The sequence below is a fragment of the Chiloscyllium punctatum genome, chromosome 8 (assembly GCF_047496795.1).
Source record: "Chiloscyllium punctatum isolate Juve2018m chromosome 8, sChiPun1.3, whole genome shotgun sequence".
Classification (NCBI taxonomy): domain Eukaryota; kingdom Metazoa; phylum Chordata; class Chondrichthyes; order Orectolobiformes; family Hemiscylliidae; genus Chiloscyllium; species Chiloscyllium punctatum.
The window spans coordinates 88,897,576-88,969,664 of record NC_092746.1 but is presented as its reverse complement, the minus strand read 5'-3'; the positions used below and the strand labels follow the sequence as shown (position 1 = coordinate 88,969,664).

General features: G+C 41.5%; 2 protein-coding genes across 2 annotated transcripts; both read right to left on the bottom strand.

Moving 5' to 3' along the window:
• Positions 1 to 30,430: 30,430 nt before the first annotated feature.
• On the bottom strand, positions 30,431 to 40,763 carry LOC140480735 (patched domain-containing protein 3-like). The gene is made up of 4 exons (XM_072576017.1): positions 39,633 to 40,763; positions 37,995 to 38,116; positions 37,747 to 37,892; positions 30,431 to 35,385 (listed from the first exon to the last, which is right to left on the bottom strand). Exons 1-4 carry the CDS (start codon positions 40,350 to 40,352, stop codon positions 33,575 to 33,577), a joined length of 2,799 nt encoding a protein of 932 aa, XP_072432118.1. The 5' UTR covers positions 40,353 to 40,763; the 3' UTR covers positions 30,431 to 33,574.
• Positions 40,764 to 50,587: 9,824 nt separating this feature from the next.
• Positions 50,588 to 66,976, bottom strand: LOC140480734 (patched domain-containing protein 3-like). Its single transcript, XM_072576016.1, has 4 exons — positions 65,934 to 66,976; positions 62,272 to 62,393; positions 62,024 to 62,169; positions 50,588 to 52,441 (listed from the first exon to the last, which is right to left on the bottom strand). Exons 1-4 carry the CDS (start codon positions 66,651 to 66,653, stop codon positions 50,805 to 50,807), a joined length of 2,625 nt encoding a protein of 874 aa, XP_072432117.1. The 5' UTR covers positions 66,654 to 66,976; the 3' UTR covers positions 50,588 to 50,804.
• Positions 66,977 to 72,089: the final 5,113 nt, after the last annotated feature.

The following is a 72,089-nucleotide window of genomic DNA, read 5'->3' as shown; positions in this document are numbered from 1 at the left end:
GTCTATAGGCTGCCAAACAGTAGTGGAGATAGTATTAAACAAGGAATCAAAGATGTTTTCAATAGGGTAGACTGTAATCATGAATGACTCTAATTTATTATAGATTGGACAACCAAAGTAACGGTTGGTCTTGCAGGCAATAATTTCCTGAAGTGTGAACATGATGGTTTTGTAGGTCAATGTGTTGAGCAGCCACCCAGAAAAAAGACTATTCTAGACTGGGTAATTTTAGACTGTGAAAGGATTAATTAATAATTTTTTTGTTGTGGGGTGTCACTTGGGAAGAGTGACCATAATAGGATAGAATTCTTTATTAATATTGATAATGAAGCAATCAAATCTGAAAGTAGGGTCCTGAATTGAAACAAAGGGAATTATGAGTGTCTGAAGTATGTACAAGTATAGATCGGGGAACCTTACTAATGGGGTTCATAATGGATAGGCAATTGTTCAATTTTACAGAATGGATGCATGAATTATAGCAATTATTCCTTCCTGTTTGAGCAAAACTAAAAGAGGAAAGGTGGTTTCAACCATTGCTTACAAGGGAAATGAGGAATAGTATTAGGTCAAAAAATGGTGATATGTAAAATTGTCAGAAAACAACAGCATGCCTGAGGATTGGGAACATTTTAGAATTCAATAAGAGAGGACAAAAAAAATTGATCAAGAAGAGAAAATTGAGTTTGAGAGTAAAATTGTAGGAAATGTAAAAACTGACCATAAAGGCTAAGATGACTGACCTCCAATAACCAGGACCACCTTCATACATGCAAAGTGTAATGCTAACCAGTGGAGACTTTACACCTGATACACATTGATTCCAGTTTTGCTTGTGTTCCTTGATGCCACACTTGATCGAATGCAGCATCAATGTCAAGGGCTGTCACTCTCACCTCATCTCCGGAATTCAGCTCTTTTGTCCATGTTTGAACCAAGGCCATAATAAGGTCAGGAGCTGAGTGGCCCTGGCAGAAACCAAACTGGGGGTCAGTTTCCTGATGATTGGGAGTAGACTGATGATACCAACTGGGCGGGTTGGATTTGTTTGGCTTTTTGAGCACAGGACATACCTGGGAAATTTCCCACATTGTCAGGTAGATGGCAGTGTTGTAACTGTACAGAAAGAGCCTGGCTAAGGGTGCGGCAAGTTTTGGAGTGTAAGTCTTCAGCACTATTTCTGGAATATTGTCAGGGCCTGTGGCCTTTTCAGTATCCAGTGACTACAACCATTTCTTGATATCATGTGGAGTGAATTGAAATGGCTGAAGACTGGTATCTGTGATGCTGGGGACCGCTGGAGGAGGCCATGATGGATCATCCACTCGACAGTTCTGGCTGAAGATTGCTGTGAGCGCTTCAGCCATACCTTTTGCTCAGACATGTTGGGTTCCTCCATCATTGAGAATAGGGATTGTTGTGGAGCCTTTTCTTCCAGTGAGTGATTTTATCTACGAGCATTCATGACTAGATGTGACAGGACTGCAGAGCTTAGGTCTGATACATACATTGTGGGCTCACCTAGCTCTGTCTATCACTTGCTGCTTATGCTGTTGGAATGTGAGTCATCCAGTTAGATAGCTTCACCAGTTTGACACCTCATTTTTAGGTATGCCTTGTGTTGCTCCTTCCTGCACCGTCCATTGAAACAGGGCTGAACCCTTAGCTTAATGGTAATGGTCGATTGCTGAATTAGTTGGGCCATAAGGTTGCAGTTTGTTTAATTAGTGTGGTGCTGGAAAAATACAGCCAGTCAGGCAGCATCCGAGGAGCAGGAGAGTCATAATTTTCAGCGGGAGAGTCAACTGTCCTGCTCCTCAGATGCTGCCTGAACTGCTGTGCTTTTCCAACACCACACTCATCGACTCTGATCTCCAGCATCTGCAGTCCTCACTTTCTCCTAGTTTGTTTAATTAGTAGTGTTATTTAAAATGGTTTACCTGTCACTAGAGTCTAATTGCCTGTGATAAATAATAGTTCATGCTTTTTCTCAGTCTGGGTCTGAAAGTGTACTTTGTGTACTTCATAAAATTTTTAACTTTTATGACAACTCTGGGAATAGTGGGACATGATTCAGCAACTTGCAACACCAACAATCCTCCTTTGTAATTCTAACCACACAACGAACATGAACTCGGTGGATTAAAATTGGTTCCTGGAAGTTGTCACTTTCAGGTGACATCAGCACTTCTTCACATGGACAGTGAAGAAGGTTATCAATGATTACAAAAAGATTTTAATCAATTGGGTCAATGGGCTGAAGAGTGGCAAATTGTGTTTAATTTGGGTAAATGTGAGTTATTGTATTTTGATAAAGCAAACAAAAAGAAGACATGCAATTAAAAAGAGGGCATTTGGCAGTGCTGTAGAACAGAGAGACCTAGGGATTCAGGTACATAATTATTTGAAGTTTGCATCACATACAAATTGGGTGATTAAGAAGGCGTTTAGCATGCTTAACTTCATTGCTCAGACCTCTGAGAATAGGAGTTGGGACATTATGTTGAGATTGCACATTAGAGAGGCCTCTTCTGAAGTAATATGTCCAGTTCTGGTCTCCTTGGATACTAGTAAGCTGGAGAGGGTTCAGAAAAGATTTACCAGGATGTTGATGGGAAATGGTATGTTTGAGGTATAAGGATAGGCTGGATAGGCTGAAAGTCAAAATTAGAGTGGTGCTAGAAAAGCACAGCAGGTCAGGCAGCATCCGAGGAACAGGAAAATCGATGTTTCGTGCAAAAGCCCTTCATCAGAAATGAGCCTCATTTAGCCTCATTAAAAGATATTTAGATAAGGACATGAAAATTAAATGTTTGGAGGGATATGGGCCAAGTTCAGGCAGGTGGGACTAGTTGAGTTTGGGATATGGTCAGCATGGACTGGTGGGACCGGAGGTTCTGTTTTGGTCCAGTATGACTCTCTGACTGTACCTTTGTAATTCTAATTAACTCAGTAAATAAATTTTGCTGAATTAAAATTGATTTCATTGCATTTCAAAGTCTATGTGAGTTGTTAGTTTCTCTGACCTATGTTCATTCAGTGTTTCTCCATCCTTGTCAACTTCACTCAAAGTTTAATTATGGCATGGCTTACAAATTCTTGGAAATTTCAATTCTGGCACCTTGTCCTTTGAAGGTCTGATGGACTTTCCCCTTCTTCCAGCTTCCTTGTTTTTAATGCACTAAAAATTTCCATATATCTTCATCAATTCACTTCTGAAAAAGTGCTTTGTTTTTCTTGTTTCTAAGAAATGGAACTGTACACAACTGATTTATTCAAAGTAAGTAACCACATGAACAGTTGATAAACTGTCTTGCTCTGTTGTTCATTAATTTGTAAGTTAAACAAATTGAAAAAAAGTGTTGGGGAAACAAGGATTTTTTTATTCTCTGCAGGTTGTTAAGACATTAAACTGCAAATTAAACAGCAATTTTCAAGAGGGAATTGATATAATCTTTAAAAGGGAAAAAAACACTTTAGGGAGCAATGGCAGACAGGGAGGGAATGTGACTAAATGGTAGTTCTTTGAGAATTGACAAAGGTAAAATGGATTGGTCTATTTCATTAGCTTGCCAGCTCACTCTGTTGGTTGAGGTGTTGCTCTTTATGAAGGCTGTTGTCACCATTCTCTTTAAATGTAGGAAACTAAAGGCCTGCTTGATCTAGTGTGGTAGAGAAAACAAATTCCTTGGATGCTGCCTGAACTGCTGTGCTCTTCCAGCACCACTAATCCAGAATCTGGTTTCCAGCATCTGCAGTCATTGTTTTTACCAAAACAAATTCCTGCTCTAACAAGAAGAGTCTCTTGTGGTTAACAATGTACAATATATTGCATACAAGAACAGAAATTGCTGGAGAAACTCAGCGGGTCTGTGAAGAGAAAGTCAATGTTTTGGATCCAGTGACCCTTCTTCAGAACTGGCTATTTGTGGCATGTTTAGTAACTGGTTACAGGTTACATTGATATGATAGGTTACATTGATATGATCACTGCCACAGTTACTGAGGATTCTTCTTGGGAAGAAAGTCAGGTATTCTACTTGAACCTGTCACTTCCAGGTGACATCAGTATTTCACGCTAGGCTTCGACCTATCGTTGCTATCTGTTCATCAACTTGAAAATACATCATTTGTGCATTGACCAATTGACTTAAGTGGATAAGCCGGTCATTGACTGTCTTGTCGCTTGTTTTTCCTTCCAAACCTTGCTAACTCTTGCAGATTGAATGCTTATTAACATTGATAGCAGTGGACAGCATTTATGTAATTTCAATAAAGTCGCATGCTTCAAGCTCATTGACAGCATGAAATAAGTTTCTTAAACCAACATAACTGACCTGATTCTGTTTTAGTTTAGATTGCACCAGAACTCGAGTGATCCCTATGAAATCTTTTGACAGCTGTCCTTTGACCGGTTGACCCTCAACTTGCTGCTCATTGACTGGTTATTCCTTGATTCATTACTCCTTGATTTTAACTCCTTCTGCCATTTGAAGGCAACTGTGGTCAAGAAATGCCTGCTTACCCAAGGTTATTAATTTTAAAATATGTGTCATGTTTCTATCACTTGGCATCACATAAGTTGCTTTTAGCACAATTTGAATTTTACATTTGAAGTTTCCTGGAACACATAGAATATTTGTTGTCAGCTGGAGTCAGCACTTTCTTAACCATGGACCACAGTTTGATAATAGAGTGACAATTGCCCAAATGTCTAGCTAAAAATTTATGAGATGACCACTGATATAATTCTCTGTTGTAGATTGTGTGTGGCTATTGGATTTTATACTTTTCTCAAACTGTGTCTACACACTTTGTGAAAACGATCCATTGTGTGATAGGTAAAGTATTCACTTTTAATGAGTAGGCACTGTCTGTGCTTGTGAGATTTCTTTACTAGTATCTTTGTTCCACAGTACTTTTAGTACATTCTGCCTGACCTACTTGCCGAATTGGTTTTTCACATCAAGTTTTTTTTTTACCTCAAGAATGGAATGCAAATTTGCTGCTTTCCTATATTACCATCAGCTACACTCCTGAGGTAAAAAAAACAATACCAGGGTTATAGTCATAGAGTCATAAAGTCATAGAGATGTACAGCATGGAAACTTGCCCCTCAGTCCAACTTTTCCATGCTGACCAGATATCCTAACCTAATCTCGTCCCATTTGCCAGGATTTGGCCCTTTTCCTTCCAAAGCCTTCCTATTCGTATACCCATCCAGATGCCGTTTAAACAATATAATTGTCCCAGCTTCCACCACTTTTTCTGATAGATCATTCCATGTACGCACCACCCACTGCATGAAAAAGTTGTCCTTTAGGTCCTGTTTAACGTTTTCCCCTTTCGTCCTAATCCTATACCCTCTAGTTTTGGACTCTCGCACCCCAGGGAAAAACCTTGTTTATTTACCCTATCCATGCCCCTCATGGTTATATTCACCTCGAAAAGGTCACTCCTCAGTCTCTGATGCTCCAGGGAAAACAGCGCTAGCCTATTCAACCTCTCCCTATAGCTCAAATCCTCCAACTCTGGCAACATCATTGTAAATCTTTTCTGAACTCTTTCAAGTTTCACAATATTCTTCCGATAGGAAGGAGACCAGAATTGCACACAATATTCCAAAAGTGGCCTAACCAATGCTCTGTACAGTCTCCCAATCGATTTATTTGAAAACACATGCTTTCAGAGCCTCGCTCCTTCTTCAGGTACTAGTGAGAGAGGGAACTTCAGACACAGAATTTTTAAGTAAAAGATCAAAGGGTCATGCAACTGATGCAAATGTATTGAACAAACCTATGATGGCTGTTAAATCTTTAATCAGTTAGAATAGAGATGTGGGTTTTGATTGATTGATATATAAATCCCAGAATTTCTTTCATGTCACTGACCTAAGATAACTTAAGGTTTCATCAGTATAGAAGACGTGACATCTCAGGTCAGACAATACATTTTAGGTGCAAGGCCTTTTCTTAACCTGAAGTCAGCCTGGTTTTATTTTCAAAGTAGGAACTTATAAAATGTCACATTTACTGAATGTCGACAAATTGTGTGATGTTTGAACAAAATAGAATGTAACTGCAAATACAAATTCACCCCATAGTTTTATGTGTGTGTGTGTGCGTGTGAGAGAATGTGGGTGTGTGTTTGTGCGTGAGTGCTGGAAAGACAGTGTGTGTGAACGTGTGTGCGTATGAGTGAGTGTGTATGAGAGAGGGTCTGTGTGAGTGCATGATTGTGTTTGTGTGAGAGAGTGTGTGTATATGTGTGCATGTGTGTGAATGTGTATGTGAGAGTATATGTTCTGGTGGGGTCATCTGCAGTGTGACATGATTCCAAGATCTGAGTTGAGGTCATCTTCATGAGTACCGAACTTGTATCCAGACAGGGATGTTCCCTCCCAGTGGGAAACACTTCAACAATCAAGGACTTTCAGATCTTCAGGTAAACATCCTACATCCTACAAGGCGGATCTCAGGATACACAACAGTGCAGAGTCTCAGAGCAGAGGTTGAAAACCAAGTTCAGTACTCATAAGGATGGCCTCAACTGAGATCTTGGGTTCATATTGTACTACAAGTGACCCCACCACATTAGACACTCTCACACACACACACTCACACACACGCGCACATGCACATGCACTCTCTCACACAAACACACTCACACAGACCCTCCCTCGTGCACACACTCTGTCCACACACACTCACACTCATACACACACACACGCATACACGTACTGTCTCACACACATATTCTCCCTCACACTCACACACGTGCTGTCTCTCTCACACACATGCTGTCTCTCTCACACACATACATGGACACACATACACACATAGTCTCTCTCCAGGTTCGAACCTGTGCTGCCCAAATTTAGCATGGTCAATTCACTTAATCTGCACATCTTTGGACTGTGGGAGGAAACGGAGCCCAGTAGTTAGTTACTGTACATTAAGTTTGAGTTACATGGGAGCCCTTTGTAAGACCTCAGGCGTTACTGAAGAGTAGGTAAACATTACTGCTAGCTACATAGACTAAGCGCAGGTGAGACCACACGTGAATTATTGTGCACAGCTTTGGTCCCCTTATTTAGGGAAACATAGAACATAGAAAAGTACAGCACAGAACAGGCCCTTTGGCCCATGATGTTGTGCCAAGGTTTAATCCTAATGTAAAATATAATAACTTAACCTATGCACCTCTCAACTCACTTCATGTTCAGCAGTCAGTTAAATGTCCCTAATGACTCTGCTTCCACTGCCACAGCTGGCAACGCATTCCATGCATTCACAACTCTGAGTAAAGAACCTACCTCTGGCGTCTCCTTTATACCTTCCTCCTAATATCTTCAATTATGACTTCTCCTACCAGTCCTTGGATACTAGTAAGCTGGAGAAGGTTCAGAAAAGATTTACCAGGATGTTGATGGGAAATGGTATGTTTGAGGTATAAGGATAGGCTGGATAGGCTGAAAGTCAAAATTAGAGTGGATAGGGGAAGCCCTAATTGAGTTTTTGCTTCAGTTTTCACCAAGGAGAGGGATCTTGTTGTGAATGAGAACTTTGAGGAGCTGAGATGCAGTCTTGACCAGATCAAGATTGATGAAGTTGATGTGCGAGAAATTTTGGAAAACATTAAAATTGATAAGTCCCTAGGGCCAGACCAGATTTATCCTAGGCTGCTTCGGGAAGCGAGAAAGGAGGTTGCTAAGCCGTTGACGAGGATATTTGCCTCCTCACTCTCCACGGGAGTCGTACCGGAGGATTGGAAAGAGGCAAATGTTGTTCCTGTTTTCAAGGGTAATAAGGAAATCCCTGGCAATTACAGACCAGTCAGTCTTACGTGTGTGGTCAGCAAAGGCTTGGAAAGAATTCTAAGGGATAGGATTTATGACTATTTAGCAAAGCACAGTGTGATTAAGAGCAGTCAGCATGGTTTTGTGAGGGGCAGGTCATGCCTCACAAATCTTATTGAGTTCTTTGAGGAGGTGACAAGACAAGTCGACGAATGTTGAACAGTGGATGTGATACATATGGACTTCAGCAAGGCATTTGATAAGGTTCCCCATGGTAGGCTCATTAATAAAGTCAGAAAGTATGGGATACAGGGAGATTTGGCTACCTGGATTCAGAATTGGCTAGCTCACACAATGCAGAGAGTGGTTGTAGATGGAAAGTATTCTGCCTGGAGGTCAGTGTTGAGTGGGGTCCCACAGGGCTCTGTTCTTGGGCCTCTGCTCTTTGTAGTTTTTATAAATGACTTGGATGAGGAGGTTGAGGGGTGGCTTAGTAAATTTGCAGATGACACAAAGGTTGGTGGTGTCATTGATAGTATCGAGGGCTACTGCAGGCTACAGCGCAACATAGACAGGATGCAGAGCTGTGCTGAGAAATGGCAGATGGCGTTCACCCTGGATAAGTGCGAAGTGATGCATTTTGGAAGGTCGAACTCGAATGCTGAATATAGGATTAAAGGCAGGATTCTTGGCAGTGTGGAGGAACAGAGGGATCTGGGTGTGCAAGTACATAGATTCCTCAAGGTTGCCACCCAAGTGGATAGGGTTGTTAAGAAAGCATATGGTGTTTTGGCTTTCATTAACAGGGAGATCAGGTTTAAGAGCCGCGAGGTTTTGCTTCATCTCTACAAGTCTCTGGTGAGACCGCACTTGGAATATTGTGTCCAGTTCTGGTTGCCCTACTATAGGAAAGATACAGAGGCTTTGGAGAGGGTGCAAAGAAGGTTTACCAGGATGCTGCTTGGACTGGAGAGTTTGCCTTATGAAGAAAGGTTGAATAAACTCGAACGTTTCTCTCTGGAGAGAAGGAAGAAGAGAGGAGACCTGTTCAAGGTATACAAGATAATGAGTGGAATAGATAGTCAATAGCCAGAGACTTTTCCCCAGGGCAGGATAAAATAGACATTAAGTGGATGCTTCCTCATATGGGGCATTCTAGGATGTGAGTTCATAGTCTTAGAGTAATGAGTAGCAAATGTAAAACAGAGTTGAGGAGAAACTACTTCTCCCAAAGGGTTGTGAATCTGTGGAATTTGCTACCTCAAAGTGTGATGAATGCTTGGACAGTGAGTAAATTTATGGAGGAGTTAGACAGATTTTTAATTGGTAATGGGTTGTAGGGTTCTGGGGAGAAGACAAGAAAATGAGGGTCAGGCGTATATCAGCCATGATCAAATGGTGGAGCAGACTCGATGGGCCAAATTGCCTAATTCTGTTCAATAGCATATGAACTTATGAATTTATGAACGAAACTGAACTAAGACACTGAAAAATGCTTGCCAGGGCATTCCCTAATATATTTTTTGTTATTTTATTATTCATTCACAGGATGTAAACTTCATTGGCTGGCACAACATTTGTTGTCAATCCTTGATTTCCTTGAGAAGGTGGTGCTGAGCTGCTTTCATGAATCACTGAAGTCCATTTGAGATAGGGAGGGAGTTCCTGAGATTTGACACAGCAATGGTGAAAGAATGGTGATATATTTTCAAGTCAAGATGGTGAATGGTTTAGGAAAGAACTTGCAGGTGGTAATGTTCCCATGTATCAGCTTCCCCTATTCACCTATATGTTCATATTTGTGATCGTGGGTTTGGAAGTCTAAGAAGTCTTTTTGATTTTCTGTCATGCACAATGTTGTGGATGTAATGCAGATTATGTGAGCTGCTTTGCCTTCGATGGTGTTAAGCTTCTTGAGTTGAAGCTGCACTCATTTAGTGACTTCACCTGATGAAGGGAGTACACTCCAAAAGCTTGTGATTTCAAATAAACCTGTTGTTGTGTGGCTTCTGACAGAGTTTATAGGCAGAGAGATGTACAGCAGAGATATCAAAGATCATAAAACTGGTGTGAGTGGAGTGTCAGATAATAAGTCTCTGTGGGCGACCAAGGGTGATGGACATTGAGTAAATTGTCAAAAACTGAATAACCAGCAAAGGGATGACCTATAATCTGATTGAGTGAGGCAGAAAGATAATAACAAAAATTGAAAAATAAGGTGGTACTGGAGGCAAACTAAAATGACTGTAATAACGTGATAGGTGGAAGAGTTGCATGCTGAGGGTCTAACAAAAGTCATAAGTCATTCAAAACTTGTGGTGGACAGTTAACTTTTCAGACACTAACTACTTCATACATGTTGTGGAGGTGCTGGTGTTGGACTGGGGTGGACGAAGTTAAAAATCACACAACAGGAGCAGCATTCCAAATAAACCTGTTGGACTGTAACCTTGCTTGACACATGCGTGGATGTGTTCATGATAAACAAACCCCTTCCCTTCAGGTTTTGAAAGTATTAATAAACACTTCCTAATCTTGAAGAATTTGCTGTGGGTCAGTTTTAAATTGGACTTTATAACCAGGGTTTGAGAAACACACGCAGCCAGTGAATTAAAAGGGGAAAGATAACCCAGGAAAAAAATAATTAAAATTCCCTCCTCCCTCTTGATTGTGACTGTTAGTATTAGAAGAGGAGTGTTAGACAGGGAAGAGACTGTATATCCAATGAAGTGTAGCTATAACTGATACTTAGGAAACATGTACACAATAAGATCCACAAACATCAATATGATACTGATCAGATAAGCAATTTCTGTCATGCAGACAAGTGTAACTGTTGTCTAGAACTGTTTCTAAAACATCACTTATCTTCTTTGAAATAGTATTTTCAACCACAGGTATCAGACAGTTCCATAGATCTTCACCATTGCCACACTCCCTTAGTGCTGCATTGGAATGTCAATCTAGATGTTGCAATTGACTCTCTGTGGTATGAATTGAGCAAACATTCTTCTAACTCAGATTTAAGCATACGACCACTGAGTTACAGATTAAACCTTTTTGTATTTAATGCTAAGAAAAATATTAATAAAGATCAGAAATAAAAGGGAAAATAAATTTCTTTTTCTCTCCTCCTAATTTATCAAAGGGTACGAACTTCATAACATTAGAATTAGAATATCCTTTAGGATATCCTTTATTGTAATGTGTACTGAAATACAGAAGTTCAGGAGTATAGTGAAAAGTTTACAATGTCACCCATATGACACCATCTTAGGTGCAAAGTACTTGGCACCTCACAGCGCCAGAGACCCAGGTTCAATTCCTGCCTCAGGCAACTGTCTGTGTGGAGTTTGGATTAGTGGTGCTGGAAGAGCACAGCAGTTCAGGCAGCATCCAACGAGCAGCGAAATCAACGTTTCGGGCAAAAGCCCTTCATCAGGAATAAAGGCAGTGAGCCTGAAGCATGGAGAGATAAGCTAGAGGAGGGTGGGGGTGGGGAGAGAGTAGCATAGAGTCTGTGGTACCGAGTTTGTTTCACAACATGGTTGAAGAGCTTCAGAGCAGAGGAAATGACCTGGGAGTTGCAGTGGGAGAGAGACTCCCTGAGATTCTTGTAGACAGAGGAGGAAAACTTCTTCAAGGCAGGCATCCTTGCAAGAGGATTCGCAGTAGGGTTAAAATCAACAAGGTAAAAACAATGACTGCAGATGCTGAAAATCAAATACTGGATTAGTGGTGCTGGAAGAGCTCAGCAGTTCAGGCAGCATCCAACGAGCAGCGAAATCAACGTTTCGGGCAAAAGCCCTTCATCAGGAATAAAGGCAGTGAGCCTGAAATATGGAGAGATAAGCTAGAGGAGGGTGGGGGTGGGGAGAGAGTAGCATAGAGTCTGTGGTACCGAGTTTGTTTCACAACATGGTTGAAGAGCTTCAGAGCAGAGGAAATGACCTGGGAGTTGCAGTGGGAGAGGGACTCCCTGAGATTCTTGTAGAGAGAGGAGGAACACTTCTTCAAGGCAGGCATCCTTGCAAGAGGATTCCCACCCCCACCCTCCTCTAGCTTATCTCTCCATGCTTCAGGCTCACTGCCTTTATTCCTGATGAAGGGCTTTTGCCTGAAACGTTGATTTCGCTGCTCGTTGGATGCTGCCTGAACTGCTGTGCTCTTCCAGCACCACTAATCCAGTATTTGATTTTCAGCATCTGCAGTCATTGTTTTTACCGTGTGGAGTTTGCGCATTCTCCCTGTGTCTGCATGAGTTTCCTCCGGGAGTTTCGGTTTTCTCCCACAGTCCAAAAATGTGCAGGTTACGTGAATTGGCCGTGCTAAATTGCCCATAGTGTTAGGTGAAGGGGTAAATGTAGGGGAATGGGTCTGGGTGGGTTGCTCTTCGGAGGGTCGGTGTGGACTTGTTGGGCTGAAGGGCCTGTTTACACACTGTAAGTAACCTAATCTAATCTAGTCTAAAATACAGAAAGAAATGGAAAAAGGAAGGAAAAATATTTACATTCCTTGCAGTTGTTCATAGTGTAAGTTAGAAAAATGAGAACAAAGTTAAAAAGAAAAGTATTACAGTTTTTCATGAGACCAGTAGAGGGGGTTTCGACACATGGTCTGCCTGGGTTCACAAGCTGCTGACTGCTCGCATTGGTCCCCAATCCGACAACCATCCTGTTCTGCCTGGGCATCCAGCTCACTGGCCATCTGGTGTTGTTATGTCTGCATCCATCATCAGTTAGAATTATCTTTTGAATCCAATGGATTGGAAATGGTATTTTCTTTGGAATTGTCCCATATTTTAGCAAAGTGTCAATTATGGGTGGAAGGTTTGTCTCTTTGAGTCATGTTGAGTTTTCATGAACAATTCTTTGCTGCTTGCCTTATTAAATATGCATCCCATCTCCACAATGCTGCAAAAAGCAATGTTACATTCAACAGAAGTGAAAGTGCTCACTGGTGCTCAGACCTTTGGGCATTCACATAATGGATGCCATGTTTAAACCCCAACGGTGCACATGTCAAATGCTTCATGAACCGGAATTGTCCTTCACAATGTGTGCCTGTACTTTCAGTTCAATGTGGGATGAAAGCCACCCCCCATCCTTGTACAGCCTATGAAGTCTTGGAATGGGTTTGGGAATTGTAGGATGCAGGTGACACCTTGAAGATTACTTGTGCTTCATAGAGATTATGAGGATTAATTGGTAATAATCATTGAGATGATCAGGATTATTAGTAATTTACGTAGTTAGTCTGTCACAAGGTTCACAATGTGAGATTTTAATGTTTCAGATGATTTTAATCTCAAATGTGTGAGAATCTGATGAATGAAATCAGTCATTGAAGTGTCTCACAATTCCCAAAGTGGAACACTCTCCTGCAGAGAAAACAAACTGCCTCCACTTGCTCTTCTGTGCTGGCTGCTATTTTTCATGTTCATTTCACAATTTAGAATCAGGTGAAGATGGAAGGCTTACAAGATTATTATTTTTTTCTTCCTTTCTTTTCTTTTTCTCCCCCCAGCACCCATGTTGTGTGTGTGTGCAGGTGTGAGACACAGCGAAAGACACAAAGTGTACAAATCTTTAATCAATTTCCATCACCAGGAAGAAAGGAAACACCCAAGTGGCCAGTAACAAGCAGTGCCATCTCCTGGTTACGTTTTTTTTCTCTTTCTTTTTTCTTTTGAAACCCCCACACTACCGCCTAACTGGGGTAGTGCTTTTATTTTGCTCCACCTGTTATTCTAGGTGACCACCTCCAAAGCCTGCATGACCCTTTAATGTCATGCCAGAGATAAGGATAAAGTCAGAGTTTAATGAATGGAGATTGTGGTGGGGACCAAAGACAATATCTTCTGTCTTTGCGATATTGAGTTGGATAAAATTTTAACTCATCCAATATGCAGATCAGTCAAGCAGACTGACAATTCACAATTTGGAGATGCCGGTGTTGGACTGGGGTGTACAAAGTTAAAAATCACACAACACCAGGTTATAGTCCAACAAGTTTGTTTGGAGATCACAACCACCTGATGAAAGAGCAGCACACTGAAAGCTGGTGCTTCCAAACAAACCTGTTGGCCTATAACCTGGTGTAGTGTGATTTTTTTATATAATATACTTTTATTAAGAAAAAATAGATTTTTTAATATTACAACAAATACAAAACAATGCAATTCAAAACAGTACAAAAATAAACCCAAATAATAAAAAAAGTTCCCCAGCCCACCCTCCTATACAAATGTATAAACATATATAGAAAAGTATAAAATTTAAAAAAAACCTAAACTAGCTATTTAACTAACTAAATAAATACCTAACAACAAACAAATAAATAGTAATAACTCAGCCCAGCCAAACAAAACACTCATATATTCACATTTCCTCCTCCATGGATATTGGACTCATGAAACACAATCGTTACGGCTATATAAAAGCCCTTGTTAGTGTGGCAGATAAATCTGTGTCCAGGTATTTCAAAAAGGGTTGCCATGTCTTGTACAAATTCTCAGTTTTGTGGTGTACCATATTTGTGAGAAAATCCAGGGGAATATGCTCCATAACAATCTTCCGCCAACCCGACAGGCCTGGGATTTTTCTGATATCCAACCTAGCAAGATATTCTTCCTTTCACAGAATGTAAGAATATTGAAAAGTTTTTCCTTACGCGAGTCTGCAGGAAATACAATGGGTAGGCCCAAAAGGAGCGAAATAGGGTCCTCCTCCACCCCTACACCTAAAATCCTCTCCATTGCACCCACCACAGCGCTCCAATTTGTTTGAAGCCTATCACAAGACCAAAGACAATGGGTAAGAATGCCCGTGCAGACCTTGCACTTGGGACATGCTGAAGATACCCCTGGTTTAAATTTTGACAAATGGTCTGGGGCTAAGTGGACCCTGTGGAGAATCTTCAACTGTAAAGCATGGGTCCTATTGCAAATTGATATCTTCCTTGCATTCTCCCAAATATCCTCCCATGCCTCTGATGAAATTTCAACACCCAGCTCTCTTTCCCACATCTTGCAGAGTCGATCAGACTCATCTGAGGTGGCACCCCCCAATTGGCGATATAGAGTACTGACACAGAGTGTACTCTTAGCCCTTAGTACCCCTCTTTCTATGTCAGATTTGTAGGGATCAGTCAAAAGTGTGGTCTTTTTTTGAATAAAATCCCTAACTTGAAAAAAACGAAAGAGGTCTCTATTAGATAACTTGTACTTCTGTACTAACTGATCAAAGGACATCATTACAACTCCCTCAAATAAATCACCCTAGCTGCCCAACGCTTAAATCCTGAATCTATCAGACCTGGTTGAAAACTCGGCATACCCACTAAAGGTGTAAACAAAGATGTTTTGCCAATATTACCTTCCTTCTGCTGAATTGCCCTCCATGCTTTAACAGTATTGATGACTATTGGGTTATGGCAATATTCCCTAACTGTCCTCACCTTGTCCAAAAGCAGCAAACTGGTAAGGGGGCACCTTGCCTGGGAGACTTTGATATCAAACAATATTGAAAGAGGATCTCCACAAACCCAATCACTCATGTAGGTCAAAAGCGAGTTTAATTGGTAATTTTTAATGTCCGGAAGGTCTACTCCCCCCAATCTGTGAGGCAACTGCAGTTTGGCTAATTTAACGAGGAGCCGTTTACGGTGCCAGATAAAGGAGCTGAACCAACCGTTCAGTCTCCTGAGTGTTTGTTTATTGAAAATCAGGGGGAGCATCCGTATAGGGTATAGCAAACGAGGGAGAATATTCATCTTAATAAGCGATATCAAACCCAACCACGAGACTGGAAGTGCCTCCCATCTTTGGAGATCTTGTTTAATTTTTTCAAATAATTGAGTAAAATTGGCTTTGAACAGCCAATCCAGAACTGGCGTAATGAATATGCCCAAATACACAAAACTACCCTGTGATCACCTAAATGGGAATCTATAGTCACTCTCAAGGGCCAACTCTTTCATAAGACCACCCATAGGCATAGCCTCTGATTTAGTAAAATAAATCTTATACCCTGAAAAAGTGCCAAATGCGTGAATGCATTGTATCAGGCAAGGCACTGAGACTGCTGGATTTGTCAAGAAAATTAGAACATCATCTGCATACAGTGAGATTTTATGTAATTTTGACCCCACTTCTGGAGCTGATATATTGAGATCCTCACGAATGGCCTCTGCCAATGGTTCAATCAACAACGTAAAAAGTAATGGTGAAAGGGGACAGCCCTGCCGGCTGCCCCTAGAATTATTAAAATTGCTTGATCGTATCCCGTTGGTAATGACCGCAGTGAGAGGTACACTGTAGAGAACCTTTACCCATCTTATGAAAACTTCGCCCAGACCAAACCGGTCTAGAGTATACGAAAGGTACGGCCACTCAACTTGGTCAAATGCCTTCTCTGCATCTAAAGAAATCACCAATCCCTCTATTAAATGCTGTAGGCATGCTTGAATTACGTTAAGCAGCATCCTAACATTATTGGAGGATCTGCGACCCTTTATGAAGCCCGTCTGATCCTCTTTAAATATAGAGGGTAACACAGTCTCCAGCCTTAACGTAAGAGCCGTAGAGAGGATCTTAAAGTCCACATTTAAGAGTGAGATGGGCCTGTATGAAGCACAGTCTTCCGGATCCTTCCCTTTTTTAAGGACAAGTGAAATATTGGCCTCTGTCAGAGATGGTGGGAGACAAAGATGACTGTATGAATCATTAAACATATTCAGCATCGGGCCTGACAGCATACATATAAATTCCTTATAGAATTCACTGGGAGGTCCATCTGGACCGGCGCCTTTCCACTCTGAAGCTGCCTCACAGCTTCCTGCACTTCTTGCTCTGATAATGGGGCATTGAGAAAGGACTGTTGTTCGGCAGTCACACCCGGGAGCTTCAGATCTCTAAAAAAGGATTCCATTTTGGCCTGCCCCTCCTCACAATTTGCAGACTGATATAACTTAGAGTAGAAACTCTGGAACGCCACATTAATCTTTTTAGAATCACATGTTAGGTTCCCAGACCCTTCCCTAATCGCTGTAATGGTTTGTGGGGCACTTCTCTTCCTGGCAAGGTATGCTAAGTATTTGCCTGGCTTGTCACCATGCTCGTATAACCTTTGCTTTGCAAAAGCCAGCTCCTTCTTTGCCGTCTGCTTGAGCACGGAATTTAGTGTAGACCGCAGTGCTGTAATCCTCTGTAGTTTGACCAACGAGGGTCTGTCAAAATAAGCCTTCTCGGCTGCCTTCAACTGTGCTTCAAGGAGACGTTGCTGCTCACCCTTCTGCCGCTTCCTACTTGTGGAATATGAAATAACTAACTCTCTGGCATAAGCTTTGGCAGTTTCCCAGAGAACAGATAAGCTATCAACCGAGCCTATGTTGATGTCTAAGAATGCCCAAAATTCCCTAGAGAAATACTCCACAAACTTGCTGTCCATGAGAATAAAGGGGTCCATTCGCCAGTACCTTGATTCCACTTTAACATCCTTAATTTTAACCATGAGGTACACTGGAACATGATCAGAGATGGCAATATTACCAATCGTACAGGATGCCGCCAGATCCAGGGTTACCGCAGGGGTCAGAAAAAAATCAATCCTCGTGTGACATCTATGCGGATTGGAGAAAAATGTGAAATCCCTACCTGTAGGGTGGAGACACCTCCAGACGTCCACCAACCCTAATTCCCCACACAGACCCAAGAACTGTTTAGTTTGTGCAAAGGGTATTGAGGGACCTTTAGGCAACCTGTCTACTGTGGGGTCCATGAGGCAGTTAAAATCTCCCCCCATAATGATGTGCCGAGACTTGAGACTTATCAGTTTAGAAAAAACATCTACCAAGAATTTAAGAGGATGAGCTGGGGGACAATAAACATTTAAAATGCCATATTCTTCCCCATTTATCAAGGCTTTAAGAATTATAAACCTCCCTTATGTGTCTTTAACACATTCCAACAATTTAAATGAGAGATTTTTCCTTGCCAATATAGCCACTCCCCTACTTCTGGTATTAAATGATGAAAATTAAACTCAGTCAAAGCCATTCTGCTGTAATTTCAGATGCTCCTTGTCATCCAAATGTGTCTCCTGTAACAAAGCAATATCCACCTTCTCCTTTCTAAGACTCAAGAGTACCTTCTTCCTCTTAATTGGTGAGTGACTTCCCTTGATATTCCAGGTACACCATTTAATCAAATCATTAGCCATAATCTTCTGCAATTACATTTAAATTCCAGAGAGGAGGAACTCGAACCACAAATTGCTGAGCCTTAGTGTCACATGGTCCACCAAATATAAAAACTACATAAACTAAAACCACTACATGTAACAAACATACAAAATTATTAAAAATAAAAAACAACAAAAATCAGAAAACAAACCAACATATAAAGCGCCAATAGTGCTGAGTAGGGGAACTCACCCCCTGCTCGGAGGGGGCAATTACCCATCCCAAACTGCCCATAAATAGGCATTTAACCATCTCAACCACCTTCACTTCTCCCAGCTAGAGCCGTATCGCAAGCACAAGCTAAAAAGAATAAACACCCCATAGAATATCAATATGAATAATAAAACATTCTTTTATAAAAAAAAGGAATAAATACCCAACCCATCCTTTCGTATGTCCTAACATAGAAATTTAAAATGTACATCTTAACCATTGCCAGGCGTAGTTTGAACCAAATTATTATTACTAGAGGATAAAAAAAGGGAAAAACAAAGCTCCAACCGGATTTCCTCCATTTCTTGTACAGAATGATAAACGCATACCCAAGCAACATTATTTATACATACTACAATTGTTTAAATTAGGTTAGTTTGTCCACAAAGTCTCTTGCCTTCTCCGATGTGTCAAAGAGATGCATGGATCCATCTAAGGTGATCCAAAGCACTGCCGGATATCTCAGGGAGTACTAAATCCCAATCTCCTTCAGTATTCTCTTGATGTCATCATACAATTTTCATTTCTGGATTACCGCCGCTGAAAAGTCCTGAAAAAACATGATCTTAGACCTCTCATAAATTAGGGCCTTTGGATCCTTCCCCTGGAGTCTGGAAGCCTCCCATGACTCTCTCCTTATCCTGGTAATGATGGAACCGCACCAGGAAAGGACAAGGGCATTGACCCAGACCCGACCTCTGTGCTGCGATTCGGTGAGCCCTCTCTATCTTCAATCCTCTCATGCCAGTCTCCAAGTCAAGGAATTTTGGAAGCCAATCTTCAACAGATTCCGTAGGCCACTCACCTTCCTTATCCCCAGGCAGACCGATGATCCGAATGTTTTTTCTCCTGCCCCTGTTATCAAGATCATCCACTTGGTCACGCAGATTACGAACCTGCGAGTTCAGGGCTTGGATCTCTTCCTTGAATGAACTGGCATCAGCTTCCACCACTGTGACCCTGTACTCCACTTCATCCGTCCTCTTCTCCAGGTCTCCCAGCTGCTGCTCATGCTTCTGCAGCATGAGAGAGACTGGAGCCAGCTTCTCTTCAATCCGTTTCCCCAACATTTCGCGAGATTTCAAGAGCTGGTTCACCAGGTCCTGGAGAGTAATCGGCTCCGAGGCTGCTGCAGGCTGAGCTGCAGGCCCGGCCTCAGATGCTCCTCCTCCCTTTTTAGGCATTTCTGGACAGCTGAAAATACAGGTAAGTCAATTTTTAAATGTTTCTTGGGGCTCCACAATCTTTCCAACGCCCCAAGAAATCTGATGACCTGGGTTGGGTGGGTTAAAGAACCGTCCTGCTCCTGCTGCGATGCGAAGCTCTGCAGTGTGATCTTCTCAGATCGCCGCCATCTTAGATCCCCCGTTGTGTGATTTTGAACTTTGACAATTCAGGGGCAGTGCTGAAATGGTGCTGAGATAGAACTATCTGTTATCAGTATTCATGTCGAAACTGCTCGGTAGAAAAACAGTAGACAGGAAGGAGGCTGGACGAACACAGCATGCCAGGCAGCATCAGGAGGTGCAGAGGTCGACGTTTAGGGTGTAACCCTTCTTCAACTTCTGCACCTCTTGATGCTGCCTGGCGTGCTGTGTTCTTCCAGCCTCCTGCTTATCTACTTTGGATTCTAGCATCTGTAGTATTTTTTTGTCACTAACCCAGTAGAAAGGGTTATTGGGATTGTTCTATAGAATCCCTAATAGTCAGAAGGAGATTGAGAAATAAATTTGTAAGGAGATCTCAGTTATCTGTAAGAATAATAGAGTGGTTATGGTAGGGGATTTTAACTTTCCAAACATAGACTGGGACTGCCATAGTGTTAAGGGTTTAGATGGAGAGGAATTAGTTAAGCATGTACAAGCAAATTTTCTGATTCAGTACATATATGTACCTACTAGAGAAGGTGCAAAACTTGACTTGGGAAATAAGGCAGGGCAGGTGACTGAGGTATCAGTGGGGGAGCACTTTGGGGCCAGCATCCATAATTCTATTTGCTTTAAAACAGTGATGGAAAATGATAGAGCAGTAATAAAAGTTGAAGTTCAAAATTGGAGATAGGCCAATTTTGACGGTATTAGACAAGAATTTTCAAAAGCTGATTGGGGGCAGACGTTTGCAGGTAAAGGGACGGCTGAAAAATGGGAAGCCTTCAGAAATGAGATAACGAGAGTCCAGAGACAGTATATTCCTCTTCGGGTGAAAGGAAAGACTGGTAGGTATGGAGAATTGTGGATTACGAAAGAAATTGAGGGGTTGGTTAATTAAAACAAGGAAGCATATGTCAAGTATAGACAGGATAGATCAAGTAAATTCTTAGAAGATTATAAAGGCAGTAGGAATGTACTTAAGAGGGAAATCAGGAGGGCGAAAAGGGGACATGAGATAGCTTTTGCAAATAGAGTTAAGGAGAATCCAAAGGGTTTTTACAAATACATTAAGAACAAAAGGGTAACTCGAGAGAGAATAGGGCACCTCAAAGATCAGCAAGATGGCCTTTGTATGGAGCTGCAGGAGTTGGGGGAGATATTAAACAAATATTTTGCATCAGTGTTTACTGTGGAAAAAGACATGGAAAATCTAGAATGTAGGGATATAGATGGTGACATCTTGAAAAATGTCCATATTATTTAGGAGGAAGTGCTGGATGTCTTGAAATGCATAAAAGTGGATAAATCCCCAGGACCTGATCAGGTGCACCCTAGAACTCTGTGGGAAGCTAGGGAAGTGATTGTTGGGGCCCTTGCTGAGATAGATGTTGTGAAATTTGAAAGGGTTCAGAAAAGGTTTACAAGGATGTTGCCAGGCTTGGAGTATCTGAGCTACAGGGAGAGGCTGAAGAGGCTGGGGCTGTTTTCCCTGGAGCATTGGAGGCTGAGGGATGACCTTATAGAGGTTTACAAAATTATGAGGGGCATGGATAGGATAAATAGACAAAGTCTTTTCACTGGGGTCAGGGAGTCCAAAACCAGAGGGCACAGGTTTAGGGTGAGAGGGGAAAGATATAAAAGAGATCTAAGGGGCAACCTTTTCACACAGAGGGTGGTACGTGTATGGAATGAGCTGCCAGAGCATGTGGTGGAGGCTGGTACAATTGCAACATTTAGGAGGTATTTGGATGGGTATATGAATAGGGAGGGCTTGGAAGGATATGGGCCGGGTGCTGGCAGGTGGGCCTAGATAGGGTTGGGATATCTGGTCAGCATGGACGGGTTGGACCGAAGTGTCTGCTTCCATGCTGTACATCTCTATTACTCTATGACTCTAAGTGAGGTGCTGGAAGACTGGAGGTTGGCTAATGTGGTGCCACTGTTTAAGAAAGGTGGTAAGGACAAGCCAGGGTACTATAGACCAGTGAACCTGATGGAGGTGGTGGGAAAGTTGTTGGAGGGAATCCTGAGGGACAGGATGTACATGTATTTGGAAAGGCAAAGACTGATTAGGGATAGTCGACATGGCTTTGTGTGTGTCACACAAACTTGATTGAGTCTTTTGAAGAAGTGACAAAGAGGATTGATGAGGACAGAGCGATAGAAGTGATCTATGTGGACTTCAGTAAGGTGTTCGACAAGGTTCCCCATGGGACACTGGTTAGCAAGGTGGGATCTTATGGAATACAGGGAGAACTAGCTATTTGGATACAGAACTGGTTCAAAGGTAGAAGACAGAGGGTGGTGGTGGAGGGTTGTTTTTCAGAGTGGAGGCCTGTGACCAGTGGAGTGCCACAAGGATCGATGCTGGGTCTACTATTTTTCATCATTTATGTAAATGATTTGGATGTAAACATAGGAGGTATCGTTAATAAGTTTGCAGATGACATCAAAATTGGAGGTGTAGTGGACAGTGAAGAAGGTTACCTCAGATTATAATCTTGATCAGATGGGCCAATGGGCTGAGAAGTGGCAGATGGAGTTTAATTTAGATAAATGTGAGGTGTTGCATTTTGGGAAAGCAAATCTTAGCAGGACTTACACATTTAATGGTAAGGTCCTAGGGAGTATTGCTGAACAAAGTGACCTACGTTTATAAAATCATGAGGGTCTTGGATAGGGTAAATAGACAAGGTCTTTTCCCTGGGGTGGGGGAGTCCAGAACTAGAAGGCATATGTTTAGGGTGAGAGGGGAAAGGTATAAAAGAGACCTACGTGGCAACATTTTCATGCTGAGGGTAGTGTGTTTGTGGAATGGGCTGGTAGAGGAAGTGGTAGAGGCTGGTACAATTACAACATTTAAAAGGCCTCTGGACAGGTATATGAATAGGAAGGGTTTGGAGGGATATGGGCCAAGTGCTGGTTAATGGGACTAGATTAATTTAAGATATCTTGTCAGCATGGATGTATTGGACCAAAAGGTCTGTTTCCATGCTGTACATCTCTATGACTCTAATGACACTAAAAACAGACCAGCACTTCAGTTGTCCAGCTGCAGTTCTTATTAAAGGGCAGTACGTTTATCACCTTACTTTGATTTACCATTCCACTATCCTCATTTTGCCAGGTTCAAATTGTTTCCTTTGTATTTCCATGACAATGTAAACATAGGAGGTATAGTTCTATTAATTTTTTTGAATGACATTCATTCAGTATTCCTCCCTTTGTCAACTTCACTCAAAGCTGAATGACTGAGAATTGTGTTGGAAATTTCAGATCTGGCTAGTTGCCCTTTCAAAGCTCAATGGATTTCCCCGTCTTCTAACTTCCTTGATTTAATGGACTACAGATTTGCATGTTTTTAAAATCAATTTCCTTATGAGAAACTGTTATACTTATTAATAAATGAAAGAACTTCAGACACAGGAAGATCTGAAACAAATACAGAAATTGAATACTGGTAAATGGAACATCTGATGAAGAGTCTGCAGATTCAATCATTAATTCTACTTTCTTCCCAGAAATGCTGCCATTCGCGCTGGGTTTCTCCAGCAACTTTTGTTTGTGTTTTCCTGTTAAGTTCTTTTATGGAAAAACACAGTTAATATACAGCTAAGTACAATGGACAATTGCTTCAAGAGTAGGTTAATATATTACTCAGTGTTCCTAATTTATAAATTAATTACCAAAAAAGCCAAAAGAAAGATCATTGAAACATATAGTGTAGAATAGTCCCTTCAATTCATCAAGTCTGTACTGCCAAAGCTACACTAAATCTACACTAGTCTCACTAGATAATTTGTTCAAACCTCAGAAGACATGATCAAGAAACAAATTCAATATTTATTTTTCAGGCATTTCAGGCCCTTTCTGAGCTTGTTGGCAGCCCACCCTGGAGATAGAGTGCAATTGTTTTGAGGGACAACACATGATCAGCAGCATATTATGATTGAGGTGGTGGTGTCAATGCTCAGAGTGTTCAGCAGCATCATGTAGAGACAAGAATGGCAACAGGGAAGACCGTGAGGTGGCCTTTGAGTGCCACAGCACAGGAATGGAAAGTTTGCTGCAGCAGCACATTCCAGAGGATCATTGGAAAGAGAGGACTCATATTAACCCAAGAAAAGGACTGAGAGTCATGATCTAATGCTGTCAGGCCTTTAAGAATAACCAAAGTGAGAGAATTGGCTAACACTTTAAAGTTAAGACCCCTTTTTTATATCTACTTCTTATTGTTCCTTCCAAGACTTAAAGGTTATTTCTCCACACACCACTGAGAAGGATTTCTCCCCACCACAAAGAGGTTGCACATTTGGAAACATTTGTAATTCTTTTGACTCTGTGGACCTGGAGCTGAAATGTTCACCTGCCTTTCCTCTTTGTGTGATTGAATCAAGCCTTCTTCTGTTACTGTTGCACTGTCTTGTCTTGGAATTCTTCGCACTTCATCTCACCAAGTTGTGCACCATTCACTGATAAGTTATATCCCACAAAAAAAAAGTCTTCTTATGACAAGGGTATTTATTGAGAGGAAGTGGAACTTGTGTCTAGTGCACAATGGTGGGGCGTTCTAACATGTTTTCTCACGTCCCAGAATCTAGGCCTAGCAGAAGCAAATTTATTGGTCACTGAAACAGGTGTTGCCTTCCTGGATGTATCCAGAGGAACTGTACCACCAGAGCCTACCAGACTGTTCTCTTTGGAGACTTGTAGAGGTATTCAATCATGAGGGGCTTGGAGAGAGTGAATAGTAAGAAGCTGTTCCCATTAGTGAAAGGATCAGGAACCAGTAGAAACCAATTTAAAATGATTAGCAAAACAAGAAATGGTGACTTGAGGAAAAACCTTTATGCATTGAGTAGTGCTCTGGAATGCTTTCCCTGACAGCATGGTGGAGGAAGACTCAATCATGGCCCTTCACCAAAATAGTAAATTACATGAAGTGACAAAGACGATTGAGAACGGCAGTGCAGTTGATTTTATATACATTTCAAAAGGTGTTGTATTACGTTCCACAAATATATTGTTCAGAAAAATAGTGGCGTAGCTGTGTGGAAATGGAATTTGGTGAATGGACAGAAAGCAGATGATGGTGGTAAAGAGTTGTAGGCCTGATTTTCTCAGATTGGAGGGACAGTACTTCAGACAGCTGGTCTTTTTTAATATATATGAATGATCTATACTTTGATATGCAACAAATGATTTCAAAATTTGCAGATGGCCTGAAATTTGGAAAAGGGCTTAACAAATGAGGATCATAGTAACAGACTTCAGGATGTCCGACAGAGTGATGGAGTATGTAGGCAGACGGTTGATGAAATTAAATGCAGAGAAGTGTGAGGTGAAAATTTTTGGAAGGAAGAATGTCAACAGACAATGTAAATAAAATACTACAATTTTAAAGTGGGAAGTGGGAAGTAGGAACAAAGAAACGTGGGAGTTAATATGCACAAAGTTTTGGAAAGGCAAGTTCAAAAACTGTTTAGTAAATAAAAACACACAGAATCCTTGTCTCTGTAAATTGAGAAATAAAGTACAAAAAAACAACAAATTTATGCTAAACTTTTATCTATCACTGGCTAGGCCACAGCTCAAGTATAATGGCTCAGTCTGGGAAGCACAGTTTAGGAAGGCAAACAAGACCTTGCAGAATGTGCAGGTGAGATTTGTTAAAATATTTTCAGGAATGAATGAATAAAGAAGTTGGGATTGTTTTTAGAGAAGAGTAAGTTAACAGACGATTAAATAGAGTGTGTCCAAATAGTCAGAAAATAATGTAAAACCTCTTCGTTTGAGGGAAAGATTGGTAAGCAGAAGGCAAAATTATGAGATAGAAGAATTAAGAAAATGCATTTAGGTAGTCATTTATTATGATCTGCAATGAGATGTCTGAAAGGATTCTGGAAGCAAATTCAGTGGTAATTTTCAAAAGTTTGGAGTGATTTTTGAAGGGAAGATAAAGACTTTCAGAGTTGATCAGGTAATTTAACCTTTGGCCTAACTATAGGCCTAATCATGGTTGTATTGCACCTGAACTCTTCGATTGTAATGAGACTTTGAAAGGGTACAAGAGAGATAGTGATGTTAATGTACTAGCAACTCAGAGGCTGTGAGACCTTAGGTTCAAATCTCACCATGGCACCTGGTAGATTATTTATGATTTAATGATTAAAACTGAAATATAACAAGTGTCAATAATGATGGTAATGACAACCATATAGATTGCTGTAAAAGTCCATTTGTTTCACTGATGTCTTTTAAAGAAAAAAAATCTGTTGTCTCTAGCTGTTCTGGCCTTTATGTGACTTCATAAGATCCACAGTAATGTGACAGACTCTTAACTACCCTCTAAAATGATGCAGCAAGCCACTCACTCGAAGGCAATAATAGATAAACAATGAATGCTGGTCTTGCCAGCAATGTTATGAAAAAAATCATCAGCTTTGTGTGCAGCAACCTTGGCCCCAAATGACTAATCTCTGAGAGATTTGGGGAGTGAGTGCTGAGGAAACCTGCAAGACATTTGCAATCCTCCTTCAGCAATCGTACACTGGATATTAATTGGGTGGCAAAAGCTGCTGGATCATTTGCTGGTGCCTCGATGGCTACGAGAGTAATATAGAATCGTAGAGTCATAGAGATGTACAGCACGGAAACAGACTCTTTGGTCCAACTCATCCATACTGACCAGATATCCCAACCCAATCCAGCCAGCACTTGGCTCAACCCTTCCTATTCATATACCCATCCAGATGGCTTTTAAATATTGTGATTGTACCAGCCTCTATCAATTCCTCTGGCAGCTCATTTCATACACGCACCACCCTCTGCGTGAAAACATTTCTCCTTAGGTCTCTTTTATATCTTTCCCCTCTCACGCTAAACCTATGCCCTCTAGTTCTGGACTGCCCTACCCCAGGAAAAAGACTTTGTCTATTTATACTATTCATGCCCTCATGAGGTCACTCCTCAGCTTCCAATGCTCCAGGGAAAACAGCCCCAGCCTATACAACCTCTCCCTGTAGCTCAAATCCTCAATATCTGCAAACCCAGAGGGAATTCAATTACTCTTGTAAACCTCATACCTCATTTTTAATGTTCACATCCATTGAAAGCTGATGTATTGTCTTCCCCCCAGTATCTTCCTTGATATTGCTGTGTACTGCTGACCTGGAAATGCAAAAGTATCTGAGATAGTTATTGGCACAGTATTGCTATCTAGATCATCATGGACTAACTACTGCTCCAGGACACTGCATAGCCTGTCTGATGACCTTAAATATTCCACTTCAGAAATATCTGGGCAACTGATTCATGACCTATAGACCATATGTTGTCCAAATAAAGGCTTTTACAGGCAGTTCCCTCACTTGCAATCTTCTCACTGCTCTGCATACTGATTCACCACTGCTACTGCAGCTACGTTACCTCCCTCCAGCGTAACGAACCAAAGGTTACTCCAATTCTATGAGAGCTTAGCTGGGGTTAAGACAGAAAACAAAAACATTGGGAATCCACTAAGCAAAATAGTGTGATCGTACTCAGGAGCTAAGTAGCATTTTAAGTAGCATTTGCTGTCAAACAGTCATGCGATACAGATGTCACCAGCAAGGGCAGCATTTATTAATCATTCCTAATTACCCTTGAGAGGATGGTGTTGAGCTGCTTACTTGAACCACTGTAGTTTATGTCAGTCTGTACTGTGTTAGGCTAATTGAGAATAACCCATCACGAGTGCAACCTGACAATAGAGTTGTGATTTGCTTAAGATAGTAGTGCACAAGTTGGCACAGGGACATAGGACTTTCGAATAGGCATTCAGTCCTGTGGTCTTTCAAACTTGTTCTGTCATAACTCAGTTATGAGATAAGACTGACAACTAACAAAAAGGGGAATCCCAAAAGCTTCTATAGGCTTACAGATAGTAAAAGAATGCTTATAGGAGGAGTATGGCTGATCAGAGACCAAGAGGGGATTTACACATGGAGGCAGGGACATGGCAACAGTGTAAATAAATACTTTGTATTTACAAAAGAGGAGGATGCTGCCCAGGCCATGGTGACAGAGAAGGAGATTCTGTCACGAGAATGGTTCAAATTTAATAAGGAGAGACTCTTGGATAGACTGGTGGCACTTAAAGTTGATAAGACATTAGAACCTAATGAGATGAATTCAGGAATTTAAATCAATATGAACAATCTGCTTACTGATGTCCAGTTTGCATACTGTCAGGGTGACACAACTCCTGACTTCACTACAACTTTGATTCAAACATGAACAAAAGAGTGAATTCAGGAGATAAGGTGAAAGTGACAGGACTTAACATCAAGGACACGCTTAATGGAATATGGCTTCAAGGAGCCCTAGCAAAAATGGAATCAATGGGAATTGGGGACAAACTCTCCATTGGTTGTAAGTCACAGCCAACACAAAGGAAGATAATTGTGGTTATTGAAAATCAGTCATCTCAGCTCCAGGACATCCTGCAGGAGCTCACCAGGGTACTGCCCTAGGCCCAACCATCTTCAATGGCTTCATCAATGACTTTCAGGTCATTAAGGTCATAGTGGGGATGTTCGCTAAAGATCACACAATATTCAGCACAATTCGCATCTGCTCTGATACTGAAGCGGTCCATGTTCAAGTTCAACAAAAGCTGGACATTATCCAGGTTTGGACTGACATGTGTCAAGTGATAATCATGCCATGCATTACCAGGCAATGAACATTTCCAGTAAGAGGTATTTAACCAAACCCCCCTCGATGTTACAATCACTGAATCCCCCCAATATTAACATCCTTGGGGTTACCATTGACGACAATCTCAACAGGACATGCCACATAAACACAGTGGCTGCAACAGCAGGTCAGAGGCTAGGAATACTGCAGTGAGTAACTCACCTCCTGACTCCCCAAAGCCTGACTGGAGGTGACACTACAAAGCCTGTCCACCATCTATATGGCACAGTAAGGAGTCTGATGGAATACTCCCTATTTATGTGGCATAGTGCAACTCCATTAACACTCAAGAAACTTGACAACATCCAGGGCAAAGCAACCGCTTTACTAGCAGCACACCCACAAGCATCCATTCCCTGCACCACTGACGCTCAGTAGCTGCAGTGTGTACTACTTTCACTGCAGATATTTGCCCAAGCTCACAAGACATCATCATCCAACCCATGATCACTTCCATATAGAAGGACAAGGGCAGCAGATAAATGGCAACACCACCAACAGGAAGTTCCCCTCAAAGCCATTCATCATTCTGACTTGCAAATATATCCCCGTTCCATCACTGTTGCTGGTTCAAAAACTGGAATTCCCTCCCTAAAGCATTCTGGGTCAACCTACAGCACATGGACTGCAGCAGTTCAAGAGGGCAGCCCACCAGTATCTTCTCAAGGATTACTTGGGATGGGTAATAAAGACTGGCCCAGCTTGTGAGGCAAATGACATAAAAGAGAATAAAATAAAGGATTTTAATCGATTTAATGAGCCGACAAAATTGTGGTAAATGAATTTCAAGGTATGAAATAATCCACTCTGGACCACAGGACAGAGTCTTAAAGTCAGAGAGATGTACAGCACAGAAACAGACTCTTTAGTCCAGCTCATCCAGGCTGACCAGATATCCTAATCTAATCTAATCCCATTTTCCAGCACTTGCTCATATCCCTCTAACCCCTTCCTATTCATGGTGGCACAGTGGCACAGTGGTTAGCACTGCTGCCTCACAGCGCCAGAGATCCGGGTTCACTTCCTGCCTCAGGCGACTGACTGTGTGGAGTTTGCACATTCTCCCCATGTCTGCGTGGGTTTCCTTTGAGTGCTCCGATTTCCTCCCATAGTCCAAAGATGTGCAGGTCAGGTGAATTGGCCATACTAAATTGCCCGTAGTGTTAGGTTAGGGGTATGGGTGGGTTGCGCTTCGGCGGGACAGTGTGGACTTGTTGGGCCGAAGGGCCTGTTTCCACACTGTAGGTAATCTAATCTAAAAAAATATATCCATCAAGGTGCCTTTTAAATATTGTGATTGTATCAGCCTCCATCACTTCCTCTGGCAGCTCATTTCATACAAGTACCACCCTCTGCATGAAAACGTTGCCCCTTGGTTCCCTTTCAAATCCTTCTTCTCTCACCCTAAATCCAATTCCCTTTAGTTCTGGACTCCCCTGCCCCAGGAAAATACCTTGTCTATTTACCCTATCCATGCCCCAAATGATTTTATAAACCACTATAAGGTCACCCCTCCGCCTCCAACACTCTATCCCAGAATACTTAATAAATTATGGAAAAGATGGAAGCAGTAGAGGTCCAAAGACACTGTAAGGACCTGATGTATCATTAAAATGTCATAGACGTGTACAATAATAATCACAAAGGTTAATGGAATATTGACTTTTGTATCCAAAGGACTAGAATGCAAAGATTTAGAATTTGTGCTGCAGGCATATAAAACCTGGAGTACTGTGAGCAGTCCCAGGCACCACAACTTCTGAAGGATTAAAAATAGTTTCAGACAGAGTGCAGCATTGATCTTTTATATTGACACCTGCTGAATTAGAATCATATTACCATGCAACATAATTGTAAGATATAGCATTGAAAATCTTCGAATTATATATAGTTAGACAACAAATACATGTATAGTGCAGCATTTGTGAGTATAGCATATTTTATTTATTGATAAAATATGAAATTTAACAAGTTTTAACACCATAAACTGTAAAACTCAGAAGTAAATATATAATGAGTTGATTGATTACTTTAATAATTTCTATAAAATTATTCTGTGCACTCTATGAACAAAATATTGATTTTGCTTTATTAGAAATCATAAAAAATCCATGATGCTTGGGTTTTCACTTACTGTAATTATTTTTAAAAATGAACATATGATCTGATAGAAATTATGAATGAGTGAAATATCTTCTCTGACAAAAATATGTTGCAAAATCTCTTGAAATATTTAATGAACAGTGTTTTTCAGAAGTTATAATATTCCAGTGCGAGATGAAAAATTGTGTACCAAGGTATAACATGCTCATTTTACTCCCTCAGCAAGAAAAAAGTCACACAGAAATCAGGCAAATATCTAATCAAGTCAACTGATAAATGAGGTTCTGCTCGAAGTGAAAGTAGGAAAATTACTCCTTGTTACTTGTCATAGACAGCTCATGGAATTCCAGATGTCATCATATAAAATTTATACAGATATTTTGCTTTGACTTCCAACAACATAATAAATAATTGTCTCCAGGTACTATACTTGTTGATTTATTGTGTTAATGAATCACTTCATCACACATCTTAAGGTGCTGACAGGTAAATATTAATGTTTTCATCTGCAGTTCAACTTCTGGTAGCTTAACCACATCATTACACTATAACTTTTTTTTAAAAGGTTCTAGAACTGTATGACATTCAGGGCAAAAGACAAGTTGTATTTGTATACTGCCATATCAGATCAGCCATGCTCAGTACAGCCACTGAATTACTTTTAAACTTTCACTGTTGTCATGAAAACAAACAATCTGATGTGGATAAATGATGGTCCAAACTGAATTTTCTGTCCCTGAATTTTAATGGTTTGACTTTAGTACTAAATTCACCAGACCAAGAAGAAGAAAAATATTGGAAGAGAAACAAAAAGGAGGGGGAAAGAACATTAATAAGGAAATTGAAATAAAAACAGAAAAAGAAATTAAACATATTTCACAGTAAAATTCAAAGTATCACCAATAAGCATTGTATCTAAATGTAGGAACATATCTGCCAAAACCACGGAGAGAAACTCTTTTCAGGTTCCAGGTATGGTCTTAGCAATGATTGTTAATGATCTGCTGCTACTGGGACATTCAGAGCTGCTAACCAACTGTATTAGTTGGAAGCTCTCTAAGGTAGGAAGTCCTCCCTAAACAGTGGCACAAGTCTTGTCCTGAAACAATTAATAGTCTGCTTGTGAGTCAAATGCTTGAACATACTGGCTTTCTTATGACTGGACTCACAACCAACCTTCAGCGTCCATTAGAATTCAGATCCAACATAACAACATCTATAGCAAAAGTGGGGTGACCCTGGCTATTTGAGTCTGGCTGTCCCTTCCAAATATGCATCTTACCCAGAAATCTATAAACAATCTGCACAGCTATGTTATCGATGAACCTTTCTTTAAATCCAATCCTTAAAAATATCAATTGTCGCATGATGTCCTCAAAAACCCTAGACAGATATGGAAAATCTGGAATAAAAACAGAAAATATTGGAAATAGAAAGTACTGGAAAAACTGACAACATCTGGCAACATTGTGGAGACAGAACAGAGTTAACATTTCACACTTAATATGACCCTTCTTTTGTGCTGAAGAGCAGTAGAGATGTAATGGATTTTGTACTGGAGGCAAGTGATTAGGGTCAGGTCGAATGAAAGGGAAGGTCAGTGATTGTTTACATGGGTGGGAGAAATTAAATAACAAAGATGTCAAGGGACAGAAGGCTAAGGGAGTGCTAATGGTTCTCGTAAATGCAGATTGATCCAGAGCAGGGGTATCTGACCTTTCCATGTTAGAAGCCTCATTTCAATTTTTTTTCCACAATCTAGAGAACCTGTAAGCAATTTCTGAAAGATTAAGATTGACACAACACTAAAAATGATTTTAAAAAAAATTAAGGTATGTAGAGAACTTAAATGATTTTTTGAGCTAAAGAAATGTCAAAGCAGAAAATTCATAATTGGAAAATGACTAGTTTATAAAGGTGTGCATGCAAAGTGGCAAGCAATGGAGTTAACTAATAAAGTGCTTCTTGCCTTTGGGATTATAAAAAGCAGAGTGAGAGATAGGCAGACAAGGCCACAAGTTACGATCACCAGGGCAGGAGGTGAAAACTAGAGCTGAGCAAAGAAATTAGGTTTAACTGACAGTGATCTAATGCTCACCCCGGATGGCGCACGCGTTCTGACCTGGCGACAGCAGAATTCATCAGAAAGTCAGGATTCAGAGTAGGTTGCCTGTCAGATTTTCCTGTTTTCCCAGCCTGGTGGATAGACTAATTTTGGATATCTGAAAGGGAGACAGGGATAGATGGGGAAGAATGTGTCTGTGTATGTGTGTCTCACAAGAGCAGCCTCTGTCTGTGTGTGAGTATGTCTGTGTATCTGACTCATTCCCAAGCTAAGGCTCCTCACTCACTCAGTCTTACCTACATCCTAACACACGCACTGAGTGAGTTTGTGCTGATGTGTGAGTATGAGCAAGTGACATCCCGGTGACTGAGAATGATCAGGATACTCATGAGCTTTCATGTCTGCACTCTCAAGTACACACTCACTCCCAGCAGGTCCAGCCCTATTGCTATTGTTGGCAATGTCCAGACCTCTTACTGATCACTGTTCCTCCAATCACAGACTGCTTCTTTCTCTGATTTGTGAGCCTATCAGAAGAGAAGCTCCCCATGTTTGGAGGAGTAGCTCCTTGCAGAACCAGTCTGAGCCACGGACCCTTATCTTGAACACTGGTCCATGAGCCAGATAGGATTCATTCCTGGGCTCGGCCCTGGCATGCAGGTCATATGTTCAACAGCCTTAGTCCAGACTAAATGTTAATGGTATGAAAATGAACAGCTCTGTTGGAAAGCAAAAGCATGAAAGCAAAAATGTTAAAACTATCTAATGCTGCTGAGTCCAGAAGGTTGTAAGTGAGAGGTGAGCTTCTGTTCTTTGAGCTTGCACTGACCTGCACTGGCACACTGCTGCAGGTCGAGGACAGAAATGTCAGTGTGACAGAAAGGGGCATGAATTAGAATGACGGGCAGCTGGAAGGTTGGGGTCATGCACATGAACGGAGCAGAGCTGTTCTGCAAGGTGGTCACCAAGTTCGAGCTTGATCTCATCAGGGTTGAGGAGGTGATATTGTGTGCAGCAAATACAGTAGGCGAGATTGAAAGAAGTTTAGGAAAATTGTTGCGTCATCTGGAAAGGATGTTTGGGGTCTGGGGCAGTGAGGACAGAGGAGCTAAAAGGGCAGGTATTAGATGTCATGCGATTGCAAGGGAAGCTACCATGAGAAGCACATGACTTGTTGAGGACATTTGGAATGGAGAAACAGGGACAGTCACGATCTTGCTCTCCTACAAAACCTCTAAATGTATTTAAGTCACTTGTCATCTTTTCTTTAAAAGCCTCATTGGAATAGACATGGTTGGTTATCTTGCCTAATTTTGCACTGTTTAACTTCCTGCGGCTTGCACTAAATGTCAGGAACACAGGCAGAAGTATAAGGCCATGAACAGCCCCAAACGTTATGACAAGAAACATGATTTTAAAAAATGTCCTAAATATGTAACTTGCTGCAGCAGCCAGTACAACTACACCCAGTATGGTCGAAAGGGCTCCTTGGATGATGGGATATCCAAGGCTGTATAATGCATCAATACTTCGTTCATTTGCAGTTTCTCTGTCACTAGACACAAATGCATATGAAATGTGAGCTGAAAAGTCCACAGAAAAACCAATACAAATGACCAGATTAATCATTGATATCGAATCTAAATTGACACCCCAAAACGTCATAAAACCAGCCACAGCCACTAAAACTGATGCAGTAGAAAATGTTACCCATATAGAGCAGATTGGATTAGGTATTAACAATAGCGCAATGATCAGCATTACACCAGCAGCAACAACTATATTCTGTATTGTGTTGGATACGATAACAAGATATTGATCAAAATAGATAAATGCAGGATGATACACCAGCAAAGGGATTTGACATTCCTGTGCCATCTTTCTTAATTCAATCAGCATGTTTTTCTCAGCGACTGGAGTACTGACATTAATGGTCTGAATGAAAAAGCGAGAAGCGTCAATTCTTTGCTTACTTTCTGAAAACCTAATGTCATGTTCAAATGCAGGAACAACGTGAAACAATGTAGATAAATTTTCCAAGAATGCACTTTTTTCCTGAATGTCTATTAACATCTGTTTAGATATGGCAATGTACACACGAAGCCAGGATTCTGACAATTCAGGATCTACATACGAGTTGTTTTCCAATCTGCTCATGCAGGTTTCAAGTTCATCCTGAACGGTGGAATTCCAATATTCCACAGGTTTAGTGACAGCAACCATAACGCGTGGTCCATATTTTGAGAAAAAAGCACTTTGATCGTCATAGAATTTAATCACATAAGAACCATCAAAGGCCAGATTTCTGAGATCAATTCCCTCTTTGATATTTATACAACCATAAATACTGACAGCCAAATAACCAATGTACAGGACAACCACAAGTGCCTTGGTCCAAATGTTTGTGAGCCATGGACCATAATACTTCTTAAAGAAGAAATAAACTGGATGTTCTAGTTCTGCACCAGTCTCACTATTATACGCTCCACCCACACAACACATTGAATAGCATTTAGAGTCTTCTGGTTCCTGATCACTTTTGACTTTTCTGAATGTCAACCAATGCCTGTTACTGGCTTCTCTTCTCCCGTTCAATGCAAGAATAGCTCCAAAAAATGTAATGTTATAAATGAAGCAAAACAGAATTGTTGTGCCTGTGTAAACACAGAATGACTGCACAGATCGAAAAGGTGTCATAATGCCAATATAAAAGGCCAAAACATCAGTCAGAGTGGTGATTGTAATAGAGATGGCTGCTTCAGCATATGTAGCAGCAAGGCGATCTTCAATCTTATCTGTGACCTTGGTCTTTTGCCAACTGGCGAGCATGACAAACATATCATCTACACCAATACCTAGAGAAATGAGAGAAGTACAGCAGTAATTATCAATCAATGATTGCAAACATTAGTATTTAAATTTTAACATTCTCATCTGAATGGTGCCTGATGAGAAAGCAATGCTTATTATCAAACTTTGTTTTATTGATTTCATGGGATATGGGCATCATTTTCTAGTTTTAGAACTACTTTTGTACTTTATTCACTTTGAACTGAAGGTAAATTTTCCATTCGCTTTCCCTATTACCTGCTGAACTTGTAAATTAACATTTTGTAGTTGTATTTTATTCATTTTCAGAATATGGCCACCATTTATTGCCCATTCCTAATTTCCCAGAGGGCAGTTGAGAGTCACCCCCATTGCTGTGGGTTTAAAAACATATCCTATTCATTTACCCATCCAGATGCCTCCTCTACCATTTCCTCTGGTAGCTCATTCTATACAGGTACCTCCGTTGCATGAAAAATTGCCCTTTAGTTTCCTTTTAAATCCTTCTCCTCTCACCTATGCCCTCTAGTTTTGGACTCTCCCACTCTTGGGAAAAGACCTTTGCTATTTAGCCTATCCATGCCCCTCATGATTTCGTAAGTCTTTATAAGGTCATCCCTCAGCCTTCAACACTCCAGAGAAAAAAGCCCCAGCCTATTCAGCCTCTCCCCATTGCTCGAACCTTCCAGTCCCAGCAACGTACTTGTAAATCTTTTCTGCACCCTCTCAAGTTTAACAATGTCCTTCCCACGGAAAGGTGACCAGAACTGAACACCATATTCCATCTGTAATGGGAACATTGTTGGAGTCTATATTCAAGCGTGGGATAACTGGATACCTTGAAAGTTTTTTCCCGTTAATTATAGAAAACCAGCATGGACTTATAACAAGTAGGGCATGCCTGAGAAAATGCATTGTTTTTTTTGGGAAAAGTGACTCAGTTAGTAAAGGGGAATATCTTCAGATGTTGTTTATGTGAAATTACTGAAGGCACTTGATAAAGTTGAACATAAGAGACTGCTAACTAAAGTGCAAGCTCATAGAATTGAGGGAAAATTACTGGCATGGCTTGAAATTGTCAAGTGGCAAGTGACAAAAGGGAGGGAAAATGTGTAGGTACTCAAATTGGCAGAATTAACCAGTGGTGTCCACAGGGATTTGTGTTCGGGCCTCAATCATTCATTAACATTATTTACTAATGACTTGGATAATGGCATGGAAAATTATATAACCATATTTGCTGAAAACATAATGCTAGGTTGCATGGTAGACAGTATGATGATAGCATAAAATTACAAAGGGATATTGATAGACTAGGTGAATGGGCAAACCTTTGGCAAATGGAGTTAAATTTAAGGAGGTGTGATATTGTGTATTTTGGACCAAATGAAGGATCAGGATACTTTCTAGATGATACGAAGTTAAATTCAGTCTTAACCCAAAGAAACTTGGGCATCTAGGTATGTTAATCTTTAAAATGTCACAAACAGGTGCAAAATAAATTCCAGAAAGTGAAAGGAATGTTGGCTTTTATAGCTCAAGGTGTGGAGTACAAGGTTACAGAAGCTATACTGTAGTTATATAAATCCTACTTGAAATACTGTGAGCAGATTGGGCACCACACCTGAGGAAGGATATCTTGGACTTGGAGGACGTATAATGTAGGTTTACAAGAATGATATCTGGACTTTAGGGATTAGGTTAAGAGGAGACATTGTACAAATTTGGCCTGTTTCCTCTAGAATTTAAAAGATTTAAGGTGTGACCTGATTAAGATCCTCAAGATATTTACAAGCAAAGACAGGGTAGATAAAAATAGACTATTTCCACTAGTTAAGGTTTGGAGAACTAGGGAACATAGTCTGAGAATTAGGGTCAGGTTGTTCAGGCGAGATGTTAGGCAGCACTTCTATAAAGAAAAGGTGCTTGATGTTTGAAACTCCCATCTACAAAAAACAGTGGATGTGGGATCAGCTCTTAATTTTAAGTCTGAAATAAATAGTCTTACCAGACCATAGGGGTTGCTCTCATGAGAGAGAAGTGATAGGTGGTGATTTAACCTAAGGGCCACCAGATCTCAGGTGAGGGAAGAGGTTGAGAAGAAGAGTCCTTCATAGTAACCTCAAACCGGTGATGGGAGTTGAACCCATGCTGTTGGCCTCACACTGCTCTTTAAACCAACGATTCAGCCAACTGTTAAGCAAAGGTATTAAGGGATATGGGCCAAAGGTAGGTGTATGGGGTTAGGCCATAGATCAGCCATTATCTCAATGAATGACAGAATAGGCTCAAGCGATTGAATGGCCTATTTCTGTTCTGATGGTCCTATGCAAAATCATTGAAATTTGACCATACTAATGCATATTTGTAATGTAAATATTACTGACCTAGAATCAGAAAAGGTGCATTGGCGGTATTGATAGCAAATCTCATCCCACAATGTAACAGCAGTCCGAATCCTGACAGTACAGCTAATCCAGCCGATATAACTCCCAGAGCAGCGACCCATACCTTATTCCTCACAGAGTCCAACCTGAAAATAAATTTGATAACCTTCTCTAACACAACAGATTTTTTTTCTATGAAGTATTCCATAAAAGCATGTTATAAATAATTATGAAAAAATAAATTTTACCTCATACAAGATACGATAGAAAAGAATATTGAAAGAAAATATGTGACAGAGAACAAAGGAATAATTTTCTTAGCCGTCCCTTCAAATTCTTCTTGTCTTGAGATGGATGTGAAATAGGAAACCTGGAATTCAGGAATAAAGGTTAGTAATTATCAGAGATACTCTCAAGTTATTTTCAGAAAACAATGTCCTGAGCAGCTGTGGTATGTAGGAACTGGTGAATGCTGGAGCAATCCATCTGCAACAAATATCAGCTGCTCCAGGATATCAACTCAGAGCTAATGAGCTGTGGTCCAAGCTGCAGACACTGCAACACATCAGGGAGTGGGAGAGAAAACCTAGTCACTGTTGCAGGAGGCAGTCATACCACTTAGATTAATTACATCAAATTTCCTGCATGATCAGGGACAGTAGGGCATCACTGTGATGTACAGACCCACAATTTAGTTTTGGAGGAACCTCAGCCAGTGCCTTTCTCCAATAGGTAGAAATTCCTTGCCCCAAGGGTGGATAAGGGCACAGGCTGCAGGCAGGATGAGTAAATTGACCTCAGCACTGTAGTTCATAGAGTCATTCAAGTTGGGGGAGAAAAGAGAAATCGTGTAAAAGTAGGGGATAGCTTTGTTAGGAGAACAGATACTGTTCTCCACAGCAAAGTTACAGGGTCCTGAACACTGTATTGTCTACCTGCTGCCAAATCAGGACATCCCTTTTGGGCTGGGAAGATCTTGGAATGAAAGAGGAAGGATCCAGTTGTTGTGGTTGATGTAAGGACTAACGAAAAGGTAGGACTAGGAAAAAGATTCAGCTGTGGGATTACAAGCAGCTAGGGGTCTACATTTAAAATAATCTCTGTATTACTCCCTGTGCCAGGTGCAAATTGGCAAAGGCAAATAAGATCAGAAAAGTAAATGTGCGCCTCAAAGATTGCTGTGAGAGAAATGGGTTCTGATTCACCGGCTACTGGCCCCAGTACTGGGGAAAGAGAGAGCTGTTCCACTGGGATGGACTCCATTTGAACTATGCTGGAACCTGTATCCTGGGGAATTGTATAACTAGGGTTGTAGATAGGATTTCAAAATGTAAAGGGGAGGGCTAAATTGAAGGTAAGTTTAAAAACATCAAAAGGAAAAGGAAAAGAGAGAGCAGAAATGCAGGGAAGAGGTGAACACCAATCACAGAGTGACATGGACGATTAGGAATTATATACAGAAAGTAGAAACAGGATAAGTAATAATATATCAAAATTTAGGACTCGATTTGAGCATTAAATAAGGCTTTTTAGTGAACCTGTTCAGAGATTGCATGACACACCTCTTGAGCAGATGGGACTTGACGCCTAGCTTTCTGGTCAGAGGTAGGGACATTACCACTACACCATAAGAACTCTCAGGACTCTTAATTTGAAAGTATTGTGGAGTCAAGAACCGCCAAACTAGTGGCTGTGCTGGAGCACTGCCACCAATTCTCATTTCTTGTTCTTTTAATCAGTCTCTTCAGACGTGTTCTGAAACTCCTCAAAGTTTACCTTTGACCAAATTCCTGATCAGCCCCTAATTACTCCTCATCTTCATGTCATTTCAGATTTATAATGCTTCTGCAAAGACTTTCAGAAATAGATGCACATGAAAAACTCACCATAATACTCTCCTGATCTTTCAGTTTGTTCGGAAAAACCTGAAGGAAATTCTTCAGCCACAGCAAACTGAGGGTTTTCACGTTGTCACTATCTTCTTGTAGGTAATAATCCAGTCTAATAGCCTTTGCTTTATTAATATAATTTTGATCTTGGTCAACACCTCCAACAGCCAAACCAATAAAAGTCTTATTCATCGTAGGGTAAGAAATCCTCGTGTTGGTTGCTAGGCTGTGATTTATAATATTTAAAATTTCATTTCCAAAGCACGAGTTTGCCATCCGTGTACAAAGAGAAGAATAGTTGTACGTGACACCTTGACTATTGTTGATGCTGAGCTGCTTTACATCAGCATCAAGTGACAGAATCTCTTGAAATGCAGCAGCTGTCAAGATATTGTCATCTTTTGATACAGCAATGAAAGAAGCAAACACCCCCTCTGTGTAAAGTCTCTGACCGGAGAAGAATTCAGAATCATTGGTTGGAAAGTGGTTTTTAATGAACTCTCTCTCAGATTTCGCTGGTCCATATATGGGCGTAAATTGCTCTTCTATGTCATTGCTTTCATGTGTCCGTAAAGAAGAAAAACCCGAACCCAGAGCAGCAGAAAGTATCAGAGGAATCGTGAGGAAGCACCAGGAATATTTACTCACGAGGATTCCAAGTTTACGAAAAGCCCGGCGGAGAGGTTTCTCGACGCAATGAGTCCTGCACTGAGTCATGCTGAGTGATACAATGGTAAAACAAAACCTGATTCCATAAACTTTCACCTCAACATGATCCAGTGTTTACCGGGAAAAAAAGCAACTTTTCTAGAGGTAAGCTGGATGCTGCTGCTTCACTAAGCTGCTGGAATGAAATCACACAGTAAGAACTGTTCGGGGCTGCTTCTGAGTCCATTTATTTTGACAACACTTTCGCCGGTGACTCTGGAGACGGACCTGATTTAGCTGTTAGATCTTCCCTTTCTGTTCAGTTAGAGTTTAATAATGTAATGATTAAGCAAGTCAGTTCCATGAGTACTGATGTATGAAACTTCGGGGGAGTATTAGGTCATTCTATGCAGGAATGAAAGATTGAGGAAGTAAACTGTGATCGGCTAAGGCAGCAGGGTTTGTGAGACATCAGGCTGATCTTTCAGTCTTTGCCAAGGACAGGTGTCAAAAATATCATTGCTGGGGGAGGGGGGGGGGGGGGGAAGTGGGGGAATTCCAGGACTGTGACCCAGCCACAGTGGAAGAACAGTCTTACAGTCCCAGATCATGACGGTGTGTGACCTGGAGGGGAACTTACACGCAGATGTGTCCTCCTTCATTTGCAGCAGTGTTGTTCTTGCGGTAAAGATCATAAATTTGAAGGGGCTGCCTAAATATGCTTGGTTAGTTCTTGCAGTAAATGTTGTAAATCGTGCCCATACCTGCCACTGTGCATTAGTGGTAGAGTTAGTGAACGTTGAAAGTGACAGATGGTGTCCCAGTCAAATGGGCTGCTTTGTCCTGGATAGTGTGGAGACTCGTGAGTGTTGTTAGAGCTACACTCCAGATGATTAGAAAGTATTCCAACTTCTTCTGCTTACTTTCAGCGACCAGCATGCAAGGACATTCAAGCCTCAATGCATCTCACTCTTTCCGAAACTATCACCATTCAGATTATAATCTGCCCTCCTGTTTTTGCTACCAAAGTGGATAACCTCACATTTAGCCACCTTGTACTTCATCTGCTATGCATTTGCCCATTCACTAACTTGTTCAAAATGTACTGAAGCATCTCTCTATTTTTCAACAGATAAGTAATGTAGTCTGGATGTTATTGAAACAGATTTCCAGAAGGCACTTGACAAATTCCATAAGGTACCGTTAACTAAAGTTGAACTGACAGAATTGAGGGCCTATCTTTCAGCAGCCAGAGACAGGGCCTTAAAATAAAGAAATCAAATTGGCAGAATATAATGAGTGATGTTCCACAAATATCTGTGATGGCTGGGAGCTGGGACCCTGATTATCTTTTGTATTCATGAATGATTTAAATGATGGGATACAGAACTATATATTCAAATTAACAAAGTACTAAAAAGATAAGACCATAAGACATAGGAGTGGAAGTAAGGCCATTCGGCCCATTGAGTCCACTCCACCATACAATCATGGCTGACGGGCATTTCAACTCCACTTACCCGCATTCTTCCCGTAGCCCTTAATTCCTTGTGACATCAAGAATTTATCAATCTCTGCCTTGAAGACATTTAGCGTCCCGGCCTCCACTGCACTCCACGGCAATGAATTCCACAGGCCCACCACTCTCTGGCTGAAGAAATGTCTCCGCATTTCTGTTCTGAATTTATCCCCTCTAATTCTAAGACTGTGTCCACGGGTCCTAGTCTCCTCGCCTAACGGAAACAATTTCCTAACGTCCACCCTTTCCAAGCCATGTATTATCTTGTAAGTTTCTATTAGATCTCCCCTTAATCTTCTAAACTCCAATGAATACAATCCCAGGATCCTCAGCTGCTCCTCGTATGTTCCTCGTAAGATGGGGCAGAATTATAAAAATAAGAATGTAAAAAATGTCAATCAGTTTAATGAATGGATAAAACTGTGGCAGATGGATTTCAAGATAAGTTAGTGTGAAATTGTCCATGTTGGCCCACAAGATATCAGAATACTTACTGAATTATGAAAAGATGAAGCAGTGGAGGTCCAAAGACACTGAAAGGTCCTAATATATAAATCATTAAAATGTCACAGATAGGTACAACAACAACCACAAAAACTAATGGAATCCTGACTAGAATGCAAACATTTAGAAGTCATGCTGCAGATCTATAAAAGCTGGAGTGCCATGAGCAATTATGGATACTACATCTTAGGAATGGTAAAAATAATGTCAGAGACCATGCAGCATAGATCTTTTGCATTGACACCATGGCTACTGCTGTATTGGATCATACTATTATGTAACATAATTCAAATTCAAATTGAAAGAGTGAAGACAGAGTTGCATGCAAGAGTTTTAGAGTTGGGCATGGGTAATTATACAGGTCTAAGCAAAGAGTTGGCCCAAGGGGTGGGGGAATCCAAACTTAGAGGGCATAGTTTCAAGGGGAGAGGGGAAAGATTTATAAGGGATCTAAGGGGAAACCTTTTCATGCAGAGGGTGGTGCACGTATGACATGAGCTGCCAGAAGATGTGGTGGAGTCTAGTACAATTAAAACATTTAAAAGTTATCTGGAATGGAAAAGGAATCAGAAGGATTTAGAAGAACGTGGGCCAAATCTGTCAAATGGGACTAGATACATTGATTATATCTGGTCCACATAGACAAGTTGGATTGAAGGGTCTGTTTCTGTGCTGTTTATCTCTAAGACTCTACGACTGTAAGTGAACTGGACAAAATAGTAAAGGGCAGGACTGTTGAGGAACAGTGGCAAATGCTTATGGAGATAATTTAAAATAAAACCTCTCAATTAAAATGTACTCCTGAGTGCCATAGAGTTGTACAGCATGGTCCAACCTGTCCATGCCGACCAGATATCCCAACCCAATCTAGTCCCACCTGCCAGCACCCGGCCCATATCCCTCCAAACACTTCCTATTCATATATCCATCCAAATGCCTCTTAAATGTTGCAATTGTACCAGCCTCCACCACATCCTCTGGCAGCTCATTCCATACACGTACCACACTCTGCGTGAAAAAGTTGCCCCTTAGGTCTCTTTTATATCTTTCCCCTCTCACCCTAAACCCATGCCCTCTAATTCTGGACTCTCCTACTCTAGGGAGAAGACTTTGTCTATTTATCCTATCCATGCCCCTCATAATTTTGTAAACCTCTATAAGGTCTCCCCTCAGCCTCCGACGCTCCAGGGAAAACAGCCCCAGCCTGCTCAGCTTCTCCCTGTAGCTCAAATCCTCCAACTCTGGCAACATCCTTGTAAATCTTTTCTGAACCCTTTCAGGTTTCGCAACATCTTTCTGATAGGAAGGAGACCAGAATTGCACGCAATATTCCAACAGTGGCCTAACCAATGTCCTGTACAGCCGCAACGTGACCTCCCAACTCCTGTACTCAATACTCTGACCAATAAAAGAAAGCATACCAAACGCCTTCTTCTCTATCCTATCTACCTGCAACTCCACTTTCAAGGAGCTATGAACCTGCACTCCAAGGTCTCTTTGTTCAGCAACACTCCCTAGGACCTTACCATGAAATCTATAAGTCCTGCTAAGATTTGCTTTCGCAAAATGCAGCACCTGAATTTATCTGAATTAAACTCCATCTGCCACTTCTCAGCCCATTGGCCCATCTGGTCCAGATCCTGTTGTAATCTGAGGTAACCCGCTTCGCTGTCCACTACACCTCCAATTTTGGTGTCATCTGCAAACTTACGAACTGTACCTCTTATGCTCGCATCCAAATCATTTAAGTAAATGACAAAAAGTAGAGGGTCCAGCACCAATCCTTGTGGCACTCCACTGGGAACAGGTCTCTAGTCTGAAAAACAACCCTCCACCACCACCCTCTGTCTTCTACCTTTGAGCCAGTTCTGTATCCAAATGGCTAGTTCTCCCTGTATTCCATGAGACCTAACCTTGCGAATCAGTCTCCCATGGGGAACCTTGTCTAACGCCTTACTGAAATCCATATAGATCACATGTACTGCTCTGCCCTCATCAATCTTCTTTGTTACTTCTTCAAAAAACTCAATTGTGTTTGTGAGACATGATTTCTCATGCACAAAGCCATGTTGACTATCCCGAATCAGTCCTTGCCTTTCCAAAAACACGTACATCCTGTCCCTCAGGATTCCCTCCAACAACTTGCCCACCACCAAGGTCAGGCTCACTGGTCTATAGTTCCCTGGCTTGTCTTTATCGCCCTTCTTAAACAGTGGCACCACGTTTGCCAACCTCCAGTCTTTCAGCACCTCACCTGTAACTATCGATGATACAAATATCTCAGCAAGAGGCCCAGCAATCACATTCTCTAGCTTCCCACAGAGTTCTCCGGTACACCTGATCAGGTCCTGGGGATTTATCCACCTTTAGCTGTTTCAAGACATCCAGCACTTCCTCGTCTGTGATGTGGACATTTTGCAAGATGTCACCATCTATTTCCCTACAGTCTATATCTTCCATATCCTTTTCCACAGTAAATACTGATGCAAAATATTCATTTAGTATCTCCCCCAATTTCTGTAGCTCCACACAAAGGCCATCTTGCTGATCTTTGAGGGGCCCTGTTCTCTCCCTAGTTACCCTTTTGTCCTTAATATATTTGTAAAAACCCTTTGGATTCTCCTTAATTCTATTTGCCAAAGCTATCTCATGTCCCCTTTTTGCCCTCCTGATTTCCCTCTTAAGTATACTCCTACTTTCTTTATACTCTTCTAAGGATTCACTCGATCTATCCTGTCTGTACCTGACAAATGCTTCCTTCTTTTTCTGAACCAAACCCTCAATTTCTTTAGTCATCCAGCATTCCCTATACCTACCAGCCTTCCCTTTCACCCTGACAGAAATATACTTTCCCTGGCTTCTCGTTATCTCATTTCTGAAGGCTTCCCATTTTCCAGCCGTCCCTTTACCTGCGAACATCTGCCTCCAATCAGCTTTCGAAAGTTCTTGCCTAATACCGTTAAAATTGGCCTTTCTCCAATTTAGAACTTCAACTTTTAGATCTGGTCTATCCTTTTCCATCACTATTTTAAAACGAATAGAATTATGGTTGCTGGCCCCAAAGTGCTCCCCCACTGACACCTCAGTCACCTGCCCTGCCTTATTTCCCAAGAGTAGGTCAAGTTTTGCACCTTCTCTAGCAGGTACATCTACATACTGAATCAGAAAATTGTCTTGTACACACTTAAGAAATTCCTCTCCATCTAAACCTTTAACACTATGGCAGTCCCAGTCGATGTTTGGAAAGTTAAAATCCCCTCCCATAACCACCCTATTATTCTTACAGATAGCTGAGAACTCCTTACAAGTTTGTTTCTTAGTTTCCCTCTGACTATTAGGGGCTCTATAATACAATCCCAATAAGGTGATCATCCCTTTCTTATTTCTCAGTTCCACCCAAATAACTTCCCAGGATGTATTTCCAGGATATCCTCCCTCAGCTGTAATGCTATCCCTTATCAAAAATGCCACTCTCCCTTCTCTCTTGCCTCCCTTTCTATTCTTCCTGTAGCATTTGTATCCTGGAAGATTAAGCTGCCAGTCCTGCCCATCCCTGAGCCATGTTTCTGTAATTGCTATGATATCCCAGTCCCATGTTCCTAACCATGCCCTGAGTTCATCTGCCTTCCCTGTTAGGCCCCTTGTATTGAAATAAATGCAGTTTAATTTATTAGTCCTACCTTGTCCCTGACTGTTTGACTCATTTCTGTTCTCAGCTGTACCTGTCTCAGATCGATCTCTTTCTTCACTATCCCCTTGGGTCCCACCCCCCCACTTGACTAGTTTAAATCCTCCCAAGCAGTTCTAGCAAATTTCCCTGCCAGTATATTAGTCCCCTTCCAATTTAGGTGCAATCTGTCCTTCTTGTACAGGTCACTTCTACCCCAAAAGAGATTCTAATGATCCAAAAATGCAAATCCTTCTCCCATGCACCAGCTCCTCAGCCATGCATTCATCTGCTCTATCCTCCTATTCCTGCCCTCACTAGCTTGTAGCATTGGAAGTAATCCAGATATTACTACCCTTGAGGACCTCCTTTTTAAATTTCTGCCTAACTCTTTGTGATCTCCCTTCAGAGTCTCAACCTTTTCCCTTCCAATGTCATTCGTTCCAATGTGGACAATGACCTCCTGCTGGATCCTCTCCCCCATGAGAACATTCTGCACCCTTTCTGAGACATCCTTGATCCTGGCACCAGGGAAACAACACACCATTCTGCTTTTTCTCTGCTGGCCACAGAAACATCTGTCTGTACCTCTGACTACAGAATCCCCTAACACAATTGATCTCTTGGAAGCTGACGTACCCCTCGTTGCATTAGAGCCAGTCTCAATACCAGAAACTTGGCTGTTCGTGCTACGTTCCCCTGAGAATCCATCACCCTTTACATTTTCCATAACAGCATACCTGTTTGAAATGGGTATATCCACAAAAGACTCCTGCTCTAGCTGCCTACCTATTTTACTCTTCCTGGAGTTAACCCATCTATGTGACTGTATCTGAGACTTTCCCCCCTTCCTATAACTGCCATCCATCACATACTGTTGCAAATTCCTCATTGCTTCTATCTGTCTCTCCAACAGATCCACTCAATCTGATATGATTCGCATCCAACAGCATTTATTGGCAGATATAATCTGCAGTAACTCTTAAACTTTCTTTAAACTCCCACATCTGACAAGAAGTACATATCATGCAAAGGCCATTTTTGCTCCTTCACAATCTACAGACCCAGATAATAATATTGTCTTATTCCTCTACAAACACTGCCCCAGGTTAAATTAATAGCAATGGCTTATATTTTAAGTTTAATCAAGAGACTTATCTCCAAAAACATTTAATCAAGAAAGAATCCACTATACTCACTACTGCAGCCTTTCTCTTGGACAGACTTAAAACAACGATTAACTTATCTGATTCTGTGCTGTGAACTTCGCCACCAGTTCGTCCAAGATTAGTTGTGAATTTCACTGTTTGTTAATTTTCCCAGATGCACTTCGATGTCCAGCGATACACAAATTCAAACATCAAAGGCGGTAACTGTGCAGTGTCTCTGTGTGTCTGTCTGTCTCTGTCTCTGTCTCCCACACTGTCCTCACCATGTGCTTCCTTTGTCTGCTCTTCTCCCTTTTAAACTGCTGTTGTTTTGACTTTTTTTTCCAAAGTTCCAAAACAATGCAACAGCATATAAAACAGTAATTGCTGCTCCTGGAATTCGAGGAAATCACCTCCAACACCTAAAATACCTCAAAAAAAGGAGCAGCTCCTACAGCCAGAAATTTTTCCCATCCTCCATCTTGGATTACCCAGAATCCTTTGAGAGGAAGAGGAGTTGTAAATAGATTAAAAAAAATCATCCATGGCTTAACAGGGAAGTCAAGGATAACAAAGGGAAAAAACTAGAGCATATCATCCTGGATGAAAATGAGGACTGCAGATGCTGGAGATTAGAGTCAAGATTGGAGTGGTGCTGGAAAAGCACAGCTGGTCCGGCAGCATCCGAGGAGCAGGAAAATTGACATTTCGGGCAGGAGCTTTTCATCAGGATGCACCTAACCTAACCTGCACATCCCTGGACAATTTAGCTTGGCCAATTCACCTAACCTGCACATCTTTGGACTGTGGGAGGAAACCCATGCAGACACAGGTAGAACATGCAAATTCCACACAGACAATTACCAGAGGCTAGAATTGAACCCAGGTCCCTGGTGTTGTGAGGCAGCAGTGTTAACGACTGAGCCACTGCACCACCCATAAATACCCTCTATACTTTTATTTAGGTGCATATGTAATTTGTAACTTATTTAAATCATGTAGGTCTGTAACTACTGCATTTACTAACATACACTAACTTAAAAGATGAAAGACGAATCTCTTAATTATACAGGCAACTAGACTTTAATCCCATCAGCAGTAGCACCCAGCACTTAGCAAATGTTTAAACAATCTCCTAGTTCCCCAGGACAGATGTCACACAAACTTTTGCATTCAATACATAAAACTGTGCAACACTGTAGTGCTAGAATTTTAAGGTATGTCAGTATGGTATGTAAAGAGGCTACTGTAAGAACTGTACTTTGGGATTACATTGCTGCCCCAAACTGTGCTACTGCGGTTGCTCAATAAAGAGGCTGTTTTCACCACTCATCGCTTTTGGTTGTTATTTGAACCCAATCCCACAGCAAAAGAGCAATGAGGGAGAGAATTGAGCCCCTTAAAGATCAATGAGATCATCCATGTGTGGAACCACAGGAGATGGGAGAGATACTGAACGAATATCAGTTTTTATTGTAGTGAAAGATATGGAGGTTAGTGAACTTGGGGAAACAAATACTGATTTCTTGAAAACAGTCCACATTACAGAAAAGCAGGTGATAGGTAAGTTATTGGAGGGGATTCTGAGAGATAGGTTTTACATGCACTTTGAGAGGTAGGAACTGATTAGGGATAGTCAGCATGGCTTTGTGCATCAGAAATCATGTCTCACAAACTTGATAGAATTCTTTGAGAATGTAACCAAAACGATTGAGGGCAGACTGTTAGATGTCATTAACATGGACTTTATTAAAGCCCTTGACAAGGTAGACTGATTAGTAAAGTTAGTTCGCATGGTATCCAGGGAATGCTCGTCAACTGGATACGAATTTGCTTGATGTTAGGAGACAGAGGGTAGTGGTGGTGGGTTATTTTTCAGACTGGAGCCCTGTGACCAACAATACTCTTTAGGAACCAGTGCTGGATCCACTGTTGTTTGTCACTTATATAAACCACTTGGATGAGAATTTAGAAGATGTGATTAGTACACCAAAATTGATGGTATAGTGGACACTGAAGGAGGTTACTTAAGACTATAAAGGGTCCTTCATCAAATGGCTCAATGTTCTGAGGAGAGGCAGATGGATTTTAATATGTATAAATGTAACATATTGCATTTTGGTAAAATAAGCAATTAACTTGTACAGGCAATGGCAGGATTCTATGTGTAGTGTTGAGCAGAAGCCTAAGGGTTCAGGTGCATAGTTCTTTTAAAGTTGCATCATTACAAAATTTAAAATGCATCTGGATTGGAATATGATTGGGAAGGGTTTAGAGGGATATGGACCAAGTGCTAGTAAATGGGACTAGATTAGGTTAGGATATCTGGTCGGCATGGACAAGTGGGACTGAAGGGTCTGTTTCAGTATTGTACATCTCTATGACTATGATTCTAAGTGGCTAAGAAGTTGTTTAGTACATGTGCCTTCATTGCTTAGACCTTTGAGTATAAGAATTGGGAGTACCTTGTCCAGTTCTGGTTGCACTGCTATAGGAAAAATATGATTAAATTGGAGAGGGATCAGAAAAGATTAACCAGAATGTAGCCGGTACTGGAGGGTTTATGTTGTAGGGAGAGGCTGGATAGGCTGGGACTTTTTTCACTGGTGCAGAGGAGGTTGAGGGATGACCTTATAGAGATTTATAAAATAATGCTGGATGTTAACAAGATGAATAGCAAAGGTCTTTCCATAGGATGGGGTTGTTCAAAACTACGGGCATATTTTTAAGGTGAGAAGAGAAAGGGACCTGTGAGGCAACTTCTTCAAACGAAAGGGGTTTCATATGTGGAATGACCTGCCAAAAGGAAGTGATAGGTGCAGATACAGTGGCAACATTTAAAAGACATTTGGACAAGTACATGATTAGGAAAGGTTTAGAAGAATATGGACCAAACACAGACAAGTGGGACTAGTTTAGTTTGGGAAACTTGATTGGCATGGAAACATTGGATCAAAAGGTCTGTTTCCATGCTTGATGACTCTATGATGAAAAGCAGGATAAAGAGTTATGGTGAGTAGGCAAGAGAGTGAGGTCAACACCAGGATAAGACCACCCATGATCATGTTAAATGGCAGACTGGGCTGGAAGGGCTGAATTGTCTGCTCCTGATCCGAATTTCAACGCTCCTACATTGTTCGTTTAGAACTGAGATGATATGGAGTGTGGTGAACCTGTGGAACTCATTGCCACAGAAGGCTTTAGAGGCCAAGCCATTGACTGCATTTCAGACAGAGATAGATAGGCTTTTGATTCATAAGGTGACCAAGGGTTACAAGGAGAGGGCAAGAGAATGTGGTTCAGAAACATATCAACTATGATTGAATGGTGGAGCAGACTCAATGGGCTGATTGGCCTAATTCTGCTTCTATATCTTATAGTTATAGAATATAACATTTAAAAACTTTGAAATATGTACAGGTAGATAACAAATAACTGTATACATCATTTGCGAATATAAGGTGTTTTATTTTTTGGTACAATTGCACTTAAAAAAACCTGGGACACTATAAAAGTGAAATAGATGTAAACAATTTAATTAGTTGCATAACTCTTTTGTTTCCATGTTTTGATATGGATATGGATGTTGGGAATGTTCGGATTGGAGAAACTGGGATAATCAAGACCTTGACCTCCTAAACTACTTCAATCAGTGATACCTAATTCTGACCTCCTGGATCCCTTTATAAAACTGCATTTGAATCACTTCTCATCTTTTGTTCCAATGCCTCATCAGAGTGGACATGGATTTTTGACAGGTTCATTGCCTTATCTGATTTTGTACTGTTTGATTTTCTGCGGCTTGCACTAAATGTCAGGAACACAGGCAGAAGTATAAGGCCATGAACAGCCCCAAACGTTATGACAAGAAACATGATTTTAAAAAATGTCCTAAATATGTAACTTGCTGCAGCAGCCAGTACAACTACACCCAGTATGGTCGAAAGGGCCCCTTGGATGATGGGATATCCAAGGCTGTATAATGCATCAATACTTCGTTCATTTGCAGTTTCTCTGTCACTAGACACAAATGCATATGAAATGTGAGCTGAAAAGTCCACAGAAAAACCAATACAAATGACCAGATTAATCATTGATATCGAATCTAAATTGACATCCCAGAATGTCATAAAACCAGCCACAGCCACTAAAACTGATGCAGTAGAAAATGTTACCCATATAGAGCAGATTGGATTAGGTATTAACAATAGCGCAATGATCAGCATTACACCAGCAGCAACAACTATATTCTGTATTGTATTGGATACAATAACAAGATATTGATCAAAATAGATAAATGCAGGATGATACACCAGCAAAGGGATTTGACATTCCTCTGCCAGCTTTCTTAATTCAATCAGCATGTTTTTCTCAGCGACTGGAGTATTGACATTAATTGTCTGAATGAAAAAGCGAGAAGCGTCAATTCTTTGCTTACTTTCTGAAAACCTAATGTCATGTTCAAATGCAGGAACAATGTGAAACAATGTAGATAAATTTCCCAAGAATGCATTTTTTTCCTGAATATCTATTAACATCTGTTTAGATATGGCAATGTACACACGAAGCCAGGATTCTGACAATTCAGGATCTACATACGAGTTGTTTTCCAATCTGCCCATGCAAGTTTCAATTTCATCCTGAACGGTGGAATCCCAATATTCCACGGGTTCAGTGACAGCAACCATAACGCGTGGTCCATATTTTGAGAAAAAAGCACTTTGATCGTCATAGAATTTAATCACATAAGAACCATCAAAGGCCAGATTTCTGAGATCAATTCCCTCTTTGATATTTATACAACCATAAATACTGACAGCCAAATAACCAATGTACAGGACAACCACAAGTGCCTTGGTCCAAATGTTTGTGAGCCATGGACCATAATACTTCTTAAAGAAGAAATAAACTGGATGTTCTAGTTCTGCGCCAGTCTCACTATTATAAGCTCCACCCACACAACACATTGAATAGCATTTAGAGTCTTCTGGTTCCCGATCACTTTCGACTTTTCTGAATGTCAGCCAATGCCTGTTACTGGCTTCCCTTCTCCCGTTCAATGCAAGAACAGCTCCAAAAAATGTAATGTTATAAATGAAGCAAAACAGAACAGTTGTGCCTGTGTAAACACAGAATGACTGCACAGATCGAAAAGGTGTCATAATGCCAATGTAAAAGGCCAAAACATCAGTCAGAGTGGTGATTGTAATAGAGATGGCTGCTTCAGCATATGTATCAGCAAGGCGATCTTCAACTTTATCTGTGACCTTGGTCGTTTGCCAACTAGCGAGCATGACAAACATATCATCTATACCAATACCTAGAGAAATGAGAGAAGTGCAGCAGAAATTAATCAATAAATAACTGCAAATATAAGTGATTAAAATTTAACATTCTCATCTGAATGGTGCCTGATGAGAAATCATTGCTTATTTATCAAACTTTTTTTTATTGATTTCATGGGATATGGGCATCATTTTCTAGTTTTAGAACTACTTTTATACTTCATTCCCTTTGAAATGAAGGTAAATTTTCCATTTGCCTTCCCTATTACCTGCTGAACTTGTAATTTTACATTTTGTAATTGTTTTTTAATCATTCACAGAATGTGGGTGTTGCTGGCTCGACCGCCATTTTGCCTATCCCTAACTGCCCAGAAAGCAGTGGAGAGTCAGCTCCCTCCCACCCCCAGCCCACAACCCCCCACTGTGGGTCTGAAGTTACATAAAGGGTTAGAACAGAAAAGGGTGGCAGCTTCTTTCCCCAGAAAATATTTGTGAACCAGATGGTTTTTGCAACAACTTACAATGGGTTTCATCATTAGATCATTGTTAGACTCTGACTTCCAGATTTTTTTCAAATTTTCAATGGCACTAATTCAAACACTAATCCCTAGAGCACTACCTGGGACTCTCGATTCATAGTCTATAGTACCAATAAGCCCTCAACCTCAATACTTTTAAATTAACAATTCCAAAATGTTGATTTACAAGTATTGCATTACAATTATAGTTTGCCCCATATATGAGTTAGGTATAATTGGTTGGCTCAGCTGGCTGGACAGATGGTCAGTGAAACCAACTGTAAAGGGTCAACTCCTGTATCTGCTGACATTATCATAAAGATCCCGCCTTCTCAACCTCACCCTTCACCTGAAGCATGGTGACACTTACCATCAGTTGTTTCTCTCTAATGATTGAATCCCCTGGGTCTATAGTGACATTATCTTTACAGTTCAAATCAGAGAAACATCTGCTCAACTTTGGTTTCTGCAAGCCTGCCTAATGGCATCATAAATATAGAGCAGGGACATAGTACAACATACTTCATTCCAGACTTGAGAACTTCAACAACTGGTATCAATGGCCAGACTTTCATCCTTCTAAAAGATCATGACAGACTTCTATGTTTAAACCAGGCAGACAGAACTGCAACATTGAATAATGGAATAGCTACAGAATAGAAGACAACCATTTGGCCCGTCAAATATGTGCTGGCTCTCAAAAAGATCATCTCACAGGGTTTCACTATGCCACTTTGTAAATTCTGAGAGACAGACAAAATGGTGTAAGGAAGTGAGTTCCAGGATTTTGACCCAGTGACGGTGAAGGAACAGTGGTAATTTCAAATCAGGATGTTGCATGACTTGAGAGAAGCTTATAGATGACAGTGATCCCACCTGCTGCCCTTGTCCTTCTGGATGGTGGAGGTTGTGGTTTTGGAATGTGCTGTCAGAAGTACTTTGGTGAGTTACTGCAGTGCATTTTGTAGATAGTGACAGCAGTGTGCGCTAAGTATTGGTGGTGAAGAGAGTGAATGTTGAAAATGGCGCTTGGGGTAACCATCAACTGGCCTGCTGTATCTGGATGGTGCCAAGCTTTTTGATTGTTGCTGGACCACCTTTCCCTTGACCTCTAAGAATCACATGATCTATTTAAACACTTTGACCATGACCGTAGTAAATACAAATTTGAAAATGCTTTTCTTTTAAAAATGAATTCATATCCTAGAAACTAGTAAAGCATTGGAAACATTATCTTCTCTTCTTAGTATTTGGTTGAAATGTATGCGTGGCATTTTTTTACTTCTAGTTTACTTATAAACAAAGGATAAGTTTGAAAAAAGATACTAGAGTTAGATAGAGGCCTTTGGAAGGAAAGAACTTTTCAAAGTGGGAATCAGAAGAGAAAGAGAGGTAGCTGTTTGCAGGATGGCTAAGCAATTATTGAAAGATATTTCACTACAATAAAACACAGATCCACAGCAACCACAAGCATTCTTTTCCATGTGTGCATCATGTGGGAAAGGCATGGGGTCTAAAAACCCAGCTGAAGAAAAGAGATATATAAAGATTATAGGAACAGATTTAGGCCATTTGGCCCATCAATTCTGCTCCACCATCCATTCATGGCTGATATATTTCTCAATCCCATTCTCCTGCCTTCTTCCCCAAGACTCTTGATCCCTTTAACAATCAAGGATCTAACTATCTATGCCTGCTTTCTGCAGCAATGAGTTCCATAGGTTCACCACCCTCTGATTGAAGAAATCCTTCCTCATCTCAGTTCTGAAAACTAAGTGTAGCGTAGACTGGGTGACTGCTTCACAGAGTACCCACATGCTGTCTGCAAAAAAAAAAAAATCCTGGGTTTCCAATTGCCTGCCCCTTCATCAAACCTACTGTTCCCTGCCAATATCTCTGTCGCAGACTTACTGCAGTGCTCCAGCAAGGCTCAGTGCAAGTTGCAAGAACAGCATCTCATTTTCCACTTGGATACTCTATAGCCTTCTAGACTCAACCATTTTAGGGCTTGAGGCACCTTCTTTCATGGCCTTACCCCAACCCCCAAACAGCAGGCCTTGTTATCACACAATTAGCCATGAATAGACACTGTTAGCAGCTCCCTATTCTTCTAGGCTGATTATTATCTACCTCTGTCTGTCCAACTATTTGTCTCTCTCGTTGGGCTCTATCTCCACCTATCGAGTACTCTCTATTCCACACCACCTCCCTCCACCGCCCCCCCCCCCCCATTCCATCTTCTACATAAAACCAACCTTTATCTGGTTACAATTAGTTGTGAAGAAGGGTCATTGGACCTAAAACACTAACTCTGATTTCTCTCCACAAATGTTACCAAACCTGCTGACTTTTTCCAGCAATTTCTGCTTTGTGTCAGTGGTTGAATGGGGTTTCTGAGAGACAGGAGCTACATGCATTTGGAAAAGCAAGGACTGATTCAGGATAGTCAGCATGACTTTAGGCATGACAGATCATGTCTGCCAAACTTAATTGAGTTTTTTAAAGAGATGATGGAGGCGGGTGACCAGCGGTAGGCTGCAAGGATCTGTGCTTGGTCTACTGTTTTTTGTCATTTATAGAAACAATTTATATGAGAATAAAAGGAGACATGGCTTGTAAGTTAGGAGAAAGTGAGGACTTCCTGATGAAGGGCTTATACCCGAAAAGTCAATTCTTCTGCTCCTCAGCAAAGAAGGTTATCTAAGAATACAATGAAATTGTTATCAACTAAACCAGTTGGCTGAGGAATGGCAGATGGAGCTTAAATGCAGGATGTTGCATTCTGGTAAGACAAACTAGGGCAGGACTTAGGCAAAATTGAGGACGGCAGATGCTGAAAACCAGAGTTTAGATCAGAGTGGTGCTGGAAAAGCACAGCAGGTCAGGCAGTATCCAAGGAGCAGGAATATCAATGTTTCAGGCAAAAGCCCTTCATCAGGAATAGAGGCAGGAAGCCTCCAGGGTGGAGAGATAAATGGGGGGGGTGGTGGGGAGAAGGTAGCAAAGAGTACAATAGGTGAATGGGGGTGGGGATGGAGGGGATAGGTCAGAGGGGAGGGTGGAGCGGATAGGTGGGAAGGGAGGTTGGCCAGTAGGACAGGTCATGGGGACAGTGCTGAGCTGGAAGGTTGGAAGTAGGGTAAGGTGGGGGGAGGGGAAATGAGGAAACTGGTGAAGTCCACATTGATGCTCTGGGGTTGAAGTGTTCTGAGGCGGAAGATGAAGCGTTCTTCCTCCAGGCGTCGGGTGGTGAGGGAGCAGCGGTGAAGGAGGCCCAGGACCTCCATGTGCTCGGCAGAGTGGGGGGGGGGGGGGGGGGGGGGGGGGGTTGAAATGTTGGGCCACAGGGCGGTGGGTGTCCTGGAGATGTTTCCTAAAGCACTCTGCTAGGAGGTGTCCAGTCTCCCCAATGTAGAAGAGACCGCATCAGGAGCAACGGGTACAATAAATAACATTGGTGGATGTGCAGGTGAAACTTTGATGGATGTGGAAGGCTCCTTTGGGGCCTTGGATGGTGGAGGTGTGGGCACAGGTTTTGCAATTCCTGTGGTGGCAGGGGAGGGTACAAGGATGGGAGGGTGGTTTGTTGGGGGGCGTGGACCTGACCAGGTAGTCATGGAGGGAACAGTCTTTGCGGAAAGCGGAAAGGGGTGGGGAGGGAAATATATCTCTAGTGGTGGGGTCTGTTTGGAGGTGGCAGAAATGTCGGCGTATGATATGGTTAATGCGAAGGTTGGTAGGGTGGAAGGTGAGGACCGGGGGGGGGTTCTGTCCTTGTTACAGTTGGAGGGGTGGGGTCTGAGGGTGGAGGTGCGGGATGTGGATGAGATGTGTTGGAGAGCAACTTCAACCACATGAGAAGGGAAATTGCGGTCTCTAAAGAAGGAGGCCATCTGGTTTGTTCTGTGGTGGAACTGGTCCTCCTGGGAGCAGATTCAGTGGAGGTGGAAGAATTGGGAATACGAGATGGCATTTTTGCAGGAGGTAGGGTGGGAAGAGGTGTAATCCAGGTAGCTGTGGGAGTCGGTGGGTTTGTAAAAAATGTCAATGTCAAGTTGGTTGTCATTAATGGAGATGGAGAGGTCCAGGAAGGGGAGGGAGGTGTCAGAGATGGTCCAGGTGAATTTAAGGTTGGGGTGGAATGTGTTGGTGAAGTTGATGATCTGCACAACCTCCTCGCGGGAGCACAAGGTGGCGCCGATGCAGTCATCAATGTAGCGGAGGAAGAGGTGGGGGGGTAGTGCCGGTGTAACTACAGAAGATGGACTGTTCTACGTAGCCGACAAAGAGATAGGCATAGCTGGGGTCCATATGGGTGCCTGTGGCTACCCCTTTGGTCTGGAAGAAGTGGAAGGATTCGAAGGAGACTTACTCAGTTAATAGTAAAGCCCTGGGGAGTATGGTCAAACAGAGAGACCTAGAGGTGCAGGCACATGAGATGGCAAGAGCAGGAAGGCAGATTACTACCTAAATGGAGTCAGGTGCCTAAATGCCTAAAGGGGCAGTACAAAGAGATCTGGGTGTTCTTATACACCAGTCAATGAAGGCAAGCATGCAGGTACAGCAGGTAGTGAAGAAAGCTGATAGCATGCTGGCCTTCATAACAAGAGGGATTGAGTATAAAAGCAAAGAGGTTCTTCTGCAGCTGTACAGGGCCCTGGTGAGACCGCACCTGGAATACTGTGTGCAGTTCTGGTCTCCAAATTTGAGGAAAGACATTCTGGCTATTGAGGGAGTGCAGCGTAGGTTCACGAGACCAATTCCTGGAATGGCAGGACAATCTTATGTTGAAAGATTGGAGCGACTGGGCTTGTATACCCTTGAGTTTAGAAGACTGAGAGGGGATCTGATTGAGACGTAAAAGATTATTAACGGATTGGACACTCTGGATGCAGGAAACATGTTTCCGCTGATGGATGAGTCCCGAACCAGAGGACACAGCTTAAAAATAAGGGGTAGGCCATTTAGGACAGAGTTGAAGAGAAACTTCTTCAGAGCTGAAAATGTGTTGCTGGAAAAGCGCAGCAGGTCAGGCAGCATCCAAGGAACAGGAGAAGGGCTTATGCCCGAAACGTCGATTCTCCTGTTCTTTGGATGCTGTCTGACCTGCTGCACTTTTCCAGCAACACATTTTCAGCTCTGATCTCCAGCATCTGCAGTCCTCACTTTCTCCTCGAGAAACTTCTTCACCCAGAGGGTGGTGGGTGTGTGGAATGCTCTGCCCCAGAAGGCAGTGGAGGCCCAGTCTCTGGATTCGTTTAAGAAAGAGTTGGATAGAGCTCTCAAGGATTGTGGAATCAAGGGTTACGGAGATAAGGCAGGAACAGGATACTGATTGAGGATGATCAGCCATGATCATAATGAATGGTGGTGCAGGCTCGAAGGACAGAATGGTCTACTCCTGCATCTATTGTCTATTGTCCTTGAAAGTGGTGTCATGGGTAGATAGGGTGGAGAAGGCGGCATTTGGCACACTTGCTTTCGTTGATCAGAATATTGTGTACAGGAGTTGGGACATCATGTTACAACTGTACACATCATTGATAAATTCAAATTTGGAGTATAGTGTATATTTCTGGTCACCCTTCAATAGGAAGGATGTAATTAAACTGGAAAGGGTTCAGAAAAAAATTACAAGGATATTACTGAAATTGAAAGTCTTGAGTTATTTGGGGAGGCTGGATAGGCTGGGCCTTTTTTTTCCCTGGAGCATTGAAGGCTGAGGGGTGACCTTATAGAGGTTTAAAAATAGCCAAGGTTTTTTGCCATGGTAAGGGAGTCTAAAATTAAATGGCATAGATTTAAAAGGGGCAACTTTTTCACATGGAAGGTGGCACGTATATGGAACGATCATCCAGAGGAAGTGATATAAGCGTGTACATTTACAACATTTAAAAGGCATTTGGACAGGTACATGGATAGGAAAGCTTCATAAGGATATGGGCCAGATATGGGCAAATGGAACTAGTTCAATTTAGGAAATTACGTCACAATGGACGAGTTAGGCCAAACCATCTGTCTCCATGTTGTATATCTCCATGACTTAAAAAAATCCTGAATTGGAACTCCCATGTCCATTTGCACTTCAGATTTCCAAAGCCTTTCTCCATTTAGAAAATTGTCTGCACCTCTATTCTTCAAGTGCACAATCTCAAATTTCCCTACATTGTATTCCATTTGTCACTTCTTTGCCCACCCTCCCAAGTCTGTCCAAATTTCTTCTGTAGCCTCCTTGCTTCCTCAACATTACCTCCATATTTATATTTCAATCTGGATACAGAAATATCCCAATGTGCCAATGTGTGAGTATACAAACATGCAAAATAGGTGTAGAAGTAGGCCATTCAGTCCCTTGAACCTAGTCTACCATTCAATGAGATCATGACTGATCTGATTGTGTTTCAAATTGCACGTTCCCATCTGCCACAAGTAACCCTTGCCTAAAAATAATCTATCCACCTCTACAGTAAAACTAAAATAATGGCCAAGCCTCAATTGCTTTCTGAGGCAAAGAGTTACAAAGTTGTGGGATATTCTGAGAGAAATGAAATTCTCCTCATCTCTATCCTCAATGGACAATCCCTAATTTCAGAACTGTACTTTTAGTGCCAGAACTGACCCTCAGGAGGAAAGGTCCTTTCCATGTCCGCGTTGTCAAGACATTCAGAATTTTAAGTTGCCCCCTCATTTTTCTTAACTCCACTGAAAACCTGCCCAGACTGGCCTTTTTACTCAAACATGCTACGTCTTCAAAAAAAAATGCCAATTGCAGAGAGTACATACACCAGTAGGAGAGTGCGGGACCACTGGATATAATCTCAGAATAAGTAGTCATAATGTTAAAACAGAAATGAGGAGGAATTTCTTCTGTAAGAGGATGAAACTGTGGAATTTGTTATTGTTGATGATGGATCATTACCATCACAGCAAGTGCGATGTCTGAACTAGTCCTGAACAATCATGCTCAAAGCAGTTGCATATTTTCCCTAGCTACATTTAGTCACAGTAAAATGGAGATTGAGACCTTTATTGGGTCATATGCTATATTGTCATTCTTGGCTTTTAAATATAACTCCATAGTCAGATGACAATATGAACACAAAAGGTGAACATTTTAAAATCAATGGATGATAATAAGTTTAGAGAAAGGTATGCTGATATTATGAAGGCAATGGTTTTTGATGTCTTAAAAACATTATGATAAATAAGTTCCCAGGGCTTGATGGAATCTTTCCCAGGTTATAAGGGAGGCAAGGGAGGACATTGCTGGTGCTTTGAGAAGAACTTTGTATCCTCTTTAGCCGCAGGCAAGGTCCTTGAAGACTGAAGAATATTTGATTTGATTTATTTATTGTCATATGTATTGTGTTACAACATACAGAGAAAAGTGTTGTACAGAGTTGCCACTCTCTGGAATTAAGAGTCTAATAATGACCATGAAAGTATTGCCAGTTGTCAGAAAAGTCCTTCTGATTCACTCATGTCCTTTAGGGAAGGAAACTGCCATCGTTACCTGATCTGGACTACATGTGACTTCATACCCCAACAATGTTGTTGATTCTTAACTGCTCTCTGGATAAGTTAGGGATTGGCAATAAATACTGGCCCTGCCATTAATGTCTGTGTCCCATGAATTAAATAAATAAACAAAATAAACTGATAAACAATTAATGTTGATGAATAATCAAAGCGCTAATACCGACCTTTGTATGTATCCATTGGTCACATCCTGCCAATTTGAGTACTTACCCATTATCCCTTTTTGTCAGCTGTCACTCAACCAATTTCCCAACTATCTTAGTAATTTGCCCTCAATTCCATGGATTTCTACCTTAGTTAACAGATTTTTAATGTGGGACTTTATTAAATGCCTTTTGGAATTGCTTTAAAACATTTTCAGACATTTCTTTGCTCACTACATTACTCACCACTACCAAACGTTCAATGAATTTTCAATGACCTACTTGTCATAAATCCATACTGGCTTTCCCTGATTACCTGAAAAGTTTCAAGGTGTTCAGGTACCCCATCCTTGATTGTAGACTCCAACAATTTCACACAGATATTAGGCATTTCCTTCTTTAATTTATCTATAAAATGTACACTGTTATGATCCCTACCCCTTAGACATCTTCGCCTTTGTGCACTGAAGTAAATCCACAGAGGCCAGTATCCTGTCACTATTTGTTTACTGTGCACTGTACTTGATACTGGTTCAGGTACCTCAGAGTGAACCGAACCTCTGACACTACTGGGTTCATATCTGTCAGCCAGGCCTCCCTGATTGGGGCTGCTAATCTGGTCCAATCGGGGTGCCCTGGCTGACAGATATACTCATATTCTATGAGATCACCCGGCTGACCTCATTACATGCAGTGTTGTGTATTCCATCTTCACTACCTCTCTCTTAAATCTCTCTATCTCTGCTGACCAATCTCACATTTCTCACTGAAATATTTCACCACTTCTACCCTACATTGGACTGGAGTACAAAGATGCAGACGTTATGTTGCAATTATACAAAACCATGGTTAGACCTCATATGGAGTACAGTGAGATCTGGACACCACACATCAGGAAGGATATACTGGCCTTCAAGAAGATGCAATGTAGGTTTTATTCTTGTATGTCAGGATTAATTTATGAGAAGACATCACATAAATTAGGCCTGTTTCTTCTAGAATTTAGAAAGTTAAAGGGTGATCTGATTGAACTCTTCAATATGTTAGAAAAGACAAGATAGATAAAGATGAACTATTTCTACTGGTTGAAGATTCTAGGAGGAGGAACACAGTCTGAGAATTGGAGTCAGACCATTCGGGTGAGATGTCAGGAATCACTTCTATACGCAAAGAGTGGTAGATTTTTAGAACTCTATTTCACAAATGGCATTTGTTAAGTTTTAAATCTGAGATAGATAATATTTTGATTAGTAAAGGTTTTAAGGCATATGGAAGAAAAAGAGGTCTATGAAATTAGGCCACAGAATGATGGTACAGGCTCGAGGGGCTGAATGGCCTACTCCCATGTTCCTATGATTCTATGTAAAATCATTTGAAATTTGATCATATTTGCATTTGTAAATTAAATATTACTGACCTAGAATCAGAAAAGGTGCATTGGCAGTATTGATTGCAAATTTCATCCCACAGTGTAATAGCAGTCCAAATCCTGACAGTACAGCTAATCCAGCCGATATAACTCCCAAAGCAGCGACCCAGAACTTATTCCTCACACAGTCCAACCTGAACGTAAATTTGATAATATTATATAACACAACAGATTTTTCTATAATGTACTCTATGAAAGTATGTCTTAAATAATGATGAAAAAAAAATAAATTTTACCTCATACATGATATAATAGAAAAGAATATTGAAAGGAAATACGTGACTGAGAACAAAGGAATAATTTTCTTAGAAGTCCCTTCAAACTCTTCTTGTCTTGATATTGATGTGAAATAGGAAACCTGTAATTCAGGAATAAAGGTTAGTAATTGTCAGAAATACGAGCATGTTATTTTAGAAAGCAACATCCTGAGCAGCTGTGGTATGTGGGAGCTGGTAGATGCTGGAGCAATCCATGGTGACCACATCTGCACAAATATCGGCTGCTCCAGGACATCGACTCAGGGCTAATGAGCTGAAGTTGGAGCTGCAGACACGGTGACATATCAGGGAGTGGAAGAAAGAAACCTAGTCACTGTTGCTGGAGGCAGTAACACCACTTAGATTAATTACATCAGATTTGCTGCATGGTTAGGGACAGTAGGGTGTCATTGTGGATGAGGTGGCTATATGGATCCATAATTTAGCTTTGGAGGAGCCTCAGTCAGTGCCTTTCTTTGATAGATCCTTGTGTGGTCAAAGGCACAGGCAGGAGGGAGAATGAGTAAATTAACCTCAGCACTGTGGTTCAGAGTGCCATTCAAGTTGGGGAAGTAAAGAGGAATTTAGAGATAATAATGCATGGCATAGTCTGGGGAATAGATACCTTACTCTGCTGCACAGACAGAGTGGCCCAAAGGCTGCATTGCCTACCTGCAGCCACACTCAGGACATCCCTTTAGGTTGGGAGGAACTTAGAATGGAAGAGGAAGGATCGATTTGTTGTGTTTAATGTAGACACCAATGACATAGGTAGGACTAGGAAGAAAGTACTGGATTACTTGGGGACTAAACTGTAAAGAAGCCCAAAGGTAACAATCTCAGGATTACTGGCATAATAGAATCTCTAGAATCCCTACAACGTGGAAACAGGTCATTAGGCCAAAAAAGTTCACATTGACCATCTGAAGAGTAACCCACCCAGACCCATTCCCCTATCCTATTACTCTACATATATCCCTGACTAATGCACGTAACCTACTCATCCCTGAACACTGAACAATTTAGTATGGCCAATTTACCTAACCTGCACATTTTTTGGATTAGTGAGGTTAATGTGTGGCTCAAAGATAGGGTGTGGGAGAAATGGGTTCCAATTCATGGGGAACTGGCACCAGTACAGAGGAAAGACAGAGCTTCATTTGAACAATGCTGGGACCCGTGTTCTGGAGAATTGCAAAACTAGGGCTGCAGAGTGTTTTCAAGTAATTGGAGTGGGGAAATAGTTCAGCTGAAGGAAGTTTAAAAAAATGATAATCAGAGTGTCAAGAACAATCAGAATTGACAGAAAGGTCTATTTTCATGCCATATGACTCTACTGTTGGAATAGATCAAACCTGAAACCAGGTCTCCTTACTTAGATAAGAACACTACCATGGAATCACAGGAACACCAGGAATGAGGTAGATATTTTAAATCAACCTGCTTGAATGTGTTATAAAACACCACCTTATTCCACATTTCTTTGGCAGGTCAGACATGATCCCAGAACTCCTGGCTCAAATGTAGGGGTGCTAACATTAGTGTCATAGGAGACCCTCAGATATTTTTGGTTGATATTTTTCATCAACCTGTTCAGATGTGTTATGACACACCTCTGGAATTGGTCAGACTTGACCCCAAGCCTCCTGGCTCAATGGTAGGGACATTACACTTCTACCATAAGAGTCCTCAAGACTCTTTATACGTAGCCAGTTTTAATCAACCTGCTCAAAATATTTTCAATTGCCTCAGGACAGCGCTGCAGCAGATTAGACATAAACGGAGGCATTCTGGCATAAATGTAGGGACACTACTAGTCTGCCATAAGACTCCTCAAGATTCTTTATTGGAATATGTCTTCTAGCCAACCTGTTCAGATGCTGGTATAGAGCTCTGTAGCAGATGTGGCTTGAGCCTGTGGCCTCCTGTCTTAGAGCTAGGGCCATTACCACTGCACCACCACTGCCTTTAAAGGTTTTTATTTAAATGTATCCAGCACTCATTGGATTCAGCTAAGAATAATCCTTCCAGCTGGATGACAGGAGAAATGTGTTAGAGGTTGCTTGATTGGTTAACTATGAAAGGCTAAAGACAAGATTAAGGCGGCAAGGAGGGAGAGTTTACTATGACCACCGACAGAGTGAAATTTGTATATTTAATAAGGGCCACTTTCCTTCTATAGTATTGGAGAGAAAAAGGATGTTGGAGATGAAGGGTAGCTACCACGGACAGAGAGGCCAAGGGATTTCTTTTTGAGGAAGGTAGTAATGATATCAGTGCTGAAGAGGAGGGAGACAGTATTTGTAAGAGGGAGCAGGTGGCAATATTAATCAGCATGGGGATCACAGGTTTGGTAGGAATATGGTGAGGGTCTCATGGACAAGATAAGGGACAGTTGGCAGAGAAACTAGATGTACAAATTTAGTGATGAGGGTGGGGGAATGTTTAAACTAGTGGGCTCGACAAAAAAAGGTGGAGAAGTGATAGAGGCAGCTGAATAGAATGATCGCAATTCAATGATTAAGAAGGTAATGAGCTGCATTTAGGATGGACGCAGCATTGGAAAATGGGTTAAGAAGGTGGCAAGGAGTGGAAATAATAAACTGGAGATTAATTTTGCATTTTATACAGATTCTGCAATTATTAACAATTTTTACAGATGAAGACAGTACTGGTCCAGGCAGATCTGATAATGATGAATGGCTAAGCCATTGTTTGCCATAAGTGTTCACTCACATCCCTTGAAGTTAAGAGAGTGGACATGACCAGCATTGTCAGTTCTAAAAGGTCATACTGGACTAAATGCTTTACTCTCTCCACAGATACTGCCAAACCTGCCGAGTGTCAACACTTTCTGTTTTTGTTTCAGATTTGTAGCATCAACAGTATTTTGTTTGTATTTGAGATGACCACCATATTGGGGTCAGACACAGTAATGGTTTCAATAGTACTAAAGTTGGAGATGAACCCACATTCACAGGAAGCTCTCCAATCAGGGAAATCAGTTTTGGAAATCCAATAGCTAAAACCTTGCCTCCGGAGATGCCTAAAGAGATCCTTTGAAGGTCTGCTGAATGGGCCTGCCTATGCCTCTGAACAATGAATGGAGTGAACCAGAAGACGTCCTCAGTTTTAGAATTTTCATACTTATTTTTAAATCCCTCCATGATCTATTGCTTCCAGCTCTGCAACCTTATCCTCTACAATTCTCTCAAATATTTGCCCACATCTAATTCTGGCTTCTTCAGCATCCCTGAATTAAATGGCTCCTACATTGTAGGTGGCGTTTTCAGCTGTCTAGGCTCAAAGCTCTAGATTTCCCTTCCTAAACCTCATCGCCTCTCCCCCTTTCATTACACTCCTCAAAATATACCTTTGATTGAGTTCCTGATCAGCCCCCAATTACTCATCATCTTCATCATGTCACTTTTGCTTGACAATGTTTATATGATGCTCCCAAGACAGCTGACTATACATGAAATAATTACAAGTTACTTTTGTTGAAGTTAACAGAACAATTGATACGATAGAAACTGGTAAGACACTAGATCGTGGCTGCAGGCCACCACAGTTGAAGATAATCTGAGATAATTGACTGAAAACTGACTAGCTTCAGCATTAGAGGCTCATGTAAAACTCACCATAATACTCTCCTGATCTTTCAGTTTGTTTGGAAAAACCTGAAGGAAATTCTTCAGCCACAGCAAACTGAGGGTTTTCATGTCATCATTATCTTCTTGTAAATAATAATCCAGTTTAATAGCTTTGGCTTTATTAATATAATTTTGATCTTGGTCAATACCTCCAACAGCCAAACCAATAAAAGTCTTATTCATCGTAGGGTAAGAAATCCTCGTGTTGGTTGCTAGGCTGTGATTTATAATATTTAAAATTTCATTTCCAAAGCACGAGTTTGCCATCCGTGTACAAAGAGAAGAATAGTTGTACGTGACACCTTGACTATTGTTGATGCTGAGCTGCTTTACATCAGCATCAAGTGACAGAATCTCTTGAAATGCAGCAGCTGTCAAGATATTGTCATCTTTCGATACAGCAATGAAAGAAGCAAACACCCCCTCTGTGTAAAGTCTGTGACCGGAGAAGAATTCAGAATCATTGGTTGGAAAGTGGTTTTTAATGAACTCTCTCTCAGATTTCGCTGGTCCATATATGGGCGTAAATTGCTCTTCTATGTCATTGCTTTCATGTGTCCGTAAAGAAGAAAAACCCGAACCCAGAGCAGCAGAAAGTATCAGAGGAATCGTGAGGAAGCACCAGGAATATTTACTCACGAGGATTCCAAGTTTACGAAAAGCCCGGCGGAGAGGTTTCTCGACGCAATGAGTCCTGCACTGAGTCATGCTGAGAGATACAATGGTAAAACAAAACCTGATTCCATAAACTTTCACCCCAGTTTTTTTTCAAAACGGGAAGCAAGTGTTCTAGACCCAAAACCAGAAGTTGCTGGAAAAGCCCAACATATCAAGCGGCATCCGTGCGGAGAAAGAAAGTTAATGTTTATGATCCAACCACCGGATATTGGAGAGATCAGCTGAATGCCGATCCTCGCTGAGCTATTGAAATGAAATCGCGCGATAAAAACTGTTCATGGTTTAATTCGTGTCCATTTATTACGTAACAATTGATGCAGATTGCTTCCCACCGGATGCATAGAATGATTCTGTTTAACTTGGTGAATCTTCTGATGAGTCAGAGTTGTTAGTTTAGACAAGTGTGTTCCATGCGTACTGAAGTATGAAACATCGGAGAATGCTCAAGTCATCTAACCCAGGAATTAAAGGCTGATGAAGCAAACGGTAACAGTGGGAAGGCAGCAGGGTTTGTGAGACCTTCGGCTGATCTTTCAGGCTTTGCCATGGCTGGGAATTGCTGGGGGGATTCCAGAGTTGTAACCCTGCAACAGCCAGACAGTCCCAGGTCATGCTGGTGTGTGTTAGAAATAAATTTAATAAAATTTATACGAGACCACCAAAACTGGAAACAAGACAATTTATTCTACAATCTTGCAAGAAAGGGCATCAAATGCAGAAGCAATTGAGCAATGAACATTCAAACTAGTACACAGTATAACTACACAGTTATACTTTTGAGCTGCGTGAGGTCACCTCTCCTGACTCTTACATTACCCAATCTTTCTTATTGTATTCTACCACTACCCAGCTGCGCTCCGCCCTTACTGCCCCCTTTTCTCCAAGTTGGCAACCTTTCCCTCTGTAAGTGCTGACATAAGGCTAAACTTGTATCTTAATGTTTTTATTTTGCTTGTAACGTTGTTCATTGGTACATTCCATTCTTGAACATACTTTTTAACAATGTATCTTTTCATGCTTGGATTATGCGTTTCAGCTGTCTCAGCTATTTTGCTGAGACTATTATTTAAAAGAATTATTTGTTTTAATAATTCTGCACTGGGAGAATTCTGCACTGATATTTTCCCTGGGAGAAAGTGAGGACTGCAGATGCTGGAGATCAGAGCTTAAAAATGTGTTGTGGAAAAGTGCAGCAGGTCAGGCAGCATCAAAGGAACAGGAGAATCGACGTTTCGGGCATAAGCCCTTCTTCAGGAATGAGGAGGGTGTGCCAAGCAGTCTAAGGTAAAAGGTAGGGAGGACGGACTTGGGGGAGGGGCGTTGGGAACACGATAGGTGGAAGGAGGTTAAGGTGAGGACGATAGGCCGGAGAGGGGGTGGGGGCGGAGAGGTCGGGAAGAAGATTGCAGGTCAAGAAGGCGGTGCTGAGTCTGAGGGCTGGGACTGAGAAAAGGTCGGGGGAGGGGAAATGAGGAAGCTGGAGAAATCCGCATTCATCCCCTGTGGCTGGAGGGTTCCTCGGAGGAAGGTGTGTCGCTCTTCCTCCAGGTGTCGTGTTGCCATGGTCTGGCGATGGAGGAGTCCAAGGACCTGCATGTCCTTGGCGGAGTGGGAGGGGGAGTTAAAGTGTTCAGCCACGGGGCGGTTGGGTTGGTTGGTGTGGGTGTCCTAGAGGTGTTCTCTGAAACGTTCCGCAAGTAGGCGGCCTATCTCCCCAATGTATAGGAGGCCACATCGGGTGCAGTGGATGCAGTAAATGATGTGTGTGGAGGTGCAGGTGAATCATCTCCTTGTTCTTGTGCCCAATGCCACAACTGAAAGAAAGTGTCCCATATGCCGCTTTAACTATTGTATTCACATGCTCTGCTGACTTCAGGGATCTGTGAATAATTACCCCAAGATCCCTCAGTTTCTCTTAAGCTAACCTGTGTCCTGCCATTCATTAAATGTTCCTTTGCCTTGTTTCTTGCAAGGTACATCACTCCACATTTATCAGGGTTAAATATCATTGGCCACTACTCTGCTAATATGACCAACCCATCTGTATCTTCCTGTAACCTATAGCCATCTTCTTCGCTATTAACCACTTACCAATCTTGGTGTTGTCTGCAATTTGCTTAACATTTCATCTGACATAATTATTTTCAGGGAGAGACTGAATCAGTTGGGGTTGTTTTCCTTGGATCATCAGAGGCTGAGGGGTGACCTTATTGTGGTTTATAAAATCATGAAAGACATGGATAGGGTAAATAGACAAGATCTTTTCCCTGGGGTGGAGCTAGAGGCCATAGGTTTAGGATGAGAGGGGAAAAATTTAAAAGGGAGCAACTTTTTCACGCAGAGGGTGGTGCATGTATGGAATGAGCTGCCAGAGGAAGTAGTGGAGGCTGGTACAGTTACAACATTTAAAATGCATCTGGATGGGTATATGAATAGGAAAGGTTTAGAAGGATATGGGCCAAGTGCTGGCAAATGGGACTAATTAGGTTAGGACATCTGGTTGGCATGGACTGAAGGGTCAGTTTCTGTGCTGTACATCTCTATGATTCTATGACTCTAATAAGGGTCCCAGTACTGATCCTTGTGGTATATCTCTGGACACTAGCTTCCAGTCATTCAGTCAGCTTTCTACCACTACCCTTTGTGTCCTATTACTAAGCCTGTTTCTGATCCATGTTGCCAAGCTTCCCTGAATTCCATGTTCTTTATCCTTTTCAATCAGTCTCCCATGTGGGACCTCATTAAAATTTTTGCTAAAATCCATATAAACTACAGCAACTGAACTTTCTTCATCCACACACTTGATTTTAAAAATGGCATTTTTGAAAAATTCTATCAAATTTTTTAGACCTTCCTTTGACAAAGCCATGCTGACAATCCCTAACTGACCCAAGCTTTTCCAAGTGGATATTCATTCTCTCCTTCAGAATTTTCTCCAATAGTTTCCCTAACATTGACATGAAACTCACCAGTCTGTAATTTCCTACTTCATCTCTACTTTTTTTGAAAAGTGAACTACATTAGCCATTCACCAGTCCTCTGGCATGTCCCCAGAGCCAGAGAACATCTGTTTTGATTTCCAGAAAACCTTCAATAAGGTGCTGCTCAGGAGGTTGCTAAACAAGGTATGAATCCATGGTGTTAGGGAAAGGTACTGGCTTGGATAGAGGATTGGCTGACTGGCAGAAGGTAGAGAGCAGGGCTAAAGGGGTCTTTTTCAGAATGGCAGCCAGTGACTAGTGGGGTTCCACAGAGGTCCATGTTGGGACCACAACTATTCACGTTATGCATGAATGATCTGGACAAATGAACTGAGGGCATTGTTACTAAGTTTGTAGATGATACAAAGATAGATGAAGGGACAGAAAGTGTTAAGGAAGTGAGGAGGCTGTAGAAGGACTTGGACAGGCTAGGAGAGTGGGAAAAGATAAGACAGATGGAAGGCAATATAGGCAAATGTGAGGTTATGCATTTTGGTAGGAAGAATAGAGACATAAACTATTTTCAAAATGGGGAAAGGCTTCACAAACTTGAAAGGGTTCAGAAAAGATCGACAAGGATGTTGCCAGGGCTGGAGGATTTGAGCTATAGGGAGAGGCTGAATAGGCTGGGTTTCCCTGCAGCATCGGAGGCTCAGGGGTGACCTTATGGAGGTTTATAAATCATGAGGGGCATGGATAGGATAAGTAGACAAAGTCTTTTCCTTGGGCTGGTGGAGTCCAGAACGAGAGGGCATAGGTTTAGGGTGAGAGGGGAAAGATATAAGAGAGACCTAAAGGACCACTTTTTCACGCAGAGTGTGCTACTTGTATGGAATGAGCTGCCAGAGAAAGTGGTGGAGGTTGGTATATTTGTAACATTTAAAAGGCATCTGGATGGGTATATGAATGGGAAGGGTTTGGAGGAATATGGGCCAGGTGCTGGCAGGTGGGACTAGATTAGTTTGGGATATCTGGTCGGCATGGACAAGTTGGGCAGCAGGGTCTGTTTCAGTGCTGTATATCTCTATGACTCTATGACTCTATAACTCCCTAGTGTAAATGGTCTTAGGAGTTCTAGTTCAGGATTATCTTAAGCTTGACTTACAGGTCAAGTTGGTGGTTAGGAAGCTAAGTACAATTTTGGCATTCATTTCAAGTAGGTGAAATACAAGAGCAGAGATTTGATACTGAGGCTGTAAAATATTCTGGTGAGACTGCATTTGAAATATTGTGAGCGGTCTTGGGCCCCTTATCAAAGGAAAGATGTGTTGGTGTTAAATGAATTCCAGAGGAGGTTTACAAGAATGATCCCAAGGATGAAGGGCTTGTCAGATGAGGAGTGGTTGAGGATTCTGTGTGTGTTCTTCAGTGGAATTTAGAAGGATGCGAGGGAATTGGATAAGGGGACATCCGATTGAAACTTACAAGATACTGAGAAGCTTTCTTCGAGATGATGTGGAGAAGATGTTTTTGCGAGTAGGAGAGACTAAGACTTTATGGACATGGCCTTAAAATTAAGGGATAACCATGTAGTACTGAAATAAGGAGGAATCTCTTCAGCCAGAGGGTGGTGACTCTGTGGAATCACTGCTGCAGAAGGCTGTGGAGGCCAAGTCATTGAGTGTATTTAAAACAGATAGATTGGTTCTTGATTGGTAAGGGGATCAAGGGTCACAGGGAAAAGGCAGGAGAATGAATTGAGAAAGATATCATTTTTGATTGAATGCAAAACAGACTCAATGAGTCAACAGTCTAATTCTGTTCCTATATTTTATGGTCTTATCGTAAATAGTGCACACATACTTGCCATTATGCATTAGTGGTGGAGGAAGTGAATGTTGAAGATGTTAGATGGCTGCTTTCTCCTGGATGGTGTGGAGCCCCTTGAGTGTTGTTGGAGTTACACAGGTTCAGGCAATTGGGACATGTTCTATCACACTCCTGACCTGTGCTTTGTAGATAATGGACAGGCTGTGAGCAGCTGAGATGTGCATTACTCATAACAGAGTTCCCAGCCTCTGGCCTGTTCTTATAGCAGCAATATGTATATTGCAGTTTCACTTCTGTTTCTGGTCAATGATAATTCCCTGTACATTGATAGTCTGGGAAGGAGGGGTAGTTCAGTGATGGTAATTCCATTGAATGTCAAGGATGATTGGTTGGTTGGATTCTCTGTCCCTAGAGATGATCATTGCCTGACACTTGTAAGTTACTTCTCACCGGTCAGCTCAGCCCTGAATATTATTAAGTCTTGTTGTATTTGGACATGGAGTTCTTCAATATTTGGGGAGAAATGTGTAATCATTAGCAATCATCCCCAATTCGCACCTTACTATGGAGAGATCCTCCTTGATAAAGCAGCTAAAGCTGTCGCGGCTAGAACACCATCCTGAAGAAAACCTGCAAGAAGGTGAAGAAAAATCATAAACATCAAAACAAGGACCAAGAGTCGACTGCTCGGCCCTTTAAACTCGCTCCACCATTC

Bases quoted from the DNA above. Each gene is read 5' to 3' on its own strand.
- LOC140480735 (XM_072576017.1), bottom strand. From the start codon at position 40,352: ATGACTCAGTGCAGGACTCATTGCGTCGAGAAACCTCTCCGCCGGGCT. The intron at 38,117-39,632 runs GTGAGTTTTTCA...CCTGAATTCCAG, and splicing joins AAGATCAGGAGAGTATTATG to GTTTCCTATTTCACATCCAT. The intron at 37,893-37,994 runs GTAAAATTTATT...ATTTATTTTCAG, and splicing joins TCTATCGTATCTTGTATGAG to GTTGGACTCTGTGAGGAATA.
- LOC140480734 (XM_072576016.1), bottom strand. From the start codon at position 66,653: ATGACTCAGTGCAGGACTCATTGCGTCGAGAAACCTCTCCGCCGGGCT. The intron at 62,170-62,271 runs GTAAAATTTATT...ATTTACGTTCAG, and splicing joins TCTATTATATCATGTATGAG to GTTGGACTGTGTGAGGAATA. The intron at 52,442-62,023 runs GTCAGTAATATT...TCATTTCTCTAG, and splicing joins TGCACCTTTTCTGATTCTAG to GTATTGGTATAGATGATATG.